This window comes from Phyllostomus discolor, chromosome 11 (genome assembly GCF_004126475.2).
Source record: "Phyllostomus discolor isolate MPI-MPIP mPhyDis1 chromosome 11, mPhyDis1.pri.v3, whole genome shotgun sequence".
Taxonomy (NCBI): domain Eukaryota; kingdom Metazoa; phylum Chordata; class Mammalia; order Chiroptera; family Phyllostomidae; genus Phyllostomus; species Phyllostomus discolor.
The window spans coordinates 27,896,615-27,968,703 of NC_040913.2; the positions used below are offsets into that span (position 1 = coordinate 27,896,615).

At 35.0% G+C, this 72,089-nt stretch overlaps 1 pseudogene; it reads right to left on the bottom strand.

Moving 5' to 3' along the window:
• Positions 1-20,630: 20,630 nt before the first annotated feature.
• Positions 20,631-36,020, bottom strand: LOC114508431 (annotated as a pseudogene).
• Positions 36,021-72,089: the final 36,069 nt, after the last annotated feature.

Consider the following 72,089-nt stretch of genomic DNA (forward strand, 5'->3'; position numbering starts at 1 on the left):
CTTGTCCTACTTTGGGCACATCATGTGAAAGCAGGGTTCTTTGGGGGAAAAAAAAGAATAATTCTGGAAAAACAGAAGGCAGCAGCAAATGAGCGATACCAAATATGAGCTGGATTGACTCCATAAAAGAAGCTATAGATAGGCATGAGTCTACAGGAGCTCAGCAGAGCTGTTGGGGACAGGATAGATTCTGTAGACATCTCTCATTTATAGGCTCACCAGGAGTTGGAGCTGACTCAACATCATGTAACACACACAGTGTGAAGCTGTTTCCAGGTAAAATTAGCACTTGAATCACTGAACCCAGTAAAGTAGATTGTTCTCTCCAATGTGGGCGGGCATCATCCAACCCTCTGAGAGTCTGAATAGAATAAGAAAGGAAGGGAAAGGGTGGAAAAGGAAGAATTTGCCCCTTTTGCTTCCTGCCTGCCTGTGTGACTGGGACATCCATCTTCTCCTGTTCTTGGATGTGGATTTACAGCATACGCTTCCCTGGTTCTCAAGCCCTTGGACTGGGACTGGAATTACAGCCCTGGCTTTCTTGGAGCTCCCTTTGCACAATGTGGCTCTTCTCATCCTTCTAATCACATGAGCCAATACTCGTAGTAAATCTCTTTGTCTTTCTGTCTGTCTATCTATCTATCATCTATCTATCTATCATTTATCTAACCTATCATGTACAGTAGTTTCCCTAACCTGAAGTTTTAGTTAACCATGACCAATCATGGCCAAAAATTATTAAATGGAAAATTCAAGATATAAACAATTCTTAAGTTTTAAATTGCACATGTTCTGAGTAGCATGATGAAACCTCATCCATGAGGTTTCATGCTGCTCCATCCTGCCTGAGCGTGCATCATTCTTTTGTTCAACATATCACACTATATATACTACCCACCCATTACCCACTCATTGCTATTTTGGTCATCAGATCAACTGTCACAATACTGCAGTGTTTGTGTGTATTAAATATATTTGCCTTAAAATAACAAGTATTAATAGTTCTTTTACTTGGCTCCAAAGTACAAGTGTAGTGATGTTGGCAAGTCAGATATGCCAAAGGGAAGTTGTAAGGTACTTCCTTTAAGTAAAAAGGTATGATGCATTAAAAAAAAAGTGTGTATGGGGATTGGTACTATCCACAGTTTCAAGCATCTACTGGTAATATTGATACATATCCCCCCCCATGGATATCTAGCTATCTATCATATTGGTTTTGTTTCTCTGTAAAACCTTTAATGCTCCAGTCTTAAAGTTTTGGAATCTTAGCAGAATGGTTGTTTGTAATAACATGGAAAATAGAAATTTTCTTTAAGAAACTGGAATCTCTAAAAAGATGTCAAAACAGTAACTACCACCTCGTATGCTTTTTTGAAATGCAGCTTTGCTAGGCCCCTATCAAGATATGAATTTTGTTTCTCAAGGCTTTTGAATCTGAACAGGGTTGTAATGGCTGTGAACAATCAAAATTGGTAGCAGCAATGTAGAGTAGCTCTAGAAGGAGCCTCTGATTTGCCCAGTAGCTTTAAACTGTGACTTTTGAAACTCTTGTTCTTAGAATATTCCCTCTCAGAACACAGGTGCTATGTTTTGTGAGCCCAGAGCCATGGCGAGGCCATGCCATTAGTTCCAGCAAACAGCCCCACCCAGTAGTAAATCATTGCCAATCTTTTCAGCAAACCATTTGGATAGTTCACACCAACAAAGTGGTAGAGGGACATAAAGCCTAGGTACAAACTGTTTGCAAGAATATGAGACCCAAAGCAAGTATTGTGCCACCAGCTATGCCAAGTCAACCCCTGAATCTTTAGTGAAAATAATTGTGATTTAAGACATTAAGTTTTGATGTAGGTGTTCTCTTTTCTGTTTTTTCTTCCTGTAGAGAGTGGGGTTATCACGTTGCCAAGTGCCCAGAGGACAGAACATAAAGCCACAGAAAACTACTGCAAGGACTAAAATCTAATGGAGCTTGCCTGGCTTGGTTGTAAACTGGCTTTACAATAGTGATCTTTTCATTCCACCTATTTTCTTTGTTTTTGGACAAGAATGCCTACCCTATGCTTGTACTATCATTATATTCTAAATACAAATAATCTGCTTTCTAGTTTTATGGGCCCGCAAATAGAGTAAAGTTTTGATCCATGATTATATCCAGAGTCTCACCCATATGTGAATTAGATATTGATATTTAGAATACTTAGAGTTGATGATACTTAGAGAAGATTTTGAATTTAAAGTTAATACTGTAATGCAGGGGTGTCAAACTCATTTTCACCAGGGGCCACATCAGCCTTGCAGTTCCCTTCAAAGGACTGAAATAATTTTAGGACTGTGTAAATGTAACTACTCTTTAACTGTTAAGGAGCTGAAATTACATTCAGTCCTTTGAAAGCAACCATGAGGCTGATGTGGCCCCTGGTGAAAATGAGTTTGGCACCCCTGCTGTAATGGACTAAGACACTGGGAGATGTTGAGATGAAGTGAATGCATTTTGGTGAGTATGGACTCACCAAAATGAGTATGGACTTTAGGGAATAAGAGGACAGACTGTAGTGAATTGAATAGTCTTCTCCAAAAATGCATGGGTATCTATAACCTCAGAACTTGACCTTATTTGGAACTAAGACCTTTTCAGACATAATAGGTTAAGATGAGACCATACTAGATTAGAGCAGGGCTCAAATATAATGACTGATGTCCTTATGAGAAGAGGAGAGAGGGAGGGCAGCCACAATCTAAAGAATGCCAAAGGCCGCTGGGAGCCGCCAGAAGCTAGGAGAAGAAAATAAATTGTTCTTCCCTAAAGCCTTCAGGGAGGGCATGGCCCTGTCGACACCTCGATTTCAGATCTTTAGTCTCCAGAGTTTTGCAAGAATAAATTTCTATTATGTTAAGCTCCCTAGTTTGTAGTCATTTGTTACAACAGCCCTAAGAAAGTAATGCAGAACCTTATAAGATTTGAGAAAAGTTACTTATCATACTATTTCCACCAATTTATAGACCAAAAAATTAAGGTGACTTAAAAAGTAAAAAAGAGTAGACTCCTCTCAAGGTAGAAGGTGCCTGCTGATGGTGGGGAAAGGTGGCAGGGATGTGTTGTCAGGTACGGGAGGTGTGTCCACTCTCACGCAGTCAGGACAGAGGAACACAGACACCAGAGGCTTTTGGCAGGTGAGCTGCACCTTTGCCGTCAGCCGTGTGCACGTTCTGTTCTTCCCTGCTGTCCTGGAGAGATGGCTGTTTGATTCTTTATGCTTGTGGAGTTCACTGGTAGTCATCTTAAGTTTGAATTTCGGGAATGATTCAGTGAGAAAGCCATCAATTTTATAAATAACTCATAGCTAAAAGCCAATGTCACCCTTAACTTTTTTAAATGGAATTTATCTGGATGCAAACTGACTCAATCAGGTTAATCAAATATGTGTATAAGCTATGCATTTTTCAATTAATTTAAGAAATATTTCCTGTTCCAAAAAATAAAGTCTCCTTGCAAAATAGTTGTGTTAGTTACCTATTGCCACAATGATGCTCATCAACAAACCACTTTACAATTCACCGGTATCCAACAGTAAGCCTTAAGAATTACTTTCTTTTAGTTTTTTTATTTCCATAGCTCTTCAGGCCAACTAGTATGGTTTTTCTTCAAGGTACAAATCTACACCTTAGCTGAAATTTTCATGAACTCAGCTGGCCTCGAATCTAAGCTTCAGGGATAGTGGTTGTCTGGAGTATTTCTTCCTACTTGCATTGCAGTAGCAGAGGAGCAAAAGAAGCACAAAAGTAGCAAATCAAAACATCCAGACTTATTTTTTACATATGCTTTATAACTTGGTTTGTAATTTGGCTAAAGCAAGCTACTTGGCCTAGTGGAAATTATGTCGTAGGAGAACGGAAGTATACTTCACTCACAGTGAAACTGTTGCAAGTGTGTGGCTTATTGTACTGCCAACTGGGAGCTAAGAAATGGGAATAAAACCCACTCCACCACAATGTTACTTGTAAGTGGAATCCAAGCCACCAAGAGGGTTTATTCTGAGACCCCTGGTTAGAAATCTACATGCTAAACATTTTTCATGTATTATCAGTGCGATGTGGTCAGCATTGTAGATTATTAGCATATTGTGCAAAATTGTACAGAGAGGCGATCTATTTCTGAGGCAAAATGGAAAAGAGCTATAGCTATCCCAGACAAGTCAAAATATATTGTGCCTGGCTATGTAGTGGCTGTGTCAATTTAGCTAGGTTAGAACTATATATTCCAGAATTTCTTTCCCTAAATACTTCTCAAATAGTGTTTAAAATATGGAAATATTGAGTAATATATGAAGGAAGAAGTAAAACAGTAGCTATTTTTATGCTCTGAAGGTCAGGGAAAAGTATTCATTTTGTCAGATCACATGTTGTGGCCTGCTTATCTCTTTGACAACGTCATGACCCTAATGGCAGCTCTAGCTCCTATGGGTTTTCTCCTTCACCTTTTCTGAGTCCCAGGCTAGGTAGCAATGCTGCTCTGTGGTGCATTGCAGGGTGCAACACAGGTCAGTTGCATCACTGAGGTTCAAGGTAGAGGTAGATCAGTGTTGTATCGATAAATGTTTAGAAGTTGACTTTCTAGAAAGTAAAGTCTATAATTAGAAGAATTTGCCAGTTTCTACACTAAATAATTCTTTACTATAGCCTATTTCAACCTCCCTAAGAATTTACCTTCAAATTCTTAAGATGTTATATTCTTAAAAATGTTACATTTAACATTTGGCACTCCTGAGTTAATACCAGACAGCTCCATAACTCTATCAGACAGATACAACTTTCATGTTTTCAGTGAGGTCTCTTTTTGTCTTTGAAGTTTCCATGCCGTTGTGGGTTCCCATTTTTCCTGTAGGTTCCAGAGTCGCATGCTCTCTGCCATTTCTCATCATGACCACTAGGTTAGTTTAGCTGGTGGTGACCAACTCCAGCATGGTACACAGAGCCACCCACCCTCTGGAGACTTTGCCACCAGCTCCTACGATTGAATAAGGTTTAATACCTATAACCGATTCCTTATTTCTATATAACTGGCTCATCATCTTGATTCTAACTATTATTATATGTCCATAATAATATATATTATGAATTATTTGACAGTGAATAATCTTGCTTAACACCTATGAATTGACATTTGGTGCTCTTTACCTCCCCACTCTCTTCCTCTCTTCCTCACCGCATATTGACCATATATATTGCTAGACAAAAGAATTCTAGATCTTTTCCCACTCTATACATCCAGCACCTACATTTTGTTATTGTTTTTATGATCATATTTTTCTGATTTCTCACTGATGACCCAATATTTCTGGGTACTTCAGTTTGATACAAGGATCATCTATGTCCACCTCCATTTTTTTCTATTATACATACCATCAAGCTATACAATGTTGTTAGCAAAATTCTAGTTTAGATTTCATCAAAGCAAAATACTTACATGTGTGGAAGGTGGAAAAGGAGAACTTGTTATTCTTCTCCTGCCTGAAGGGTAGGTGTGTGGACTGATGACATCCCCAAGGTTTGTAGCTATTCACAGGAAAGCTCTTACAAATCAGCAGGTCTGATGCTTCATGCAGAAGGCAGTTAGATCACTGATGGCAATGTATTGTGCTTCTGTTATTTCCTGATTTTTCAAACTCAAGATTCCTCAAACTAGAAGGCTGTGCTCTTTAACATGTTTGTCTGATGATAAATTGGAAATTCTTTATCTAGGTACAAATATAAACCTTAAAAGCAGAGATGAGAGGACCCTGGCTTGTCTTGATCAGAGACTGCCCAGAGGGTCAGGAATTCTTGGCTCTTTTGATAAAATAAACAAGGAGGAGAAGACTCCTCTTTTATTTTTGACAACACCAAATGTTTGTTAATAGCTTTTTTGATTATTTCTCAACAGTCTCCTGATGTTGCTTTCAAAATATAATCCACCTATACTTTTTATGTTTCAAGCTAAGATTTAGATCAAAAACCTCTTTTCCCTGGGGAAACAGTTAATTTTCATTACTTCATTATGGCAATCTGGGTGGGAGGTACAGTGACAGTTTACTTGTAAATTTCTCTTTGATTCTTCCTGAGCTTCTGTGTTTAAAGTGAGCTGGCATTTTTCTCTCCTATTACTCCTCCTCTATTGTCTACAAAAAGAGCTATATTTACATTAATATTTCTTTGTTTATTAGTGCTACTCAGTATGGGATTAATAATATTGCATATTTTTAAATATAATTTTTTAGTTTATTTTGAGAGAGAATGGAAGGGACAGAGAAAGAGAGGGAGAGAAACATTAATGTATGGTTGCCTCTTGAGCACCCCCTACTGGGGACCTGGCCTGCAACACAGGCATGTGTCCTGACTGGGAATTGAACTGGAAAACCTTGGTTTGCAGACTGGTACTCATGGAGCCACAGCAGCCAGGGCATAATATTATATATTTTGATCCTCAACTTCTTTTACATAAAATTCACAGAAGGAAATAAAGAATGGTTCCTTTGTGAATTATTAAAGTTACTGATAGAGGCTTCAAGCATCTCTTAAGATTTCAATCCATTTTTATGGTCTCATAATTCTCCATTGTTTAGTGAATAGAAATTATTATTAGATATGATTGAATAGAATAAGCTGCATTTCTTCTTTTTAAGGACATAATGAATATTATTTTAATTTTACTGTTTAAACATTTTGATGTTTCGTATAATCATTTCTGTGGGTATTTTGATGAATTTTACAACAAATTTACTTCTTAATTAATCAAGACTACTTCATGTTTGACTTTGTATTCTCAAGGATTAGGCAGTTTCCATAAGTTTAGCAAACAACTACATTTATAAATACTTCATTTAGGACTTTATGGCATACTAACAGATCTGTATCATCATGATTGATCAAAGGTTTGATCATAAATATTTCTATTCTTTCAATCAGGCCATCGTGGCACCTCTGCCTGCAAACTAACATAAAGATTGGAATGCTAGCCATTGTTAAAGATCTGTCAGTGCCGTTCCATTTAGCACAATGTCTCAGAACTCCAGAGCACTTAATATTTCAAGTTCACAGTTAATATGTAGTTTTCAGTAGTGCGTCTGTGGACAGAGAGAGGAGACTGAGCATGAGAGAGAGGGTGCGACATCAAATCAACTGGTTTGAATGAATTAAAAAGTTAAAATAATTTGATAGCTGAACAGAAATCTAGGGTTTGAAATGTTTTAATATAAAATCCTGTTTATACTTAAATAACAGCATTGCTGATGACAATGCAATACAATTATTTCAAGGTTGACTTTGATTTTCTTTGAGCTAACTTGACATTTAATGGTGCTCATAGAGTATAACCGATTAAACCAAATTAATTATTTTTATCATAGATTAATTGCTCTAATGTGATTCCAATTAGAGCATATATATAATCATTGTTCAACTCTTTGTACTGAAAAAAATGCTTCTATCTTTTATTTTCTTCTTTATTCAGTCTAAGATTGGCTTTTTAATTTCATTATAAGTGTTATTTTGTTTTTGAACTTAATTTATTATGTTAATATATTGCTTATAATTTTTATACATTTTAAAGTACTTCTAGTAGAGTTAGATTCCAGTCATATAGTCAAAATAATGGTCAGTATCTAAATATATTTACCTGATTCCTATGATTTATCCAGCCAGGGTACTCGCAGTATAATTTATTATATACATTCACTGTGGATTGTGGAAGAATATTTGCAGAAATAAATGAAGTTGCAATATGTTCCCCTTTTGTCTTCATTGCTTTTATATTATTATTTGTTTTTCTCTTTTATTGAGCTAAATGTTTTAATTACTTGCAAAAATAAATAATCATACAATACTATTACTTCTTTCCATATTTTTCTGGATTTATGTAATTTCAGTATATTTAGTTTCTCAGGGAAGGTACTTTTTCTCTTACAATAGAACACCTATTAGATTATAATCATGTCTATTTGAGGTAGATCTTGACATGGCCATTCACCCTTGTGTTATTTCAGGGTAAGATGACTGCTATTCTCTACTGGTTTCTAGCCCAAAAGGCACCTGACATAACTCCAGGTGGTGTAGGATGTTGCTGCCAGGTTCTTCTTGCAAAAGACATCAGTCTAAATATATTTTTATACTCCTTTTTTATTTTTGTCCAAATTACAGGTTAAACAATATATTGATTATAAAATGACCCCTTTTCCTTTAAAAATTTTAGTGACATTAGCTCACTATTAGTAAGTCTTTTAAAAAAATGTTCTTAACAAACTTTTTGCTAATTTCAAGGTTAACTTATAATCATTTCATAATAAAGCATTATAAAATTGCTCTGCACCTTTATTTATAGAATTTTTGTAATAAATGTGTGTTATACACACACACACACACACACACACACATATATATATATATATATATATATATATATATATATATATTTGGACTACCATATTAGGTATATATGCACCTAATATAGTATATTTTATTAGGTATAGATCTAGTATATATATGTGTGCATGTGTTTATTTATCAACAAAGTTATATCTTAATATTTTTATATATAAAATAATTTTATTTTTATTGAATTTATTGAGGTGACACTACTTAATAAAATTATACAGAATTCAGGTGTACAATTCTATAATACATCATCTGTATATTGTGTATTCACCACCCCATCAAGTATCCTGCTATACCAGAAAAATAATTTTAAAATCCTACTTCATGGTTATTATTTTTGCATTCACATCACTTTCTAAATTCTCAGAAGGTATGTTACACAAAACTGTGACTACAATACTATTACACAGTGCTATATATATTCTACATTTAAGTATTAGGTTTAATGATTAAACACCCATAAATAAATAAATAATAGCAGATCAAAGTATCAGATTTTTTTATTTGGGAATTTACTTATTTCAGTGAGCAGAACATGTTTCAGATAAACTCCATATGACGGTATTACTCTTGAGTAATTACTCATAGTATTCAGTATACTTCTGTATTACTTTTCAGTAAGTACATTATTCAGTATACTTTAGTATACACTTCAATATTACTCATAGTATATATGTATTATACATATATTATATATATCATACATATACATGTCATATTGTGAGTAATATATATTTATATATGCATATGTAAATATATATCACAATGTGTATATATATACACACTCACTAGAAGTTTGTGTTACAAGGATATATAAGACAGCATTGGGTCTTCACATAATTTCCATTTTAGGATAGTAGATGAAAACTTTACACAATTGCAACACGATTTGTTCTGTGTGTTATATAAGTACTATACACATAATATAATGCAGGGGAGGAAAAGAGGAAGGTTAGTACAAATTACATGAAGGATTTGGGTGAAATTTAGAAGATGAGAATTTTTTATAGGACAGGACAGAAGTAGGGACGAGATAATTAGAATGAAGAAACAATAAGAAGGATAAAGGCACAGAAGAAGAAATATGTAAGAAATATAGTCACAAATTTTGGCAGGAATATATGTTTATGGAAGGGTAGTAGTGAGAGGAAAGGAAAAATAGACTTGGAAGGAAAATAGTAAAAGTCCTTAAACACTTGATCAAGGTAATAAAGATAAGGTTTGGAAAAAGCATGCTGCTGTGTTGATTATGGGGTTCTACAAGGTTAAATTACTGATGCCAAATAGGTATTAGCATGGCTTTGCAAATGCCTCATGATGAAGGTGTGGGTTGGGGTCAAGAATAAAAATAAACAGCAATAGCCTCTATATTCAGAGGTGCATATTCTTTGAGGGATCCTAATAAACACGGTAAGGGCTTTGCACAAGTTTATCATTCATAATTATTATTAAACATTATTGTTACACCCATTGTATCACATGAGCAAATGTAGTGTCAGAAAGTTTTAATAGTGTAGCTGTTTTTATTTCCTTTATTAGATACCAGAACCAAGAGTCAAATTGTTTCATGAACTTGTAAGTCTCAGTGATGTCTATAAAATTATCCCCTGTCTGAACATGTGAACATTTAAGGCCTGTAGGTACAATCCAAGGTATTCAAAACTACTTATCAATTAGTTTTTATAAAATAAATGTTAATTTCATGTAATCCTCAGTCCATTCATTTATTGTGTATTTTAAAGAGACTTACAAACACAAACATATTATACATGCACCATCATAGAATATAATTTTTCTAAAAACTTATTTATCCACATACATTTAAACAGTTTATGTTAAAATTAGCTTTTTTTTCCAGAATCCAGACATCTAGTTAAAATTAGTACATGAGAGGACTTATTTTTATTTATTTTGTTGTGTACCCTTTGAATAGCTGCTGCAAATATGTCCCAGGTTGGGGGTAAGAGCTCTACATAATTTATAGACTGAAGCTTGAGGAAGTGTTGCAGTGTAAATCTTGTTCAGAAAACTAATGAGATATTGACCTCCTTGTTACACAGTGCCTGTGTTTGGTACCCTGCACTGGCAATAATGCATACCGATTGGGGGTTTTTATCCTTGCCAAGGTGGGAACAGGCAGATCCTCACATAAAGAAAACTCTGTGCTTAGTGCCTATATCAACCAAACATTTACATGACAAAGGAAACTATTGCTGCATAATAAATAGAAAAGAGATTACATTTAAATAAACACAATTGTTTATAATAAATTGTTAAAGCATTCAGTTTCTTGAAAATGTCAGCTAACCCTAACAAATTACTAAAATGTAAAAAGTCATTTTAAGTAATTTAATAATTTGTAAGCTGCTGTTAACCCATTTTATAGCTTTTCATTTTGTGGTAAAGAGTAAATTCCATCTTGTGGAAAATTATTCATATGTATATACATTGTAGCATAATTAAAGCCATTTTTTATATGAGGGATTTTGTAATACCGGAATGTTTTATGGTTCACATATTTGTAGCAACTTTAAAGAGAACAATTTACTCAAGTGTGAAATACTTTGTGCTCTAACCATGATATTTTCATTGATTTCTTTTTTTTAAAGTAGGTATTTTTAGAACTAAGGACTTCTCATAAGTTGCTATTCATATTATTTTCACCCTAATCAAGGCCTTACTTAAATTTAAAATTTTTATTTTATTGCAATATTAATGTACATATTTCTTGCAATGACATAAATGATATAGGACTATAAGAAGCTGATATACATTGTTGTTATTTTTCACCTAATATTATTACTACCCAGCCAAACAATGATTCTAAAACACTGACATCTAAACTCAAATTGTACTATTTTTGTGAAATTTTACTGTTCTTACCTAAGTTATCTATGAAGCACTCAGCTTTGTAAGTCCGGCTGGTGCAGAAGCCTTTTTCTGAAAACTCACCTGACTGTGTGGGAGTTCGTAAGAAAGGGGAGCAACAAGGAAACCAACTGCAGTGGATTTTGTGAGGAGGGTTCACTTTGTTCCATTTGTTTCAAGTAAAAAAGAAACAGTTTTAACAATAAGGAAATAAAATCGCATGAGAAAACAGTTAACTTATCTGAGAGAAGATTAACATACTTTATGTGTATTAATATGCAAGTGAAGTGTTAATGAAGCTCATCTATTCATTAAAGGAGGACCTGGAGGGTCTCCACTTAGATGCACTTTGTTAGCAGTTGCTGGAGATGGATGAACAAAATAGTGATACTGTGTTGTCTCAAACATTTTGTAATTAGATCTACATTTCGTATTCAGACAAGTTTGTATTTGGAGTTTTTAGCCTACTATAAGGATATGACTCATGGAGAGCAGGACCAATAAAGTGCCATTGGTCCCATCAAGACAGGATAAAATATATAAAACAAAATGATACCACTCATGTCAACCAAGAAAGCTGCCATTCAGATGTGACACTGGTTTAAGAAGGGAACTACCCAAGTCATGCCTGGCAGGGTGGAATGTTCAAGACATCCGCACACACGACCTGAACAGGCACATCTGTGGAGGTGAAGCACCCCAGGATAAGCCCGCCTGGAACCAAGGGTCCTAAGACACTTATCAAGCGGCTGAGAGGGGTGGAGTGCATGACCCTCAAGGCCATAGTTGAGGTGGACTTCAGAACCACGGCTGAGACATCAAATCTCCACACACCAAGGTGCTGCTCCACACTGTGCTGATCTCCTGACGACCGTGCTGCCCTGCCCTGCTGAACTGAGAACTCATTTGCTCTGCTGCCAACCTGGCTCCAGAGATTCTGCCCTGTCAGGCATGGATGGCTTCCCTGCCTACCGTGCTGTCTCTTGGATCCTCAGACTAAGACTCTGGGACTCAAGTCCGTTATCTCCCATTTCTCCTGTGTGGTATTATTACTGATTGTATCTGAGTGATTATTATTATTATTATTATTATTATTAGGCTAGTATGGATTTGGAGTGAATCTGCATTTATAAAAACTGAATGAAACTGCATTGATAAAAGCCAAGTGAATAGCATAGTTGGCCTGTGTTTGCTCCCCATTATTTCTCAGTACTGGTGCCACCGGTAGGACTGGTAGGTGTACAGCCAGCTTGGCACTCTGTGTTGTTAAGGCCCGGATCAGATGACCCCAGTGGGAATAGAAGGCTGGTTTATAGGAAAGACTATACTGCAAAACATATACCTACAATATGGCTAAAGAGACAATTTCTGTTAAAAAATATACTTGTCAGTCACTGAAAATGCATGAAAGCAATAAAAATGTAGGGCAGTGTGGAATTGCTTCCTAATATTTTTTGCATAAATAATTGTACTGAATGTAAATTGAAGAGACTATAGATTATATAGCAATTATACAATAACAGTAGTTAAAGACAAATTATAATGGTTTGCATTGTGTCCTTGAGTCAGGCAATACGGTAAATAAAACACGTGCTATAGAGCATTTCTTTGCTGTAACAAATGTATGTAGTCTTTGGCCTTTCCTCTCTAATAGCTTATGTTTTTATACACTTCATTATAGAGTCATCTTAACACAGCTGAAGAGCTGAAGATGAGAAGCCAAATGCTTACGATCAAGGCTGTCCTCTCGTCCAAGGATATAAAAAAGCAGACTAGAGAAACTACTTAACTCCCTCCCACCCCTGTTTTAGGACAATGTTGAAAAAGGAAGTAAAAAAGAGGGGAACATTAGAAAACAGAGCATCTTTTCTTTCCCCTCTGTCTAGAAACGTTGGCCCCTCAGGGACACTCACTATTTGCCACTGCTCAAATATCACCTCAGTGATCTCCCTAAAGTTCATTCTAAACTAGCTGTTCCCATTATTCCCTCCTGCTTATTTTTTCTTGAACAAGATGGCCGTCATTATTCCCTCAGCTTGACCAAGCAGTAGATGGGCTTCTTCCTCGCCCGAGGTCCCTGGCCTTACTTTTCTTAGGGTTATTTTCTTTAGAAGAGTTATCATTGTGAATTCTCTATCTGTCCATTCGAGACACACAGAAGTCTTTTTTAAAAAACCTCATGCCAGTTACAAACCTAAGGGTGACTTTCTCACAGTCTTGGAAGACATTTCTTTGAAATATATTCATCAAGAAAGATAGCATCCCCATCTCCCACTCTTTACAGGGAGGTTAGCAGCTTACCTTCCACAGCAGAAATTCACAGAGAAAATTACAGAGAAAAAAAAATACCTGTGAACTGAGGAAATAACATACTCCACACACCCCCTGGATCAGTTGCCTTTCAAACCTCCTGCAGTATTTTTTCACTAGTTCATCTAAACCCCTAAAAATTCTGCTTTTTCTTTCAGTAGAGTTGAGTTGAGATTATCTGTGGTTTATCTCCCTTATATTAACATTCTTTTTTTTTTTTTTAAGAATTCATTCATTTATTTTTAGATAGGGAAGGGAGGGAGGGGTAGAGAGAGAGAGAGAGAGAGAGAAACATCAATGTGCGGTTGCTGGGGGTTATGGACTGCAACCCAGGAATGTAACCTGGCTGGGAATCGAACCTGGGACACTTTGGTTCCCAGCCTGAGCTCAATCCACTGAGCTACGCCAGCCAGGGCTTTATATTAACATTCTTGAAAAAAGTTTTCTTTGTCCAGTGCATTTTTTTATACTGATACTGTTTATAGTGCTAACCTTGTATAATGTATTTACTTGTTTATTCTCTGAACCTCCCAATAAATGTAGTCATTGTAAGTGAGGCACAATTTTACTTCTAACCCATCCTACTTTTTTAGCTGGGGCTCTTTGATAACAATACAGACTAACAGGAGAAACAAACAGATTTTGTATACATGCAGTACACATCGTGTGGGAGAAACCTCAACGAAAAGTAGCTCAAAGTGGTGGCTTGGAACTCTGGCCCAGAAAACACCTTCAATAAATAAAATACATTTGCAGAGTAATAATAGAACAGGAGAAAACAGGGTTAGGCTTCCAGACAAGGCAAACAGTGGGCAGAGAAATTTAACAAGTGAAACTAATGCAGTAAGGCTTTCTTGCAGATTCCTCATGGCCATCTCTGGGGTGATAGGAGTCTGCCTCCAGTAGTAATATTTCTGGCCGCTAGGCATAGAGCAGAAGACAGATAGAGATTTCCCTGCATGAGCATTTTTAAAGTTGCTTTCAGTTCAAAATCATTTCTATGTCAAAGACACATATTTAGAGGCTATAAATTCTGGCTTCCTTCAACATCATGATGGTGGAAATTTATTTTTGCTCACCATAACATCTTAACTTCTTAGAACCATGCCAGTACAAAGTAGATATTAAAAATACCTATTAAGTGAATAAATATTGCAATAATTTTAGCTAAATATTATATATTCTATTTCTTAGCCAATAACTAATGTATAATAAATACCTATTATTATTCCTTGTTAACAAATATTTATTAAAATTGTGATTAAAAGACAAAGGGAACTTGTGCAAAGGCATTTGGCTCTCGACAGTAAACTAAATATGGAGTAATAGAAACCTGTTTACTGTAGTCAAGCTGTAACTGAGCTAACTGGGGCTCAGCTGTGTGGTGCCTTGATGCATGACCCAACAAGCAGTGTTGAAAGAAATAAGTTCTAATTAACAGGCTTCCAACCTTGAGGGTTGGAGAGCACTCCCACTCAGAGCTCTCCTCTCTCATGAGATCCAGCACTTCCCTTGCTTCCCAAAAGGCTACAAGCTAAAACCATGCCCAGAAGTTCCTCATATCTTCATCTGTCCATTAGCCAGACACGCACACAGACCTCCATCCTCTCTGGAAGGTGCACCTGTGGGTTTCAGAGTCGCCAGCCCCTCTCGGCAGTTCTCTCCTTCAGGATCTGTAGAGCCATTTGAAAGAAATATGACATTTCATTATAATCCTCAAGTACTTTATGTAAATATTAACCTTTTTTCATCATCACCATCTCAAAACACAAATTTAAATTATAAAAAATATTTTTATATTGGATTGAGACTCAGGTAGCATATAAATATAATGGAAAAAATGCCTAATAGGAAGTGCAAAATCTTGAATTCAAGCAGATATATAAATCTGTAATATAACATTCATGCTATAATTATGAAATTTCTTGGAGAAAAAGGGGCTACATACAAAACCTGACAAGCTCAGGGGAGGCCTGCATGGTAGCCTTACAAACTCAGAGACCTAAAGTGACCACAAAGGATGGTCAGAAATTAAAATACATTAACTAAAAGGAGGTCATGGTGGGGAGTCATTGTTTTAGGCTGGGATCTTTCCTGATAAAAGTCAGTCTTTACCTTAATTGAGCCTGTCTATTGTCTTTTCACATCCATAATAACATACCTTTGGAATGTCAAGGTAACCTCCCTTTTCCCAAACTCCATAGCACAACCACCAATCAGTGCAAAGATCACAATTCCCTCATTGTTATTGTTATTGTGTTAATTATTGACAGTTAACTAACCTGTAGCCACCTATGTAAAAGAGATATGTGTCTACCATTTTACCTTTTTTTACCAATCCCAGGTTTCCCTGTTTGCTTTCTCTCTTCTCCCTAATCTGTCACCAGTAGGTTTCATGGAACCCACTCACCTCTTCTCTTTCAACTGTACTGTATAAAATAATGCAAAACTGCTATTTTCCAGAACATTTTCTCAGTCCATTGAGGTTTTGATTCCTGGCAATTGTCATCATTTTGGCTCAAATAAACTCAGAAAATTTTTGTACAGGTTTGAATGTTTCTTATGTTGATATTTTTTAGAAGATATTCAAAATAGAAAGTGACTACATCTTTAATATTTGCAATGAGCCAAATGTATTTGAAAGGGAATATTTAAATTTAGTTAAAATGAATAATTTTACCACTTGCTAGGAATAGTTTTTGTAACTAAAATATGCTGGATTAAGTAAATTCAATTCAAGAAAAATATGTAAAAGAAGAATGATCACAATGTCATGCTGACTTATTTTAAATAATTTGTTATTATTGGTTTCCTTACAGGAGTTTTGTGGTTAAGTTTTGCCATTGATTAGTTTTTTTAAAGATTTTTACCTCCCTCTGGTGTTTCTAAAATAAATAGCAATCTACAATATGCATTATACACCAGAATATCTGGCCAGCTGTTCTTTCTAACCTTATTTTTTGTGGATTTCATCTCTTTCTTACTCAACAACAGCTATACTGGCCTCTTGCTAATCCTTAAGTATACTAATCAGACTTCTGCCTTTTCAGTTCCTTAGTCTCTACCTTGAAAGCTAGTCATTCTATTCATTCCTCTTTACCTTATCTTATCTCAGATGTCGCCTCTTTTAAATGGCCTTCAGTGATTTTCTTTCTTTTTTTTTTTTAACCAGAAAGAGGACCCCTAGCTCTCTGGATCCCCAGAGATTCCTTTATTTATATTGATACCTTGTGCCATTAACTTCAGCATATATTTTTAATCATTTGCTTTCTCTCAATTAAATTAAAACTATAAGAGAGTTGAGGCCTTGTTTAATTTATTTCTCCATCTTTGGTATTGGGCTGGCCAAAAAGTCTGTTTAGTTTCTTTCTGTAAAATAAAAGACACATTTTTTTTAATTTTTACTAATAACTTCATTAATTTGGATATTTTGAGTATGTCAGCTGTCTCCTGCTATTGGCTTTTAGTGGGTAGGGGCCAGGGGTGCTGTTCAACATCTACCAATGCATAAGACAGCCCCACAGCAAAGAATTATTATCAAAAGAGTACCACAAAACTTCACAAACTACTTTTGACATGTTAAGTAGGTCACAGTGTAACAGGGAATATAGAGCCTCCAAATCCGCACTAACTTGGCTGGGGGAAGGGAAGAGGAGCAGAGCCCTGGAGAGTTACTTTGCATATCTAAAGAACTTGGCCAGTGTTTTAGTAATGCTAATAGCTGTTCCTTTTGTTTTGGAGCCAGGGAGATGGGACTGACTCTAACCCAAGGTGCAGCCAAGAGGCTTCTGGTCCCCCGGTTACTGTACCTGCAGGAGAGGCTTGGAGGCAGTTCTTACATCACAGGGCCACACCTGCCTAACTAACCACAGCAGCTCAGAAAGGCAGAGGAGACCACAGTACTGGCAGGTGTTATCCAGAGTGGGAGGAATTGGAAATGGGGTTATGGAGGAAGATCTGAGCTGGGATTGAAACCCAGGTGTGGGGCAGTCATTTGTCTCTTAACTATGTGGGGCCTCTTAGCCATGTGGCGTGGGAAGGAGGAGGTCTTGGCCATGTGGTTTGAAAGGATGCAGAGGGACTGCCACCAGACCACCACGAGGAGGGGCCCTGTGGTTCTGGATCAAGAGCAGGAGCCTAGCTGAGCACTGACAACTGGGAGAAGCCAGAACATTAAAATAGGAATCTGCCCAGCTAAACTTCTGTTTCTTTTCCTGGGAGATAATACCTCTGACTAGTCTGGTTTGCCAAGGGGAGGGACAGGACTGTGTGTGTTTGTGGGTATTAGTTTTATTTCTAAGGGAGTGAGATTTAATGGAAAAATTCCGCCATTATTTTAATCCTGTGTAATCTATGATTAGATGGTTCCTTTCTTTTTCATGAGATTCTGGCATTGGGAGTCACAGTTTTTTTTTGGCGACAGGTAATAGAACCCAGAGTGGTTCTGTTTCAACAACACCTTCTCTATACACTGTACAAATCATTTTTAGTATGTTACAGTTGTATTTTTACCTTTCTTGAAATAATAAAGCACTATACATTGAAAATGTTGTATATTGTCTTCCATCTTTAATATTAAAATGGCTGCACAAAAATTCATTAATTTTAATAATTTATTTAAAATGCATGCTGATATGACAGCTATCACAATATAATCTAACAAAACTGTTTCAAATGAAGTTAAAACAACTAAGCACTATTAGAGCCATTTTACAGAAAACAAAACAAAACAAAACAAACTTTTTGGCCAACCCATACCTTTAATAATGTTTGCAAACAATAATGATTCAAAATATATTTATTTAAGAATTAATGAAAAAATGTATGAACAAACCATAAAGTTTAAATTGTTTACCATTTACTAGTATAAGAGCATAATGCTAATACCTTTGTCTTATTTAATCTTCATAGAAATAATCGAGTGTAGGTACTATTTATGATAGATAATTTAGGTACTATATTATAGTATAGGTACTATATATAGATATTATAGTGTAGGTACTTTTGTTACAGAACAAACAAGGGGGGCCTGGGATGATATACTATTATAAAAAAAAAAGCCCCCAGGTCCGTCGTGTCCGCTGCCAGAGGAGAGATGCCTCTCAATGCCAGAGATTCGTGAAAAGGAAAGGAAATGTTTATTTAATGCTATACAGACTTAAAGTAGTGACCTAATGTCTTCACCAAAAATCCTAAAGTCCCTTAAAACACCCACAAACAGACATAGTCCTTCTCTCTTCCTCCTTTGCCCAGTCCAGAGTACTGTATCCCAGGAAAGGAAATAGAAATCCATGGCTCAGGCAGCCGCTGGTTCTTCCCAGTTAGTACTCTGTCTTGACTGGGAGACCTCCCTGGGTTCCTGGCACCCTCAGCTGTGTTGCTGGGATCTCTACTAAAACCAGGTGGTGGTTCCCCCTTCTAAAACTGTGGGGGTCCCCACTCTGGAAAAGGGATATGGTCCTCTCTCCCAGGGCCACGGGAGTCCCCACTCAGCCAAAACCGTGTGCTTCTCCCCCTGCACAATGGCTGAAAGGGCAGGGGGGTCGCCACTCTGCCAAAGCCGAGTGGCAGTTCTCTGCTAAAGCTGCATGGTGATTCTCTCTTGCAGGGCTGCAGGAGTCTTCACTCTGCTAAAGCTGCATGGTTATCTCTCTCAGGGCTTCGGGAGTCTCCACTCTGTCAAGGCCGCGTGGTTCTCCCCTCAATGGCTGCCATGTCTGGGTTTAAATCCCTGTGCCAATCTTCCTCTGCAGCCCCATTTCTGACTCCTCCTACACTTGGGCACACTTGCCCTCAATCTGCTGTCTTCTCCAGCTTTTCTGGTCGCCATTGTGGGTCTGGGCAGGTGTCACCCCATGTCCTGGAGCCAATCTTCTCCCAGCTCCCACGCAGGTGCTGTAACTTGGGGGACCTGGCCCCCAGTCCCATCTTGGGCGGGGAGGTCCCTTTCCATCCCCCTGGCCTTGAACATGGCCATAGCTAATTAGCATATCTAAGTGACCAGCCAAAGGCTATAGGTATGCTAAATGACCACGCCATGGATTAGCTGCAAAGCTGCCCTGTATGTTCTTGCTCTGTGTGCCCCTTCCCCCAACTCACACCTGTGGGGGAAGGGGTGGAGACATCTTAAAATCTCCTGGACACCTTGAGTTCTGGACCCCATTTCAAATGCCTATTTGGGGTCCCCCCTCTTGGCTGCACCCTGTAACACTTTTGTAGATAAGAAAATTGATTTAGGGAACTAAAGGGATCTAACCCAGGTTATGCAGTTTTTATGTGCTATGGAGCAGGGAGAACACGTTAGTACATAAAGACTAGGAGTAGAGATTAACACACACTGAATCATCAGTGGGAAATGTAGGCGTCTAGTAGGGAAGGTCTCTAGAAGTGTGGGGTGGGCAAAAGTAAGTTTACAATAGTAATACAAATTAATAATATAATAATTAATAAATAAATAATGATAAACTCTGTTTTGCATACTCACACTGGCATACCCACTTTTGCCCACCTGTATACATAATATACCACATCTTAGAGCCACAGTGAGTAATAAGTACTAGTTTAAACAACGGAAGTTAATCAAATTTTCTAGGAATTGGAGTCTGAGAATAAAAGATGTGTCAGCAAGAAAATAACAATCTTTATATGTATTAATAGATATATATAGATTCAATTTTTTAGGATTACAATTGTATCATATATAATGGTATAATTTTTATATCTTTTGGTCAAATAAATTTTTACATAAACTAAAAAAAAATCAGTTCCTTATTCACACTAGCCATACTGAAGTATTCTACTTAGTAGCCAGAGAATATTTGTATCATTGAATACCCACAAATCAGAATACAACAGCAGTTTAAATGGCCTCACATTTATTAATGAACCAACCTACTACTGCAGGAAAAAAAATCAAGAGAAAAATAATTTCTCCAATAATTTCCCAATTAACACAGAAAACTGTCCAGACAGCAGTGGTCTCTTCAGCAATTTCAGGAGGCAGACAACACGAGTAGAGCATAAGTATGTGAGCCCGTCTGGTATGCCCTTCCTTATACAACCAGTTTGGTTCTTCTCCAATGTCTCCTCTTGGAATTGTACCTTATTTTACTTCCAGTTTCCATTGGAATCCCATTGGGGAATGAGCTAATTCTGCTTTTGTTACTTGGCCAGCAACCTCTTGATCCTGGAAGTCTTGTGGGAAGACGTGGAGAAGAAGAATGAACCTCACAGACCACAACAGCGGAGAGAGCTGATTCAACTTTTAAACTGAGTAAATTACATTTTCCATTCTTCCTTAAAGAGGTATTATAGTGTGCAACTCAGAAACATGGAAGTTATACCAGATTGTTCTGGTTTCATTCACACCTAGTCAGGCATTAAATACTTCTGGTTTAATTCTCTAAATGTTTTCCTACTCCACCCTTTCTATCCACTTCCTTCTATTTCAGCTGGATCTTTACCATTCTTATTTTGTTTTGTGCAACAGCCTTCTAACTCTTCTATGAATCAGTGTCTAGTCTTGCTCCTTTAGATTGTTTTACATGAAACAGTATAAACTTTTCTACACTGATAGTATAAATAAGCCTGGATTAGCTTTCTAAGTTACAGTACACTCCTGGTACAAATTGTTCTGCAGTTCCCCCTCAGGCAGCACTGGAATGAGCAATTCAGCATCCACCACCAACCTATAGCATTCTCAGCTCTGCAGTTGGGTTTCAAGAGCAGTATTCAGTCTTTACAAAGGAAAACCATTGGGGGCAGAATGAATTTGGTACAACCAATGTGTATCCACACATTTGAGAATGAGGAGTTTAACAAAATGAATTTGTAGAAATGCTCATCCTGTGAATGGACAGTGCCGTACCCTTGCTGGGGCTTGGGTCTAGGATTTGGAGAACAGTACGATAGTAAGGTTGGTCTAGCATCTAGCCCTTTCAAGAGATCCATGGTGAAATGATCTTTCAGGCTGGCCAGGGGGACAAAGAGCTTATATCTACAAAATAAAAATCCTGCATTTAGAACGGTTGAAGGGGGACTATTATATTCATGGCTCTATCCCCAGTGCTCTGACACTCAGTAGGTAGGTGCTCAACAAATGTTGCATTGGAAGGAATTGGTTTGCATCTTTCCACAGTCCAGGACTGAAAAGTAACTTGCAATGTCTAAACTTCATTTGTTTTATCTGTACAGTGAGCAAGCAATGAGATCATGCATGTGAATCTGTCAGTTAAATTCTAAAGCTAATAAAAAATGAGAGGAATGAAAGATAAAATTATTCTACGTAGTTCATTTAAAAATATTTCTGGATATGCATATTAATTTTCACTATTAAAGAGCAATGTCAATTTCTCAGTAACTTTTTTTATTCAAAAAATAGATCATCAAAGTTATAAGAACATATATTATCTGTGCATTTCAACAAAGCTCTTTTAGTTTGGAGGAGAAAAATGCAGGCCATGAACATTTTTATTTTTCCTCAGTTATCTCCTCTTCCAAAAAGACTCCTCTCTGCAGATTGCAAGCCACTTCCAAGATTTTGGCTTTGCATGCAGAGCATTTTATGTTCCGACCACGGCCTCTCTTTACATCTTCACCCTGTTTTCAAACTGCACCTTAGACCAGCAGACAGGGTAGCCCATATCTGTCTGTGCTGCTCCATCCTTACTTTTTGAAACTGTAACGTTCTTTCTCACCTGTGAGCTTCTGAGAGCACTATCATTTTATAAACCCCTTTCTGCTCTCCTGGGACCCACATCTCCATAATATTTCAAATGGAGAGAGACTGCCTTATAATCATCACATACTGCTTTTCACGAGCTATATGTACTGTACAATATTTGGGAAGAAAATGTAAATGTGAGAATAGCCATTGCGAACACCTAAAATAATTTCACATATGGCAACATGTCACGATTTTACAACTAATGTTAACTAGCTGCGTAGATTTTTTAAAAATGTCAGTTATCTCACTGTGTCTTTGTTCCTTAGAAAAATATGTTGGTTTAAATACAATCAAAGACAAGTCAATGTCCTTTTTTTTGATGTCAGTATCTCTCAAATGTTTGCTAAGATGTTATAAGAATTTACATTTAAAGAATGGTCATATGTTTGAGATAGTTGTGTCAAAAATAAACATTTTTTATAAACTGCAGATAATTCAATATAAATGTACACTGGGGACACTAACAGTGGTCTCCAACCTTTTTGGCGCCAATGACTGGTTTCATGGAAGACAATTTTTCCAGGGACCAGGATGGTGGGGGAACGAGCGCTGGTGGGGGGACTGATACTTTTAGGATGATTCGAGTGCATTACATTCAAGCCCACTGTCTGCTGAACTGCCTGGCTCCTAACAGGCCTGGTCCAGTACCAGTCCGTGGCCTGGAGAATGACACCTGCCCTAACAAACATTAAACAGTATTTCCCAAACTCTTGAACATAGAATCATGTATGTAGAAATAATACCTCTCAAAAGCAGTAATGTAGACATATTGATTTATCTTTATGGGAAAAGGAGCAAAATAATTCTGGCTTGAAAGGTTTCTCTCCAAATAATCCCATATTTAAATATGTGTCAATGCCTAAAATTCTAATTTGTGTGTCTTTGTATTAAGATTTTGTTCTCTGTTAAAATATCACTAAGAGAGCAGTTCCAGTTCATACCTTACTTGTTAAGTATACTCGGTGTTAAAACTGTCTTTGAAAGTTAATGTTGAAAATTATTTAGATAGGTCACAGAATCCTTAGCCATTTGAGAAGATGCTGCTCCTCTAACAACAACAAAAATCTGACAATGAAAAAAAAGGGACGGACATCATTACTTCAACATTTTTCTAAGGGTCAAAATGTTACAACAGAGGAAAATTGCAACTAGCTAGTCTTGGCATCAAACCTTCCTTAAAAATTGCTATCTGTAATCTGCCTCAAGAATGAAGTCATTTGGAGTTAACCATTATCCAAAATCTATTTACAAGTTAAGAGCTCTCTCAGCCTCCAGCTATGGAATCATGACAGTATAATAGATGGTGTGCTCTGCCTTTGGAAAAATGAAGGTTACTTACCTAGAAGCCTGTTTTGCTGCCTATGTATCATTATCTATCAGCCATTAGAAAGCCACTCATTGCCCCAAAGCAGTTAACTTGCTGATTGGTTTCTGATTATTATATTTCCTTGGGCAACTGATTGATTTTTATCATTTATTCCCTCTCTGTTGCCTGCAAAAGGATTTGTGTACCACAGATTATTTTCTCAGTACTGTCTGCCAGCAGGGGGAGTTTTGTAGTTTCTTTCAAATATTGACACTGGACAACTCCTTCGCCAGGAGGCTTAAACTGTGTTCCAAAGGTAATGACAATGATGGCTCATATGTACTGAGAATCGCTGAGTATCCTTATGAAAGTCCTCACATGTAGCAAAAAGGCAGCTTCACACCATCGCAGCAATGCTCTGGCAGGCTTGGCATGATCATTGTGCTCTTGATGATGAATATAAAATGCCTTAAATTAAAAATTTGAGACACAAGTACCATTTTTTAAATGACTAAGCCTATTTAAGAAAAATGTTTTTTTTTTTTTAATTAAAGTCAATGCCCTTTGGTCAAAGGGATTAATAAGTGGGACTACTAAATAATTTTTTTTCTGATACATTAATGTATAAAAATAGAACGGGTAACAAGGGTTCAGAATTTGAAAGTCATTGAAAATTCTGCTCTGCCTACTATGCCTTAAATCTACCCACAAAAAGTTTCTATGTTTGCCTGAGTGTTGCCACACAAATTTAAGATAGTATCATTTTTATACATCTGCTTTTAAAATGAATATACAAATGCAAAGGATAATAAAATGCACTGCCAGTTTCATGTGACTTAGCTGATGAGACAACTTTGTTAAATGACAAGAACTAAGAAAATAACTAAAATCCGGAGCGTTAGTCGTGGGATTGAAACAAGTAGCTTGGATCATCGATCAGGGGAGATAAAAATTGTGCACGGTGCCGAAGTGAGGAGCTGTGTAAAATGAAAGGGCCGTGAATGATCTGGGTTTTCTTGATGGCGGTGTGAAGGGATGTGTTAGTTAAAAAAAGAAGAACGTGAATGATAAGCTGAGAAGGAAAATAAACACACTTCTCTCACCTTGCAGCTTTGCAAAGAAACAGTGAAATTCCCACACACTCATGGAAATTCAACAATTATCATTCACTGACAAGACACCTTTGTCGTCAGTTTTCTAAATATACCAATAAAAAATCTGTCATGTTTTTTGTGCCCTATTGGCAATAAAGATGACATTTTTCTTTTCTCAAAGGTTACCTTGTTCTTCATATTTTTAGCTGTTAAAATGCAATGAATTTCTAGTCAAAAAGGGTAAGTTTAAAGGTTTATAGAAAACTAATTAAGACTTTTTATCCTTAACTATGTGATTTCTTGCCTAAGTAAAATAAGATTAGTGTATCCTATTTTAATAGCATAGACTAACTTTTTAAATCACAGATTTAATTAATGAAAATATTCAAAGCACCTATAATCTAATACAAGCAAAATTAGAATTAATGGAGCTAACTTTATTGCTGATTGGTTATCTTTCTAATTTTTTTATTTTGAAAAATCAAAAATTCATAAAAATATGTATAATCTATAATGTTACCCACTTAACATAGTGTAGCTATATAACAAAAACCATGTTAAAGTTAGCTATGGTTTACATTACTTAAGCATAATAATTCCTTAAGTAACTTAATTAATGATTTTCTGACTTATTAATGTAGTTTCCGGGAATATTACATTTAGTAGAGACAACATAATGAATTAAGTAGATGAGTTCTGTCCTTATGGGCCTTACATTCTAGAGAGAAAGACAGAAGGTAAAACACATACATAAACACACACAAACAAATCAGAAAATATAGTAAATGCCATGTAAGACAATTGTGAGGTGTTACTGGAACATATAACAAGAGACTGGATCTACCCTAGGATAAGATCTAAAACAAGTTTAGAATGGGTAATAGTTGTTTTCTCACTAGGCCTTAAAAAGACTTTTAAGCTTTAAAAATTATCCATGTGTAAAAAACATAGTTATTAAGTAGCTACTTTGTACTAGGCATTGTACTATGTGCTAGAAATACTCAGTGAGCTGGATGCACCAGCCCTTTCCTTTGCAGAGCCTACAGACCAGGGAAGAGGAGGAAGCAGCATACCATTGCCAACCAGGTAGTTTGTGCTTGGTTTAGAAACCATTCTTTCTGGCTGAAAAGCACATGTTTTATATCCTACATTTAATTTTCTTTTTATCATGTATAAGTGCAAGATGCTCTGATTTGAGGTCAATGTGTTGAAAACTTATTTAGGTTCTTCTATATTTATTTGTAAGTTTTGATTGTGCCCCTACTGATATGTGTTGTATAGAGAGAGATACATAGATATGTAGAAGGAGAGAGAAAGATGTTGGATAAGTCTATAATAGACTAATCATATGAATTTTTAACTACCATTAGATGATATTTCCAGATTCTCCACTATAAGGTTTTTGAGGCTAGATATTTTCTCTCATTTGTATTTATAGCATTAGAACCAAATAGAATTTTATTATATAATCTGTTTATAATAAATGTTGTTTGTATGTTTGAAGGATAAATGGGGAGGAAAGGAGGCAGGAAGAGAAGAAGAAAGAAACATGATATTTCATTACTTTATTCTCAATAGTATAATTTATTAAGTAAAGCCAAAATACCTTAATTTCTCTACTGAATTCTGTAATAGAAAACATTTAAAATTATAAACTTGCATTCAAATGTAATGGGAAAAATATGAACATACTTTTAAAAATTAATGATGATAAAGGTTTACTCCAAAATTGATTGTATGATGAGATAGTCATTTTTAGTTATAGAAACCACTTACCCATACAATAAATGACCTCAAGTTTCTAAATAATCACCTTACATTTCTTTTTTGTTTACTTCAACTATTTGAAGTTTTATTTTTAATGTTATATAGAATTTTCTAGATTATGGTCTACCTGCAACTACTTCTCTCATAATCAGGATTTTTTTATAGATTGCTATCATGATCATGCACCATAAGTCTGGGGATGCTGAAGATGGGGCCTTCTTGCGACTTGCACTTTAGTATTGAATGCCCAACAGATGATTCAGGGTTAAATTATCTGATAGACTGAACTGCCTCAACTTCCTTCTTTCATACAGATGATTGTTAACCCACGTTCAATAGAACTGCAGCTTAAACTACATTCTTCATATGCCATTGAAATCTGAAATCATATAGTGTTAATGAATTAGAAAATGTTTATGTTGATGGAAGACAAGCTGAAATGTTAAGCAGTTAACCAACATCAAAATAGACATTGATGCACTGTATTGGTGAAAGAGCTCTGTCTCTTAAGTTTAGAAAGTGGACACCAAGACTATATACTTTTATAATAAACAGAGGATATAAGATGGCAGAAGATTAAGTGGAAGCTACACTAACCTTTTCCCAGGACCAATCTGAAATTACAATTAAACTGTAGAGAAATCATCCAGAATAACTAACTGAACACCAGCTGGGGAGAAGCCTTACAACCACAGACAAACAGAAGAAACCACCTCAGCACAATGTGACCAGTAGGGAGTACAGAGGAGACAGGAGAGGGCTCCTCCTGGGCTCCCTGGGCTCCCACAGGGGGCAGCTGAAGTGCTAGAGGGATACTTTGGTGGCCAGGAGTTCCCCCTGAGAAGTGTGGGGTCTAATCCCGGAGCTGGGCTCCCCAGCCTACATCACTAGAGCCAGAAAAGAACCCAAATAATATCCAGTTGTGAAAAGCAGAAGGGATTCTGATGCCCAGAGAGAGTCAGCTGGAGATACAGAAAACCTTTTAAAGGGCCAAAGAATTAAACTCTGTTTGCAGCCACATAGTCTGGTACTAGCATAAAAACAGACACATATTAATGGGCCAGAATAGAGAGCCAAGAAATAAGCCCTCACCTTCACAGTTAACTAATATTTGACAGGAAACATGCACATACAATGGGCTGAAGACAGTTCATTCAATATATGGTGTTGGGAAAATTGGACAGATACATGCAGAAAAATGAAACTAGACCACCTTCTTATACCACACACAAAAATAAATTCAAAATGGATCAAAGACTTAAATGTTAGACCTGAAACCAGAAAAAATTATAGAAGAAACCATAGGCAGCAAAATCTTGGGTATTGCTTGTAGCAATCTTTTTTCAATCTCCCCAGGCAAGGGAAACAAAATAAAAAAAATAAACAAATTGAATTTTATCAAACTAAAAAAGTTTTGCACAGCAAAAGAAATCATCAAAAAATAAAAAAGACAACCACAGAATGAGAGAACATATTTGCTGATATATTTGATAAGGGATTAATATCCAAAATCTATAAAGTACTTACAAAGCTCAACACCTAAAAATCAAACAACCCAATTAAAAAATGGACAAAAGACCTGAATACACAGTTCTCCAAGGAGGACATACAGATGGCCAATAGACGTATGAAAAGATGTTCAACATCACTAATCATTAAAGCAACACAAATAAAAATGATGAAATACCATCTCAGAACTATCAGAATGCCTATCATCAATAAATCGAAAAAAAAAAAAAGAAAGAAAGAAATGAGTGCTGGCAAGGATATGGAGAAAAGGGAACATTTTTGCACTGTTGGTGGGAATGAGGACTAGTGCAGCCACTGTGGAAAGCATTATGAAATACTTCAAAAAATTAAAAGTGGATCAGCCTTTTGACCCAGCAATCCCATTTCTGGGACTATATTCAAAGGAACATGAAACACTAATTTGAAAGAATGTAACTGCTCCTATGTTCATTGCAGTATTATTTACATTTGCCAAGATATGGAAGCAGCACAAATGTCCATCATCCATTTAACACTGTTAAATGTTAAATGGATGTTAAATGGATGAAACAACTTTGGGACATTTAAACAATGGAATTCTACTCAATTGTAAAATAGAAAATTTTACTCTTTGCAACAGTATGGATGGATCTGGAGAACATTATGCTAAGTGAAATAAGCCAATCAGAGAAAGACAAATACCATATGATTTCATTCATATGTGGAATCTAATGAACAGACTGAACTAACTGGCAAAACAAAGACAGACTCACAGATGGAGGGTGGAATGACAGCTAGTGCAGGGCGGGGCAGCTTAGGGGTGGGTCAAAGGGCCCAAGGACATGCACAAGAGGGTGGTGATTGCTGTGGAGAAGGGGGTATAAGGGAACTAAATGATAATGAAAAAAATACAATAAAGATTATATATTTAAAAAAATAAATAATGAATTTCCTCATTATAGATATGTTACAAAATATTGATTTTCATACCAGTGATCATATACTATGTTAAAAATCAAGTTATTTATTTTCATTTTTCAAGATATATAAAAAAAGGATTTTTACTTATGATTGTGTCAAACTCACTTACTGGCAAATTTTTACCTTACAATTAAATAATAGATACTATTAAAACTGAAATAACATCAAGCAGTTTTCAATCTAAAACTATATTTACCTTTAATTGCTCTCTGGATTCTACTTTTTTCCATTCTAAATAATACATCTTTGTTCAGTATAGCTAATTAAAGAGTACTTAATTGCTACTGAACATTATTAATCTTCCATTCATTAGAAAACTTTGAGAAGATAGAAGCAAAATATGGACAAATAAATCCTGCAAAGCTGGCAGTCACCATGTACTTCTAGCAGCTGTGAAATAGCACACACTTAAGAACGGCATCTGGACTATAAAGTAACAGGTCACTGGAAGATGAGATAAGTTATCCTCTAAAATTACTGTGTTCTGTGGGGTTTCTTTGACTCATTTGTCACTGCCTGCTTGAAACTTCTGCATTTGCCCTGGACATTTATTATGCCTGGCATTAGAAATGATATGTATTAGTGTAAGAGTGTTACTCTTAACATTTTACTTCAATGGAGATTGTACTTCTCTTTTTTCACATTTCATCCAACCATTTATCCAGAATATGTTATTGAATATTGAATATGTGCCAAATAGTTGGAAGTGCCTGGAACATAGCAATAAACAAAATCAGCAGAAATCTGTGCCCTCGTAAGCTTAATTCTTATAGAGGGTACAGAGAAAGGACAATAAATATAACATGTAAGCAAAGCATATGGTATGTTAAAGAGTATTAATTGGTAAGTGTGAAGTGAAAGAGAAAAGGGGAATGGGCAATATTGACAATTGAATATTTTATATTTATTACTCAAATTAAAATTGAAAAGTGAGACAATGCTTAAGTACTGGAATGTGTTTTTTAAAAATTTTTTGTTTACTTAACAAATTAAAAATGTTTCACTGTGATGGGTAATTCATTCAAAATGAATTTTATTATAACAACAAAAAATGAGAGCACATAAAGACAAAAATGATTAATTAAAGCCCAATCATATTTTTCCCTCTCTGATTTGAATAGAAAGTAGTTGGGCATAGTGGGAAAGAGACCATTGTCAGGTAATGCGGATGCAATTTCTCATCTAAAATTGTGTTGCTATAAGGAAATCACAACCTCTTGGATTCTCCATTTCTTGATAAGATGAAGAAATAGACTGAATATTCTCTTAATATAATATTATAAGATTTTGTTGTGTGGATTTTCCTCCTACTCATAATTTTTCTTCTGGTCTCTAAATTTGGTCATATAACTTTTGTCTGGTTGCAACTTGAGGGACTTACCATTTTTTTCCCAGGTATGATTTGGTTAGAAAGGCAACCTCTTCCCTTTGTGTAGCATCTTTTAATTTCTTGATAGGAAAAAGTTCCATGAAATAAGATATCAGTTCTTTAAAGTGGTGTAAAGGGAAAGTCCTCCCTGAATCTCCGGATGAACTCTCAGTGAATATTTGTAAAAGACAGAAGAGTCATACTTCCAAGTATTAAGTGAAAACTAAAGTTAAAACCCCAAGAGATTTTTAAAGATGAAATTATATGCACAGAGAAAGGTAATGAAGGAGACATTTTATTTTAAGTAAAAATAATTTCCAGTGCTTTCAAATCATATGTCATATTCAGCTGCCTACCCTGACTCCTCATACGGCCTACTCATGAATAAGGCTTGACAATTGGATTTAGGAATGTCACATTTGATTGCAGTTTCTGTGACTACATAGAGAACAATGAATAATATATTGATTTACCCTATTTCAAGAATTCACAAGTAAATGGAGGCTTACTAAATTAATCTGTTAAAAAAGTTTGCATGGCAAATAATGCTATGGTTAAAATCAGTATATCAAAGTATCAAAATTCCTTTTTTGGTTCTCATTTCATATGCTTTTGTTAGCTATGCTTAACTAAATAATAACAAAACTACTTTATTTCATAAAATCCTGAACTTATGAGAATATGTGACTATTTGAGGATTTATTAAGGGGATTTTTCTTGAGTGGATATCATGAGTTCACATATTTCAGAGTACTTTGTTTTAAATATTTTTTACATATGAGAAATTAGAGGAAAGAAGGGTTATCTTTTTTTAAATTTTAGTATCGAACTAGTTTATATTATCTCAGAGAAACACATTGAACCATAAAACAGAAGTACAAATGAAGTTGTGTCATCAATATTTAGTACTCTCTTTTATTCCTCTGGCCTATGTAAATTTAGTAAGTAAGAATACAAAAATGATGATAGTGATGATATTTATTTACTCATTTACTTATTCATTTATAGACTCTATATTTATGAGCCCAACAGATATTCTTCTAGACCAGGATGCAGTGGTCAAAAACAGAAACAAGATCTTGCTGTGTGTTTACATTATAGTGGGGGAAATAAGATCATATAAATAATTTACATGTTTTTAAGCAAATGAAAAGTTTAATGTGATACACAGTGGTGGAGTAGAAAGGGGAGCGGTACAATGGGTGACTATGGAAGGTTTCATTAAAGAAGTAGTAGTAGAGCCAAAGTATGACGGACAGTCACTAGCCCAGAAATACCCACAGATGTTCAACTGTATCTGCGTGATCATGTAATCTCAAACTTGATTTTATTTTAAAAACATATTGAGTCATTTCCATGTTGTGCCCTGATGTTTAAAAAAAAGTGAAAACCTTTCAAACCATGTACAGAAAAAATATATATAACATAATATGTTATAATGCAATATAATACAGGTATTAAGCATAGAAATATTCTCAAATGAAACTAAGCTAACATAAATAGCAAAATAGCACATGAATGTGTTAAAACTCAAGACTATATTATAGAAGCTTTACATAAGTATGCATGCATCTTTCTAAAAATATCAACAGGAGCAACTGAAATTTTATTATGTTTCAGATACTAAATAGATTACTGATTTGTACCAAACCATAGATATATTTTATTCAGTGTAACAACAATGACCTGTGTTTTTAAATCTTACATTCAACAATTAGATGAAAGTTCAGTCTGGAGCTAAACCAAAACAAAAAATTATTTTATTTTAGTTTCTTGGCCATTTGATTATTATTTGAAAAATCATCAGTAACTAGTTATCTACTACTAATAATCAAAACATTTTTTCTGTAATGTAATTCCTGTATGAACATCATACAGTGGTGTTGCTCATTATCACTGGTTTTACTTTCACTTTTGTTCCTCTAAACTTCTTTGTAACACTGACAATAAAATCTCAGGCCTGATGTAATAACCACTTGGAATGAATTTCAACCTTTCTTGTACCAAATTATTCTCTCTGGTGAAGATACTTGAATTTTCTAGCCTTGTGGAGGAAAATAAAGCAAGCAAGTTCATTAGCTAAAGCCTTTTTAAAAAGTTTAATGTGGGCAATTTAAGATGACTGTTCTGGAGGAGAGCAAGCAGTTTAAAGATGGAATAAGCTAGACTGAAGAAAGCCAAAGAATGGACTGAATGACATTTTGTTTTTTTTTTATATTATTTTTTAAAATTTTCAAGTACAATTGCCATACAATATTATATTAGCTTTAAAGGTACAATATAGTGATTAGTCATTTACATAACTTACAAAGTGATCACCTCAGTAAGTCTAGACCCCATCTGACACCATACCTAGTTATCACAATGTTACTGACTATAGTCCAGATGCTGTACTTTACATTCCCATGACTGTTTTTATGACTGTAAATGATATCTGGGCAATTTGTACTTCTTCATCCATTCTTTTTTACCTTTTCTCCCATCTGGCAACAATTAAAATGTTCTCTGTATCAGTGAGCCTGATGCTGCTTTATTTGTTCATTTATTTTGATTTTTAGATTTAACATATAAGTAAAATCAATAATCTCTGTTTGTTTTTTTTTTCAGTAAGCATAACACTCTCTAGGTCCATCCATTTTATTTCAGATGGCAGGATTTTATTCTTTTTTTGTGGCTGAATAATATTCCATTGTGTATGTACCATCTGTTCTCCACCCATTTGTTTATCAGTGGACTTATATTGCTTCCATATACCAGCTATTGAAAATAAGGCTGCAATGAACATAGAAATGTGTACTTTTTAAAATTAATGTTTTGAATTTCTTTGGATAAACATGCAGAAGTGAAATTGCTGGGTCCTTCTTTGTCTTTTGTTATACTCTTTATTTTAAAGTCTGTTTTGTATGATATAGGTATTGATGACCCAGCTTTTTTTCATTTTCATAAAATATACCTTTCAATAATTTTTCCTTCAGTCTGCATGTCTTTAGATCAGAAATAGGTTTCTTGTAGGAAGCACATGTACCATTTGGCATTGAAGGGCATATAAAAAGAATTCCAGATCAGAAAAAGCTAAATGAGTTCATCATCACCAAAAATGCATTACAAGAAATGTTAAAGAGACTTCTTTAAGAAGGGAAAAAAGATAAAAAAAATTAATAATAAAATGACAGTAACTATATACCTATCAGCTATTACTTTAAATGTAAATCGTTAAGTGCTCCAATCAAAACACAGGGTGGCTGAATGGATTAAAAAAGACTGAATGTGATTCTAGCTTTAAACACTGGGGAAGATTTAGCCATATAAGTACATGTATGAGCACTGCTGTTGTTTTGGTTATAGCTGTAGTTATCTTTTGAAGGGTAAGCTTATAAACTTATTCATTTTTTAATCTCATAATTTTTTAAAGTATAGTTGGCATACGATATTTATTAGTTTAAAGTGTACAACATAGTGCTTGGACATTTGTATACCTTACTACATATTCACTGCATTGAGTTTAGTAACCATCTGTCACGGTGCAAAGTTATCCCACCATTACTGACTATATCCCCCTTCATCTTTCTCACCCATGCCTCTACCTACTTCTCTCCTGGCAACAACCAGTGTGGAATTTTTATTGTGTGAACTAGAAGAATGTGACTGTTTCCCCCCCACAGGACATATATAGGGTGATCGTGTTGAATTGCCTGCACTTATTTGGACTGCTATTTTGGTTCCCTTTCAGTTTCATTCTCTTAAGAATGTTATGGGAGAAAATGGGCCTCTTACTTTCTACCTTTAAACTAGAAAGCTAGCTTGTTAAAATGAAAGCCATCCTCCATCAGAGCTAAAGTAGACATATAAATCATAATTCATCTTGTTAGTATACTAGTGAATGTATACTATTTTTGCTAACCTTAACTTAAACTTGGTTGTGTCCTACAAAAGACAAACCTCTTATCCTTATTATAACACAGTAGCTTACAAATAGAAAGAGAACAGCCATGCTGCTTATTTAGTATTTCAATTCAACATGAAACTCCACGGTTTAAAATTCCACAGTAGTAGGAATAGACTTTTAACTTTCCTACTCAAAGAATCATTCCCATCACTTTATTCTGATGCATAAATAGTTATCAGTGAATTACACAGTTATTACATGAATGAAATCTATGATAAAACTGTGAGGGTAGTTAATACCTACCCTAGGAATCATTGAGAATGAAACCTTGAAGAATACGAAGGATGACAGTTAAACTAAGAACAGAAAGAGAAGATTTACCAAAAATTAATATTCATAAGATTCAAATTATACATATTCCTGAATTATGGACCACAATGTTAGAATATGACAATAGGATATTTGGTAGAAATGACTAAAAAGAGTATTGATAATAGTATGTATTTAGTGTCTACAGTATGCTAATATTTTAACATGCATAGTGTTATTTAATTCTCATAATTCTCTGGTATGAGGATTAAAAGGTTAGTATATGTATTTAACAGCTGTTAGTAACTAAGGCAAACACTGTGAATTGAAATCAGCTGATGGCTTGCTCCTCTAGTCTTGCCCCAAAAATGCATTATTGTTGGATAATTTATCATCGTAAGAAATTGCTTTTGAAAAAAGTTTATGATTTAGCAGAGAAAGCACAAGAACACTAAAACTTATGGATCTTGGTTTTAAACATATTGTACATGCTAGCTCCCACAATCCTGATGCATGATAAGATCAACAAAACATGAATTTATTTGAGAGAGATTAGCTTTTATATTCACAAGCTCACCTTCAGGCCCCTGGTAGGTCAAGAAAAATGATCTGGAGAGACAGTCTTCTGAATATGGAAACCAAAGGAACTGGTACTATTAGTTTGCTGCCCTGTCCAGATTCCATTGTATAACTATTGAGGAAGCTGGATCTGGGCAGCAGTATATTTCTCTACTCAGGGAAGAGATGAATTATACCAATTCAAAGTGGCACTTTATTGAAAGTTTGCTGCTAAGCAACACAGAGTATATATGGAAGAGTGTTGCTAAGCAGTGCACCTCATCTATTCCACTGCTGAGAGGAATTTTTTTTTGTTAGTGCAATGAAAAATAGCCCAACTTTCATTTCTCATAAAGCTTTATTTTTACATGTGTAACTAAGTTTACACAAAGAAGGATCATTTTAAGTATGCATTGGATTAGAAAATGGGAAAAGTTCTGCCACAATTTGGAGACTGGCAAAACTATGGCTGATTGATTCACCTTGATAAAATTCAGTTTTGACAGTCATGGAAAATCTACAATTGACAACAGACAACAGAAAATATGAGAAATAGAGTTGATATTTTTAATATACAAAGATCTGGTATATAAAGTAGAAGAATCTTTAACACTTTACCAGGGAGATAAAAATAGTATGATGAGACATAATAGGAAAAAATAAAAAGACAAGCAGAGGCTATTAAGGCTATTCAGAATATCTAGGTACATGTTGGTATTACTCAGTTCCTGTGGCAGTGCCTGTGCTTTGCTTGTTTACTCAGTCATCTCTTCTGAGATGTGGAGTCTGCACTAGTCACTCCAGGCTGCCATAACAAAACACCATGGATGGTGGCTTAAACATGCACAAAATATTTACTCACCGTTCTGAAGTCTGGAAGTCCAAGGTGCTGGTGTGATCTGGTGAGGGCTGTCTGGCTTGCAGACAGCAATCTTCTCACTGTGTGCTCTCATCTCTCAAGGCCTTTTATTAGTGCATGCACATGGAGAGTAAGAAAAGAGAGAGAGAGGGAGAGAGGAAGGGGGAAGAGAGAGAGAAGAGAGAGAGACACACACAGGGAGAAAGAGAGAAAGAATGAGAGATATCTCTTCCTCTTCTTATAAACCTAAAAATCCTATCAGATTAGGAACCTATCCACATGAATTTATTTGTTCTTAAGTACCTCCCAAGAAAAGCTTCTCTCTTTCCAAATTGTGGGTGAAAGCTTCAACATACAACTTTTGTGGGGACGCAAGTTGAGTCCATTAACAGAGTCAAGATGCTAGATGCTGATTTTGCATGCCCTCTTAGATATTTTACGAGAAATTCAGCAGTATTGTGCTGCAAACTGAATTGTTTATAATATTTGATTCCTTCTCCTTCTTTCCCATTCACTACCCAATACAAAAATCCACCATCTAGTTAAGTAATTTTCAAAATATTTACTATTTTTCCATTTCTCTGTTCCATATCTAGGTTTTTTAAATTATGTCTCATCAAGAGTATTGCCACAGCCTCCTCCCTTCATCTCCATAGAACTCTATGTGTAGGCATGTAATGAAAATGATCTTCCTAATACACAAATATTATAATGGCATTCCTTACTTTAAATAATTCAATGAAATTTTACTGTTGTCAGAATGATGTTTGAGTCCTTGATTTTAGATTATTATGTATATTTGTTAGCTTTATACTATTTAGTCCCTGCTTATTCCTTCAGGTTCATATTGGAACTACACTTCACATTCTACACTGTAAACCTTATAAATAACTTTAATTTCCTTATATCTTAATCTCATGTGCCAGACTTTGTAATTAGTAATTTATAAATTCAGTTTCTCCACTTGCTGTACTATGGTTTCCTATTCTGTCCTTTCTTTGGAAAGTCGCTCCACCCTCAGGCTGTATATTCTTCCTCCTGGAAGCAGAAGTGGCTCTCAGAGCTTTGGCTGTGCTGCTCACAGTACATTCTCCCCTAACAGCATCTAGATTCGAAGCTCTTAAACTAGCTTGTTATCACTTGTTGAGCGTTTCATCCTCTGTACTGTGTGTTCTGAGAAAGAAGGGATCAGTTTAGGCTCCTTTTTTTTTAAGATTTTATTTATTTATTTTTAGACAGGGAAGGGAGGGAGACAGAGACAGAGAGAAATCAATATGCGGTTGCTGGGGGTCATGGCCTGAAACCCAGGCATGTACCCTGACTGGGAATCGAACCTGCGACACTGGTTCCCAGCCCACGCTCAATCCACTGAGCTATGCCAGCCAGGGCTAGGCTCCTTTTATCAATGCATTTCCAATACTTATTACAGTCTCAACACATGAATACATATTCATAAAATAACCATGTTAACTTCATGAATGGTTAAACTAATACAAAATAAAATAGCACACTATGGAGGGGGAAAATGGAAACAGCTAAACTTGAAAGTCAATAAAAATAATAATTAAAAAATAGCAGTTTTTAATCTATAAGGGAATATGCACTACAATGTTATTATTAAATCAAAGTTTAAATATGACATCTTATACTACTAGTAATTAACTTTTCTAGGGAAAATTATATTAAAAGAAATTTAGAAGGTCTCTCCTTAAATTAATTTTCTTCTGGGATTGTCCTAAAGACATAGATATATGCATATAAAATTTTTGAGAAAAGTTTTCTACTTTGTCATCATCTATAACAAAAAAGAGAACTGCTTGTAGATTAAAATAATATGCAAGTAAATGGTGATACATTTATAGAAAGGGATATCATTTATAGGAAAAATATCAAGCTATGTTTTTAATAATATTTACTGCTCTTCATAAACTTTCGAGTTAAATAAATAGGATACTGAATTAAATCTATTCATATAGGATCTAACTTGTTAAAAATAAATGTAAGTTGTAGATATATACACACAGATATACATGCAATATATAAAATTAAAAGTGACCAGAAATAAATACAATATTATAGTTGTATTTAGATAGTAGTTTAATTATGAATTTATTATGTTCTTCCTTTGTAATTCTCTGCTTTTTAGTTCTCTATTCTATAATCAGCCAGTATTAATCCATAAAATACCAAAAAAATAAAATTAAATGAAGGAAGAGAAAAATGCTTGGACTTGTAGATACGTATCTTCATGAAACACCTCTGAGCATAAACTGGTATGTTAATTTAGGAGAATGCTCTTTGGTGTAGCCCCCACCCTGACCGCTCTAGGATATTAACAGGTCTGATATAATTTCTTTCCCCTTAAAGACAAAGGCTTAGATCTTGACCATGACCTAAACTTGACCAATTAAATATTTTGAATCTGTAGGGAAAGATGAAAATACATCATCTGCCAAATTACAATTAGCTGTGCCAAGGCTGCACGTGCAGGCACACAGTCGTGGTCTGCCTGAGACGGAGTGGCTACAGAGCACCTGGAAGCATCTTGCCCAAACGATCCTACTAGGACCTAGGCTAGGCTTTATACCCAGCTGTACTTCCTTTTCTAGTCCTTTGTCATTTATTTTTTATATTGCTTCCCCCTCTTCCCATCAATTCTGGTGCTACCTGGTCTTTGCAAATACATTCATCTGTGCTTCATAGTTTCAGAACTTTCACTTGCAACCTAATTGATAATCTGGTTATTTCAAACCAACATACACCAGAATAGGATAACATACAGGAAAATCCAATCGAATGCTTAACAGTGGTATATTATATGCAATATGAAATTCTCTGAAAGCATTTTCAACAATTTATTCAAGTCATATAAATACAATAGTAGTCAGAAACAATTTTTCAATAAAGAAATGTATTCAAGATGATCAATTGAACTGAAAAAAAAAAACCTTCACACAATATGTAACTTCTAGTAATTGTATACTGAAAAATGTATATGTACTTCAGACTTTCTGTAAGAGGACCTAAAATATTAGGTACTCCTAACCAACATAATTTTCTAGTCTATGTAGTAACATTTTTTGCTGAAAGCTTATTTTTGTTGTTTGTAAAGGCAACATAAAATACTCCATTATTTTGATATGTGCTGCTATTATTATTATACCATTATATATTTATAGATATTTGGCCTTATAACAATAAAGTAGATGCATTACAGATCTAAAAATGAAAAAAATAGAAATTAAGTCAAGATATATGTCAAGTCAAAGAAAAATCAAAAATTACCTTAAAGGAAGAAAAGGCTTTTTAGCAGATCATTTTATTCTAAGCAGATGTCTGTTTAAATATAGATTTTCCAATCCTCTTCTAAAGAGACATACTGCATGAATAATACAACTTAACTTCTAGAACCAGTGAATTTCTATCCAGTTACATTTTGTGAGGTTGTTACGATTTTACTCTTTCCTTTATCCAGCTAGCTTTATCACAGGGTATAGGCCACTGCCAAAGTGTATCAGTTATCAGACAGGTGAATGAAAATGAAAGGAGAGAAATTAGCTCACAAATGTTAAGTGAATCTGTAAAACTGTGTTAGAGAAACAAAATCACAAGTTGTATGATTGATTCACATATAATGTTATCATCTAATCCAATGAGCAATAACATAATAATATACAATTAAAATATTAATAACCCAGACCTAAGTGTTATAATATCCAAAGCCTTTCTTTAATTCAAAATAGCACGTTACACAATTTAAAAAGATTTCAAAATTAGTTATTTTCAGATGGAAATTTTATCAGTATATAGATGATCACTTTAGGCCAGTGTCTCTATCATTAAAATATCTTAAAATCAAAGTTTTTAAAAGCAGATAATAATTTTTAGTCGTGAATAAAATTATTAAAAACTTAGAAGTAATTTAAGAGGGAAAGATGTTTATGAATCATCTATTGAAGACCTGCTACATGATAATCATTGTACTAAGCACTTTAGAATTCTCTTTAGTTAACCTGAAATCTTGTGATGTAGTCATTATAACCAATAAAGATGGAGAAACTGACATTAAAAGTTAAGTGATTTTTTTTAAGTAAAGTAGAATTCAGCGAGTTTAAGCAATTTGAATTTAGGCTTGACTGAGTTTAAAAAGCTGTAATTTGTCCTTTCATTTCTGATTTTTTTTAATTTGGGTTCTCTCTTTTTTTCTTGATGAGTCTGGTTAAAGGCTTGTCAATTTTGTTTATCTTTTCAAAGAACCAGCTCCTGGATTTATTGATCCTTTGAATTGTTCTTTTAGTATCTATATCATTTAATTCTGCTCTAATCTTGATTATTTGCTTCCTTCTACTTGCTCTGGGTTTTGTTTGTTGTCATTCCTGCAGTTCTTATAGATGTAGGATTAGGTTGTTTATTTTGTATTATGCTATCTTTTTTTAGGTAGGCTTGTATCGCTATGAACTTTCCTCTCAGGACTGCCTTCACTGTGTCCCATAGGTTTTAGGCTGTTGTGCGTTCATTTCCATTTGTTTCCAGAAACTGCCTGATTTCTTCCCTGATCTCATTGTTAATCCATTCATTGTTTAATAACATATTTTTCAATCTCTGTGAATGTGACCAGTTTTGAGTTTTTTCCTAGAGGTTGGATTCTTGTTTTAGGCCCTTGTGGTCTGAGAAAATGCTTGACATGATTTCAATTTTCTTGAACTAGTTGAGCCTAGTTTTGTGTCCTGTCATGTTGTCTATCTATGAAAATATTCCATGTGCATTTGAAAATAATGTGTATTTTGCTTCTTTGGGATGAAAAGTTCTTTTATATATCAATTAAGCCCATTTGATCTAGTGTGTCATTCAGTGCCATAATATCTATCCATTGTTGACAGAGGGGTGTTAAAATCCCCTTTCTTGAAGTCCTCCAAGATTTTCCTTTATATATTCTGGTGCTCCTATGTTGGGTGCATATATGTTTACAATGTTTATGTCTTCTTGATGGATTCTTCCTTTGAATATTATGAAGTGTTCTTTTGGGTCTCTTTTCATCGCCTTTATTTTGAAGTCTGATTTGTCTGGTACAAGTATTGCTACCCTGGCTTAATTTTTCAGTCTATTTGCTTGGAATACTTTTTCCAACCCTTCACTCTCAGTCTATAATTCTTTTGTTCTGAGGTGGGTCTCTAATAGGCAGCATATGTTACCAGTCATGTTTTCTTATCCATTCAGCTACACTATCTTTTGGTTGGCACATTTAATCCATTTGCTTTTGAGATTATTATTGATAGGTACTTATTGATTGCCATTTTCCCCCCAGTAATTCCACTGCTGGGATTATACCCTAAGAATCCTGAAACACCAGTTCAAAAGAACCTATGTACCCAAATGTTCATAGCAGCACAATTTACAATAGCCAAGTGCTAGAAGCAACCTAATTGCCCAGAAGTAAGTGAATGGATCAAAAAACTATGGTACATTTACACAATGAATACTACACAACAGAAGCAAACAAAAGGAGCTCCTACCCTTTGCAACAGCATGGATGGAACTGGAGAGCATCATGCTAAGTAAAATAAACCGGACGGTGAAAGACAAATACCATATAATCTCACTTATAAGCAGAACCTAATCAACAAAACAAACAAATTAGCAAAATAGAGCAAGAAACATGGGAATAAAGAACAAACTGACAGTGACCAGAGGGAAGATGGGTGGGGATAATGCAGGAATGAAGGGGGAAGTACATCAAGGAACATGATAAAAAAACCCATGGACAAGATCAAAGGGGGGATGATTGAAAGTGGGAGTTGTAGCCAGGGCATGGAAGAGTAATGGAGGAAAAAGAGAGGTGGCTGTAATTGAACAACAATAAAAAAATAAAATAAATAAATAAATAAAAATCTGCATTTTATCCACTGTATAAAAATGTGTCACAATATAACTCTTAATAAAAATGTAAATGAATTATAATTGAAATAAAAAGAATAAATTAAAATGCAATTTAATATGCTCTTTATATTCATCCTGCAACATGATTTTAGTAGCATGTTTCATTTTAAAGCAACTTTGTTGTATAAAAGACAAAAGTTTGCCATATACATATATAATGCTCCAGTTTACCAGTGAATTGAATGTTTTTCAGATTTCAGGGTCAAGTTAGCAAAGTTTTACAAGTGAAAGAACTGAGAAATTACATTTCTATTTTATGTGTTTTTGATTGAATATCCAAAAATCTCAAAAGCAATTGTGAAGGGCTGCCATTCCACACTGTGTTTTCTCATGACTCTATCGTGATTCATGCAAATATAATGAAAAATCTACTCTGAATTTAAATACAAAGAATGTCACAAAAAACTACAAATTATTAACATCAAAACACATTAGGTTAAAGTTGAGTTATTCATCTAAATTATATATGAGATAATTTTAGAAGTACTATATATACAGATATATTTAAATAATATAAAGATATATTTAATGTTTACATAGTAATATGATATAAAATATTTACTTGTGCACAAGGATACTTTTAATAATGCCGTGTCTCTCAAAGGTTTAATAGAGTTGAGGCTTGAATGGCATTTTAGCTATTAGCATCATCGCCTCCCCAAATTGAGAATCTCTGCTAACATCCCAGGTAGATTCTTCTTGAATATATATATTCACCTAACGGAAAATGGTCACACACAAAATTCCCAATACCATTGTTCCATAAGGCTGAGTTTTAGCAAATCCTATTATGAATGAACAAAATCTTTCTCTAAGTTTTATTATTTAACCTCTGTTTTGCCCCTCTAGTATTCCCGGAGTATCATCCACTTCCACGTGACACATATTGCTTCAAATATTTTTTCTGTAGTATAAATTTTCCACTTCACTAATTCTCCATGTGATATGTTTTTAATTATCATATTGTTTTGTTCACCCTATTATAGATGCATCTTGAATATCAAAGATGCCATAATATGTCTAAACTAAATAGAGCATTTCAGAATTTATCTAAGGAATACAGCATAGCTGAACCACTGTCAAGTATGTTCTAGAAATACACTTGAAGATTATACTTTGTTCCACATTAATATCCTTTGTACTATTTTACTGGTTTACACAGAATATTTTTCATCAAATTCTCTATTTTATTAAATATGTGCTACTAAGAAAAGTCTTCCATATTATATTTCATACGCAGTTTACATATAGAAATCAAAACTAAAGTCTGCATTTCTTTTGAATTTCATTAGTCTTTATTCATCCTTAGATTGCAAGAGTCTTTAAGATAGTCTGATTTTCACATCTAATTGATTTTACAACTACAGGTTTGATAAGTATATCCTCCAGGTCTCATACAAGAAGCTGTTTAATAAGACAGTGATATAAACAGATACTTGAAGAGCCTATGCTTTAAGCCTACATCTATTTAAAAAAATAGAGTTAGGTTTTAATTATCATTAGGAATAAAATGTAATGTCATCCAAAATAAATTTCTTTATATACAGCAAAAATTATTTATTGTGTACTTTCTCTATATCAGGTACTGTGGCCTTCCTGCTACTCACTAAACTATCCAAGTTCCAAATCATTAACATTTTACATTCTCTGTGTTTAATCAATTTATTGAGAAATTATGCTAATAGTCAATAGTCAATGGCCTATGGTTAAGGGATGGATTATGACCCATTGATCCATATCTCTGAGATTCAACATTTTTGTTTCCTTCACTATTTTCTGTCTTTTATCATTTCTCTATCTTCTATAATTTTTAAGAATCTTCAAAATATATTTCAACAATATCTAAACATTCTCCCAGTAACTTAAAATTTAAAAATTGATGTAGAGCATCTTAAAAAATTTAAAAAACAACAACTACATTATCTTACTAAGAAAGGATTTCCCCCTTATTAATGAAATAGATTTACCAGTATAAGATCAATCAGTTCAGTTGTTTAGATTGACTGTAGACAGTCTCTTCCATTATGGAAAAAAATCTATATATTTGCCTTTTCTGTTCTATTGACCATCTACCTTTTTGTCATTTCATTGTCCATTAATTTTTCAATTAGAAGTTCAAGTAATGCAAAACAAAACAAAGGACAGGAAATTCCAAAGCTCTTAGTATCTTAGAAAACTAATATAAAAAATTGATTAAGACCAGTGAATTTTATCAACAGGAATAACTAACTTAGAAGTATAGCTTGGGGATATATTTTTTGTCAAGATTAGAGGAAATTTAGTTTAAAATTATATAATTATATCAACATGTATATTTTCTTTTTAATTGGGTAACAAATAATACACCACATAACAGGGCTACTGTTTACCTTCCATTTTACTTTGACCTTAATAGATCTTTTGCTATTAATAGAAAAATTAACATTAACCTTAATAAGGAGTGTTTATTGGCTTTTAATAGCCAATTTTTACCTGATTTGTACCAATAATTATTTAAATTCTTGCTTTTTAAAAGTGTTTTTTTTTTAAAGATTTTATTTACTTATTTTTAGAGAGGGAAGGGGGAGAGAGAGAGAGAGAGAGAGAGAGAGAGAGAGAGAGAGAGAGAGAGAGAAACATCAATGTGCGGTTGCTGGGGGTTATGGCCTGCAACCCAGGCATGTACCCTGGCTGGGAATCGAACCTGGGACACTTTGGTTCCCAGCCCATGCTCAATCCACTGAGCTACGCCAGCCAGGGCTTAAATTCTTGCTTTTTGCCAGTACATGTATTTTGTTTAACAAAAAGTGATAGGAAAAATGTTATTTTTGTTTGAAAAATTCCAATGATAGAGCTTAAATGAATGGATAATATAATATATTTTAAACATTGATTTTGTTTATTTGTGTCATTATTCTTATTTATATTGAGATGATGATTATATTTGCATTGCTGTCATTTATATTATACGAAAAGCTAAGAATGCAGGTAGAGAGTTCTCAATTGCTTTGAAATTCTGACATGGAGAAACTTTGCAAAAATCCTTTTTAATTATAAAATTTACCCAATAAAAATAAGTATGGTAGAACTATAACTTTTTATTTTTGTTTTAAAATCATTGTGGTGTAACAATTATTATTGTGTATTTGTGTAGTAGAAAAACATAATATATTCAAGGACACACTTGCTTCTCTAAGGTTTTGCCACAAGTTACACAGATAATAAAATGTGTATAAAAATATACCAGATGAGAAGGCAATTAAATTTCTGAGGCATGAGATAGCTTAAATCTCTTTGTAGACATAGAGCCTTGTTGCAATTTCCAAATATATTTTTTTCCATCAAACAGTATTTTGTGTTTTCTTTTCCTACTTTCTAAAAAGACATGAAGTTTAGCAGCATAGAAAAAGAATACAGGGCTGAATAAAAGTAGTTTATTATTTTTTAAGTATTTTAATTTTTTTATTTTTTATTTTATTTTTTAAAATATTTTATTTATTTATTTTTAGAGAGGGAATGAAGGGAGAAAGAGAGAGAGAGAAAAACATCAATGTGCAGTTGCGGGGGCCATGGCCTGCAACCCAAGCATGTGCCCTGACTGGGAATAGAACTTGCGATGCTTTGGTTCGCAGCCCACGCTCAATCCATTGAGCTATGCCAGCCAGGAAAGTAGGTTATTATCACTAATAGTATAATAATTAGTAAATAGTAATACAAGAATAAACTTTATTTTAGCATAATCACAACTTTAAACTTACTTTTGCATAATAAGGGGGAAAGCCTCCAATGAATATCCTGAAAGCCAAAAGAGAATAGAAAGAACTTATAAATGTACTCTTAGCAGCATTTTTTAAAAATTTATTTTTAGAGCAAGTGAAGAAAGTGAAAAAGAGCATGGGAGAAATATTGATATGGGAGAGAAACATCAATTGGTTGCCTCTTGTAGGCCCCCAACCCAGGCATGTGCCCAGACTGGGGATCAAATCGTTGACACTTCACTTTGCAGAATGATGCCCAACACATTGAGCTACATTGGTCAGGACTAGCAGCAATTTTTTTAAGTTGTATAAGTTTTATATGTATTGAGGACTTTGCTTTTAGTAGCCTAATGTTGAAAATGAACCATATGTATCATTTCAGGCTTAAGTTCTTTTATATACAATGTCTGTCTAGAGAAAAAAAAAACCCAGCCATTTTGAATATAACAGGAATGGTTTGTGCAACATCAGTGTAACCTGGCAGTCAAGGAAAGTGACTGAAATGCACATGCATGGACAATGATGACTTCACTATGCTAGTCAGTGAGGATGATAGACACAGCTGAGTGATATGTGTACTGTGTAGCCATGACATTCAAAATGACTGAGCAAGTAGAACAATGACTCTCCATCAAATTTTTCATTAAGCTTGAACATTCCTCAATAGAAACTATTCGGGTGATTCAGAAGGCTGCAACTATGGCCAACTGGTGATGGGCAGCTTCATCACAGTAATACAGCCACTCATGCCCCTACTTATACAGAGTTTTTTGGCAAAACATCAAATCACCCAGGTAACTCAGCCCGCCTACAGTCCAGATTAGGTGCCCTCCAACTTCCGTTTTTTTTTCCAAAACTAAAATCACCTTTGAAAGAAGAGATTTCAGATCACCTATGAGATTCAGGGAAATACTGTGGTGCAGATAACAGCAGTTGGGAGAACTGTGTGAGGTCCCAAGGTGCCTAATTTGAAGGGGACTGAAGTGTCAGTGTCCTCTGTACAATGTTGCTTGTATCTTCTTCAATAAATGTCTATTTTTCATATTACATGGCTGTATACCTTCTGGAGAGACCTCATATACATGTTTCTGTTAAGGAAATATCAAAAGTGAATAATTACGGTTGAATTTATTCATCCAAACTGTTTTTGTCAGCTCTTTGTTAGCTACTTATGTGGGCACTGAAGATAGTTATCACCCTATGATTATGGCTATCAAACAACAAATGACCAGATCTGCCAGAGAAGTAATTACTGGTTCTGGTGAGACAAATGACAATATCTTTGTATTCATATATACAGCTAACTCGTAAGGGAGTCTGGCAAATCATTTCACATGTATGACATATATGCATAAAAACTCACAGATGGAAATGAGTTTGGTATAATTGGAGGATGTTGGGAATACAAACCATACCTATTTAGCCTGTCTTTTAAATTCTAATAAGTATATTTACTAGAGAATCTGATTCCTTGTCTAGCTCCCAATATTATGTTTGTAGGCATATCCTTTAATTAAGATGCATAATCCAAACTATTTTTGTGCTTATCATTTGTATGGCAGGATTTCAGATGACACTTTTTATGAAACACTTTTAGACTTGATTCTATAAACAAATCATCCCATCAAAGTCATATCTGAATAACTATAAAAACAGCGGCTACTTAATATTTTAAACATGTAGACTCTGCTCTTTACAAGGGTTACTATTATAAGATTGTGCTTTTTAGAGGTACATGGAAGAAGTTTAAATAAAATATAATTAATGTATTTTGAAATGCCATTATATTATAGAAAATTATTCTATCAAAATATAGTCTAAATTATATATAATTATACTCCACATATATGTACATATATTCTTTTTTAATGACTTACTAAAAGACAAGTGACAGTCCAGTGGAAAATCTGGACAAAGACAAGAAGTGCACAGAAAAGGAAATACAAAATGAAAAAAAACTCATTAAAAACTTCAAAATTGAATTTAAAAAATAAACATGTTATAACAACAATATTATATTTTTCATTGATAATGTTAATAAAATGTAGAGGATCTTGTATTGGTAAGAATATAAGAAACAACATTTTTATAAAAGAGTTAGTGGATATGTAAGTTGGCATGCTGGTGGTATTTTGAGAATTTTTTTTTAAATAAATATTTTCACATACTTTGATGCTATATTTTACTTTTATTATTTCTTCTTCCAATAACATCACTCAACTTCAATGTAGATAATAGTGAAAAGCTGGAAAATCAGTAATGTAAATTCCATCAAAAAAGATTTATGCTACTTTCACACTATAACTTACAGCTGTTAAAGATAAATTAGATGTAGATATGCACAAGACTTAAGAAAAACAAAGTGTTTGTAGTATATATTTTAAAATATAAAGCTATATATTAAACATAAATATGTTGAAAAATATATGCTTATTTACTAATTCAAACTGATAAATTCCTCTCCTTGTAATATAAGATCCAGGAGAGTAAACATTTTAACTTTTATACTAGAATACCGCTGGCACCTAGAACATTTCTCAGAATGCAAGAGGAGCTCAGTAAATAGTTATTTAATAAAGGAATCAGAACTGCTCTATATGATACCTCAGTCCATGACACAAGTTTATCACCTAGCATGCACCTTGAATTCCCACTAGCTAGTGAAAAGTCCCTTCCCTCCATCAATTCAAAGTTCTTTCTTCTGTAATCTACATTGTAGAATGACACTCCTTTAGTGCTAAGGGCTGCCCTAGAAATATCAAAAATTTCAAAAATAGCTTCCTTTGTTAATTTATGGTCTTCAGCATCAACTTTTCTCTGAAAGTACTCAGTCATCCTATTGCATATGTTTAGGCAGCCCTTCTCTACTATTTTTTTCAGACAGTTTACATTCAATGTTACTGTGTATTAATTTTAGGTGTACAGCATAGTCGTTAGACAGTCACATACTTTACAAAGTGTTCTTCCTGAATAGCAACCCTTCAAATTTTATCCATACCCTCACATCTTCAACTGCTCCACCTGCTTTCCCTCTCTGCTGATAAACTCTGTTTCTTTACAGCACTGAGAAAAGAGAAGCCAACAGATTGTCTTTCTTTCTCATCGTATTACCCACCTCTTTCCACTTCCTTGGTGACAATAGCAAAGATTATCTAAAAGCTAATACCATGTTCTACCCTTTTTCAGAAGCACTTCTCAATAAATTTTGCCATCTTTTCCCACCTAAACACAAATATGCTAAAATATTTTCATTAAGAAAAATAGACCCCTTTCTTCCCATATTCCTCTCCATCATCACATCACTGCCCTTTCCTTCTTAACATCTGTTTTTTACTTCCTTCTGGTTAATTCATTGCATGACACATATTTTGGATTTTTACTTCTTTCAAGTCTATAGAAATTATTTATGTTAAAGTTATCAACGACCATATTGTTTTCGATTACAATACTCATTTCATGTTTTGGCACGGTGTCACAGTATAGAGCACTTTCTTTTTAAACCGTGCCACTCCCTGCCCTCTCGTAACTTCAGATTGTCCTGATTTTCTGTTTCTTTCTATGCCATCTCTTAAATGCATATACTTTAGGTCTGCATTTTGTTTTATAAATTATTTTTTTTAACCAGACTGGGTATTTACTCTGGAGTTTTACATATTCTTTTATATGTATATTATATTTTAATCTAAAAATTCCTAATATTTTATATATTTATGTCACTAGATCTATAGATAGTACTTGTTTCTGGACTTCTCTTCATGTGGTTGCTTTAGACATTTCAAATTCAACGTTTCTAAAAGAGACCTTGTCTTCTTCTCACTTAAACTCATACTTCACCTTATATCTGCTATCCCAGTGAACTTGATAACACAAATCAGAAATCATTGACTTCTTCTATACCTTTTTTAAAAATGTATTTTATTTATTTTTAGAGAGAGGGGCAGGGAGGGAGAAAGAGGGGGAGTGAAACATCAATGTGTGGCTGCCTCTTGAGCACTCCCTACTGGGGACCTGGCCTGTAACACAGGCATGTGCTCTGATTGGGAGTTGAACAGGCGATGCTTTGTTTCACAGGCCTGTGCTCAGTCCACTGAGCTATACCAGCCAGAGCCATATTTTCTTATTCAACTCTGTCAGGAACTCTATGTGTATTGGATTTTACCTTATTTCCAACCTCACAAACTAGTCTGTTACTGCTTCATAGATATTGGCAGAAGATATGTGATTCCTGGGTCAGAGACAAATGACTTAATGAGTCAGGACAAAAGAAGTAGCCAGAACTTCTGGTCCATACAAGTTTTCCATGGCCTTCCAGTTTCCATGGGGAGATGTACACCACTCCAGATGGACACCTGTGCATTCAGTGTGTTGTATGAGAATCAAGGAAAACTGAGTTTAAGGGTGAATAGTAAGCAAACCTACCCTATCTAGGGGGTGAGGCATGGGAAGGGATTGTGATGTTGTTTCATCCCTATAGGTTGTTTTCCGCACACACAAACCTTTGGGCCCAGAGTGGAATGTCTTTCACAACAGTCACTACCCACATCCAATTAATCACCAAGTACAGTTGGCTGCAACCTCTAAATATCTTTTGAATTAATCCATTGGTCTTAATCTTCACTGTCACTACCCTGCTTTAGGACACACCACATCGTCTCTCACTAGGAGTACTGAAAAGCCTCATAGATCTCCTTCCTTACTAGGGTCCTCCCTCACTCTGCTCTTGCTCTTCTGACAACTTCAAGGAATCTTCAATCTGGAGCCAAACTGTCATTGTAAAAATTAGTTCATATTATGGTGTTTTTATGACTATTCTCATTGTCTTAAGAAAGTATTGACAGACATTTAAATTGACTAATATTTAACACCTTTCATCTGCCCTCCGCTTACATTTCTAGATACATTTATTTCACTATTTCTCCTTTACCATTTTCTTTTCCCTTAACGATAATCCCCACACATTAACTTCTGTCACTTCCCACTACCAACTGCTGTGCTAAGCTACTTTCTATATCTGTTTCTTAACTCCAAGACATTGCGTATGTATTTTCATTTACTTTATTGTTGTCACTCAATCTACTTAGATAATTCTTATTCACTTTTCTTCAAGTTTCACCTTTACAGTCTTCTTTACCAAGACATTATTATTAACCTGTAGGCAATGAACACATGGTGTGCTTTCCATACATCCCTACTGCACTGAGTTTTCCAGTTCAGAGCCTTATGCTGAGTCTTTTCACTGGCCCCTATTCCTCACTGGGATCTCTATAGGGACTAGGAACCACATCTAATTCTTTGATCCCTGCTATATCCCCAACAAATAAAATGAGTAACATGCTCCTTTATTAGTAAATAATTATGTAAAGAGTGAAGGAAATAAGTTATAAAACCTTTGTGGCAATCGAAGTTTCCCGTATACTTGTAAAAGCTGTGTGAAGAAATGGACCAGGTCTTATTTGACTTCATTTCAGCAGCAATAAGTGTAGTGCCTAACATAAGCAGTCACTCCTCTGTTTGTATATTTTGTATTTGAGAATTCACCTACTTGCTAACAGTTATTTTAACTCCAAAATCAATACTGTGTTTTCTGGTCATTCATGGACATGTGCATGCACAGAGCAGAAAACAATTGTCATCCAATACTTGCATTCTTGTAGGAGGTCAAAATGGTCATGCTTGTCTTCCTGATCAAGTTCTCACACAGTAAACTAGTGTCCTTTTCGCAGTCTATAGTGCCATATTTTTGCACTTTTGTGGTTTTTTCTGTTTAAAATAGTCCCCAGGTGAGCACTGTCAAGGTTTCCTAAGTGGAAGCAGCCTGCTGAAAAAATACCTATTAGATAATATTTCTTCTGGCGTGTGTTGGAGTGCTGTTGTCAGTGACTTTAATGGTACTGAATCAACAACCTATATGAAAAAAGGTGTCCTCAAACAGAAACATTTATTAGAAAAGGTTATGTATTGATTGGTCAATTTCCATTGAAATTGTAAACTTCTATATTGGACCAGAAATTCACAATACAGAACTTTACAACTAATAGTTGAACAAAAGGAACTAAGGAATGTAAAAAGGATATACTGAAGTTGTGTTTCTGATATCGTGTTATGAGCTGTATAATTTGTTCTGTACTTTCTTCAATGATTTGACTGAAGATAAAAACACACATTTGTGTAATTGGTAGATGATGCATACCTGTGAGGCATAAACATGAAAAATTAAAAGTAATATTAAGCTGAGGAAATTTCTTGAAATTCAAATGAGATAGAAGTTAACAGGGATGACAGGGATTACCATGTAAAATCTACATATCAGTTATCTAAGAAGATAAAGATCTTAACAGTTTTTATATAAACTGACTCAGAGGTTTAATTTTATTTAATCATAGAAAGATACAAGGAAAATGTGTGGAAATCACATAATTCCCAAAGTTAAAATCAAGATATCAAATTAAAAGATGTAAATAGTAATTGTGGCTTAGCTTCATTATAATTACAGATTGAAAATCCAGATAAATTGTGTTCTAAGTCTTTAATTGTTTTTAAATTTTATTTTGAGGGTACACTTATTGAATCAGGAGGTGATAGTAAAACAAAAGAAGGGCTTAGAATGGAAGCAACGAGAGAGCCTAGGCGGTGCTCTGCTTCGGCTCCTAGAAATGTGATAGGAAAGGAGTGAGCCGAGGAGGGGCTGCTGTTAGGTCACTAGGAAGTCAGAGAAAAGGGGGCCTTGGAGACAGGTTCAGGGGGTAGGCCCAGCCCAAGGTGTGCTGTTCCCCTCTTTGCCAGGCTTGTGAGGACCCTTAGAATTTAGGAGAACATTTGTGCCTCAGAAAGAAAGGGTGGGGGCGTGCTCCCAAGAAAGACTGCCTCTAGGGCTAGGTACCAAATGAATAGATTCAATTAAGTAACTATCTTGCTTTTCTAAATGGATGCAATTTTTCATGTTATTAGCTTAAAATCCTGCTATCCATTACTAAATTCTCATCTCTATTTTCACAGTGTTAAATTCTGCAAGAAATACTTCAACTGAATACAAATGGCAACTAAATCAAGAATGTTGTTAATGACACTTCACAGACACCCCCAAACCATACCTAATTGTGCTAAGTAAAATTCTGGTTCTCTTTGAATTAATATTACCTTATTCGGATGTATTTTAAGCTAAAAGTTGATTATAAAATCATCACGCCTTAACAATATTCTAAACGATAGCTATATCCCAATATCAGACTAGAGGAAGATATTAGCTGTAACTAAAGTAAATATGATCTCTCTTTGTAAAAATGACACTGCATTTATTCAGATAACAGTGGTAAAATTATTGTGGTGGATTATTTGGTTTGGTGGTAACAAAAAGATTGTAATGGAATTCACTACTTGCCTTTACAATCAAAATCTTTTGTTTATCTAAATTTTTACTGATCTGTAGACAGATCCTTCAATTTCACATTTTATTACACTATGAATGCCATTCATGTTTTACTTTAAAGTTAGTCCAACCCTGAAAGTATTCCACATGCCCTCCCAGTTCCAGGCCTTCTGTGGGACTGTTTTAAACTTCTAAGCTTCTTTAACAAAGTTAAAACTGTAAAGCAGTTTAACTGTCTCTGAGGTCATGCTCAGAGTAGGGAAGGAATACATCACTTACTTAAAAGTCACCCTCTTGAGGAGTATGCTTCACACTTTTTAAAAGAAACTCGAGCTTCTCTATTCTTAGACTAACACCATATTTTATCCTAGAGAAGTCCAGCTATCTCATAAAAGGTAGACTTCTCTTGGTGCACATGGGGCATATTCTTTAAACAGCCAGCTCATTTATGTTTTTGAAATATATATTATTTCTACCTCCAGAGAGACTAAGTAACTCTTAAAGCAATATTGTTCTTCTTCAGAGGGTGCACATTCTTTAGGGAATCATGGTCAGCATCAAAATATAAATAATATTCATAACAGGATGATAAATATTAATTTTCAAATACTTGTAAAATTAGCATGTTGTGATTATGATGAATACATGTCTCATCAAATAACTGGTATATGTAATAGCATTCTGTAGAGTATAAGCTACCAGAAATATCTTAAAATCAGTGCATAATTTGAAAATCCTCAACAAGGGCTAAATTCCTAGTTAAATTATAGAAGATGATTACACTAAATATTCTGAAAAGTTATTTGGTATATTTTTAATGTTATATTTAATGATTTATCTCCTTAAAGGATTAGGATTATTTATCTCTAATAAAATATCTCTATAGCTATATTGGTGATTTGAGAATTTTAAAAGGTAGAATATGTTGTTCAGTATAAAAAGAGTTTTACATTTACAAGTCATGGCATTTCAGCATTAATTTCTAGCAGAACTTTTAGAACTTGTGAAAGTGAATAACTGCATGTGAGATGTGGCTAGAATTTTTCAGAAAGAAAACTGGTGTAGATTCCTGAAGTAAATATTATCAAGAAAGTAACATAGCATTTTTATCAGTTAAAAACATTGTAAAATTCCATCGACAATATTTATTTATTTGTACACATTTTTGATAACATTGAAAAATCATTAGCATCACCAAATATAGTTGGTAGACTCTAAAATTACTATAATACATACTCTTACATTTATATCTGATAGTAACATATTCCCATTCTCTGTTTTTTTAATCAAAAATGACTAAAATATGACTGTGATTATAAAAGTCATATGTACTCATATACATATTTTCATTTTGGCTTAAGTTTTCAAGACTAAACTATTGAAAATAAGAACAATCTAAAGATTTTAAAGTCGTTAAAATATATAGAAAGATATTTAGCAAAGTAGAATTTCAAAGATAACCTTTAATCAGTAAGTGTAATGAAGGTTTGGTCAGGTTTGCTTTAAAATACCACAAAATGCCAGGGAGCTTCAACAATTAAAGCAGGGTAGTAAAGAGTACCATGTTAAAGATCAAGTCCCTGTGTTGCAGATATTGGAGTCCAGACGGGTTCCCTCTGGATCTGGACAGAAGGAAAAACATTCACAGAGCCATTGGGATGTCTGCCACGCCTTTATGCAAGGGCAGGAGAGCCACGCACACTGCAAGCTCCATGTCCCCCGTATGTCCCTGCATGTCACCTGTCCTCCTCTGTGGCCCCCCAGCAGGGAGCACCTACCCCCTTAAATACTAGATACAAACAGAGCCAGCGGGATGACAACAGACATTAAGCAACAGAGCTTCCTACTACGTATGCGAGCTCACTCAAAGCTATAGTTTATCAGACCCAGTCTCAAGGCTATGAGAACACTACTTATCAGGCCCATTCTCAAGGTTATGGGAAACTGCTACCCTTCGTTGTCTAGACTGGGCAAGAAAGCCAGACTGCTTCCCTTTACCCTACAGTCATGCATCTCAAATCTTTTAAATATAAAAGGTCCAGCAGAAATAGCTCCTCATTTAGTGTGGTTGGTAGGGTAATAATATAATTCATAGTTTTAATTTGAACATTTCACCTAAAGTTTCATATGGTGTGCTTGAGTGTGATATTGTTGTTAGAGAATTGCATGCTTAGGATTTTGTAATAAAAGATTATGTAATAAAAAAGGAGGTGTTATTTGTGCCAGACCCTGTATTCAGGAATTCATCATATGGTAAAAACTAATTACTAAAGGCAATAGGAAAAGTATGAGTCAGGTAGCAAGTGATATGGAAGAAATTGTCTATTTGGAGAAAAATCTCCTTAAATTTAAAAAATTAAATGTATTGGGGCAACATTGGTTATGGAATTGTATAGGTCTCAAGTGTACACTTCTATATACATGATCCTCATATTGCATTAATGCTCACCACTTAAAGTCAAATCATTTCCTGTCACCACATATTTGACACACCTTATCCTTTAATAACCTTCCCCCATCCCTCTTCCCTTTGGTAACCACAACACTATTGTCTGTGTCTACGAATTTTTGTTTGTTTTTATTGTTGTTCATGTGTTGTTTTCAGGTTTATATCCCAAATATGAGTGAAATCATATGGTTCTTAATTTTTTCTTCACAAAAGAAAGCAAAACAAAATGACTGGCAAAGAATGGATGTTAAATAATATATGTTTTTAAATTGTCAAACTAGGAAAAGTTTAAACAAGTATGAAATAGGGCTTCAAAAGAACAAAGAAAAAAGACAATGAGATCAATGGAATATACAATTATTGTTTGTTGAATAAATATGTGATAGAAAAATGCAGGAAAAAATACCCAAATATTATCAATGGTTATTTTGGGTCATTGGATTAAAAGTGATCTTAACTCTTTTGGATGCTGTTCAACATTTTTAAACCATTAAAGTTATAATGTATTGCCTTTTATAATCATAGAGGACTAATATTTTAAAGACTGTGATGAGATTAATAATTTCATTTCTTTAAATCATCCCTTTTTCAAACCAAAATTCATAGGTTTCATAAAAAATGGTGTGCAAATAGTTGTTATTAAAATCTGACACAGCAAATAAGTTATGCAGTTATTAATGGCTAAATGAAGTTCAATTTTTGGTTGCATATTTGAGAACTTGTCATAGATAATTTCATACTTAAATGAAGAAATGAAAAACATATTAGAGATCATTTAATAAAATTCCACCTATTCATTAAAAAATGAGAGCCAGTTAAGGGTGAAACAATGTAACTAATATGAAACAACTAACAAGTGGTAGTAATGAGAGTGGAACCTAGGTCTCTCAACCCCCAGCTCAATACTCCCATCTGTCACTATAAAAACACTGACATAGTTTCAGCTATTTTTATGACAATGTTTGTTTTCTATCTAACTATGATAGCATAAACACATTATTTTCAGCATTAAATCTTTCAAAAAACATAAATTGGGAAAAATTAAGCATAGATAACTGAGATCTGCAATAAAAAAAATTCTCACTTCAGTATAGTGTTGCTATTTTAAAAACAGAATTTGTACAGAACAATACAGTTGCCCACCCCCCACCCCCCTTATCCATGTTTTTTCTCTGAGTTATTTCAGGAACCCATGGCTAATTACTGTTCAAAAATATTAAATGGAAAACCAGAAATAAACAAGTCATAAGCTTTTGCTTGCCATTCTAAGTAGTGTGATGAAATCTCAGGTCATCCAGCTCTGACCAGTCCAGACACGAGCCACCTCTTTGTACAGCGTATCCACACTGTATATACCACCTGACCACTTAGTCCCTAGTGTCCGTCTCAGTTATTAGATCAACTGTCATAGTGTCACAGTATTTATGTTCCATAATTTTTATTTTACTCAGTAATGGTGCCCTAAATGTGATTCAGACATGTGAAGAGAAGCCGTAAAATGCACCTTTTAAGTGAAAAGGTACATATGTATGGGGAAAAAAATAGTACCCATGTGGTTGGGCCCTATCTGTGGTTTCAGGCATCCTTTCAGGGTCTCGGAACATATGCCTGGTGGATGAGGGCCCTCTGGTGATGGAGCACAATCACACATGATTTCATTAAAGGAAGAGACTGAAAGCAACGTAAGCATGGAAGGTCCTGCAACCATGCAATTTTTGTTTCACTACATTTTTAATTAAGTAAAAATTAAACAACAAAGATGATTGATCTTATCGCAATTGCCAGATGCAAATGCCAGAAAAACAAAGGTCGCTCAGTTTCAACTATTATCCCAGATAAACCACGTGAGAGTTGTCATTTTCTTTGCAGTCTGGGAATATTTTTGTCTAGTCTTTGTGGTATTATTCAAATCTTAGATTTTAATGTTATTATGCAGATTATTATTTAAGGTATTGCAATAAAGTAAAATTCTTGTATTGATTACTTTTTATATATGTACTGTTTTGAGATTCTGATGTAGAATATGCTAATAAAATATAAACTAGCATTATTTTTTTTAACATTTTTATTGTTGTTCCAGTTTTCTGCCTTTTCCCCCATCCCAGCCCACCCCCCTAGCCCTCCCCACCTCCCTCCTATTCCCACCCTCCCCTGTTATTGTCTATGTGCCCTTCATAATTGTTCCTGCAAACCCTCCACCCTTTTCCCCAATAATCCCCTTCCATCTTCCCTCTAGTCATTATCACCCTGTTCTCAATTGCAGCGTTTTTGGTTATATATAAACTATCATTCAAATGGGTCTAATCTAAGAACCAGTATAGAATAGGCATTACAAATTGCATTTTAAAAATATACAGTTTTGAAAAAAATGATCATAATTTATTAAAGTGTTCAATCAGAAATATACTGAATAAAAAGGTATTATAGTTTTCCAATTATGATTTAAAGCTAATGATTTATGAGAGGCATAAAACAGATATCATTTGTGATTGGTAAACACAGATTTATAAAAAGAAGTCCCATTGTTTTAACTTTCCCTCTCACCTGTTTAACTAGACAAAATAAGATAACTCTGTAAGAAATGTAATTAACCTGCTATAATAATGTAGAAGTAGGCATGAAGAAGAAAAAAATAACAACCTACAAAAAAGAATTGAATTTGTTCTGTCAATTTTCTACCATGAGGTATAATAATTAATTTTGACAAGTAAAAATAATAAACATAAACTCTAAAGATCATAGTGTTATTCATAAAATGGTATGAATGGAACTTGCACAGAAATCTGAAAGTGACCTTGGAGCAACTGAAACTCCTTTTTAAATGTGTCTAGACGGAGAAAAGGAGCACTTAACTGCCGAGATGGTTGCAATGGAGACAGCAGTGGAATCTGAGCTCTAATCACTACCGACCACCACCATGCTAGTCTCCCCTAGCAGAACCATGCATTTACAAACCACTGCTCCATCTACCTTCAAATGATTTTATGCTTGGTTGTGGCTATTATAGCTAGATATTCACACTACCAGTCGAATAAATGTAATAAAGTGCCAACCTAATATACCACATCCTTTAAATATAACTTAAAGTCTTAACATTAAAAATGTATTACTTATACATGGTTTCATTTTCCTAAATGTTTTTCAGAACTCACTGTAACAACTTAAAGTCACTAAGGGTTCTTGCTGTAATATGCCCCTAAGAAAATATTTCAGCCCTGACTTCCCTCAGGAATAAAACTTTACCTTTGAGGATAAAGCTGGAAGTGGGTAGAAGTTGGAAAGTGTTTGTTTTTTAGAAAGAGAACAAAAAGGCACATGCCTAAAGTATCAGGCTATAATACCTGGTTCTTGTTCACCTCTTTTAAAAGCACAGATGTCATTTCTTTGAGCTTATTTTACTCATAAATAAAATGAAGAAGTGGGACAGAGGATCTCTAATGGCCTTCCAAGAAATAAATGCAGTGAAACTCACAGTCTTTTTACATGTCTGTGTAGTATAATGCTTTTTATTCACTCTCACAATTGAAGGGGAAAATATGTCTGAATAGACACTAACCAGAAGCTACAGAACTGCTAATGTGTTATCATGCTCGTTATCTAAGCATTAAAGTAAAAAAATCACAAAAATGAAGATTTCAGACATTCCTGTTTTTTATATGAAAGGAATGGTTATATTTGTTTGTTTTTAAGAGAAAACCATAGTCAGCATTCAATTATAATAAATGTATTTGTAATCTGAGAAATATTTTTGTAATTATTGTTTAGGTTTAATAGAGGGATTCCTATTTTAAATTCAGTTCAAAAAATAATTCTTCAGTTTCTGTGGTTAATTGTAGTGAAGGAATTCAAATAACTTACTTTAACTGATTAAACAAGTGACAGATTTAATCTGACTTCATCATCGCAGCAGAGAATAAAGACTGTGTTTTAATTGATGGGAAATTAGTGTGCCACCTCATTCTATGCTGTCTCTGGAGCAGCCCAATTCTGTACAAGTTCTGACAGCCTGTGGATCCAACAAGTAATTTGTACAAGACACCAGGAGGGTGAGTGTCCAATTCTTCCCATTCCATGTTTCCCCCACACAGCAGTGTTGACTAATTAGGAGCACAACTATGCCATATGGACATGGACGGATGCGCTCTTTTTATCATACTGACTGATGTAAAGTGGAGAAGAAGGTCTGTGCGTCCCAAACGTCTCAAAAATTTTTGCCCAAATTTACAAATGTGTATAAAATATTCCTCTTCTACTCCTTCTGCATATTGACTCATTTTGTCTCTGGCATGACATTGAAGGTTTAAATTCTATCACCAGACCCCTACCTGCTACAAAATTCTGTGAATGGTTTACACCTGAACATTCTCATATCACATTCTCATACGATCAGGCTGTTATTTCATGAAGAGTAGGTTAGTGTCTTAAGTGGTCCTGATTCTTACCTGTGTGTGTGTTTCTTCTTCAGAAATAACCTTAATGTTTATTGACTTTTCTCCCATGTATAAATATAAAAAATTAAGCTTTGGTGTTTAATTTTGTATAGAAACCAGTGCCTTCCTTTCTTTTTGTCTAATTGTTTATAATTCAGTATGAAACACTTACTTTTTATATAAGTTGCCTTTTCCCAAAAATTTTTAATATTTAATTACTAGATATTATTTTGTTCTTCAGCACACTAATATATTTTGGTCACTTTTATAGCTTTTAATTAGATTCCAAAAGTACAGTTAGAAGTGAGCCTTACAGAACAAGTGTATGTATTTTTAAAAACACAAGAAGAATAATACAGGGAGTGGAGAAGGCATGTTCAAAAGCAAAGAGGCTTGAGGAAACTTCAAATATTAGAAACATTAAAGTATCATTCCAGATAAGCCCAACCTCTTCAAATGGCCAATATTAGTATATGATCCAAGGTACAAAAGTGAATCAAGTTTAAAGACATACAATGGCATGTCTTTAAAAAGTATCTCAATTAGTAAAAAAATTATGGAACCATCTAATAAATCCCTACTTAACACTGAATTCTTTCTTCTTGCCTAAGATATAAAAACCATGAACCCATCATTTCAATTCTGCAAAAAAACCCACATCTTTATATTTATTAGTCTATAGAACATTTACCCGTCTTCACAGTAGAATCGTTGCTTCAGATACTGAAATGCATACCCTTCTACAAGCCACAGGACAATCAATAGAAAACTCCACTGAGTGTCTCACTGGATGTTTGCCAATCTCTTAGAGGTAAAAAAAATGTTACTGATGTGCAGTGTGATATCAGTTTCCTCTCTTAAGGAATTTGAGAAGCTCTCCTCCAACCAACATTGATAAAAGACTCAGACATCTCACAATCTAACCTTATAATACACTCTCTCCTGGGGCATTAGAAGACTTTATCAAACATTTGAGAGCAGAGAATTAAATCAATGGTAAATAAAAAAGTCAAATTAGAAATATACTAAATACTGAAAAGAACAATAACATTTAAAAGTGAAATAGATGAAGACTATTTAATATAAAATAGCTCTAGGATAAAGACACTGGGTAATACAGGTTAGAAAATTTAAAGATTAAGCAGTATTCATATATATATTTCAGTGTGTTTGAAGTGCCAAGCTATGTACAAAGAGAGTAATTTAATTGTTTTCCAAAACTTCTGTAATAACATGCATAGATAAGTGGGCCAAATTGAGCAAGAATATTCTGTGCATTCTGCCTGAAGTGTTATTCGCCTTCTTCGGTTTGGGGAATGTGATGGATGGATACATACCAGCAGTCAAAAAGACTTGATGTCATCTTGTCACTTACCCTTGAGTTTCTAAAAACCTTAAGCCTATAAAGTGAAAATTCATATCCCATTTTCTTTGATAAAATCTACATTTGATCTATCCCATCTTTACTATCTCATGATCATTTGAGAAATTATGTTCATTTAGTTTAATTTTTTAAAAAATGAAAATTTTATTCAAGCTTATTAAAGTATAGGGTCTGATATAATCTCTATTCTAAAGTCAAACATAGTATGTTGTTAAAAATTATATCCTACAAATATCGGTGCTTTGTCCTTAACATATACTGTATTACAAAGGCTTGTAGATTTTTTTTTTTTTTTGAAAAATAAATAAATGCAAGAAGGAAGGACAGGGAATAGAAGGGAAGGGAAGGAAGGGGAAGGAAAGGAAGGAAGGAAGGACCTTTGAGGTATTTGGGAAGTAGGATTTAACCACAAGTTTCCCAGATTGCTAAGAACAAACAACCTTTAAGTTTGTTATTGCAACTCAGTTTTTTTATGATGTACCACAAAATGCTAAAACACAGTATGATCCATTTTGACATGTATAATTTACAAGTATGCTATCTAGAGTCTTCTAGAAAAGTACACTTTAAATTTGACTGGCTGCCACCTCATTCACACACTGTGGTGGTTCGAAGACTCCCCAGCATTTGTCAAACTTCCTAAGAGACTTAATTCTTCTCATCCATCTTTGCCTCAGACTTACTTGCATTGAAATCTTTCAGCTTTCAGTGATCTTCCATTCTATGTGCATTGCCAATTATAAACCACATAGATGTAGTCATACAACTACATTCCTTCAAAAACTGGCAGACACATGAAAATAATCTGGATACATTAGGTTGAGAATAATTAATATCATGATAAAACAAGAATTATTGCCCTGGCCCAGTGACTCAATTGGAGAGTCCTCCAAACACCAAAAGGTGGCAGGTTCAGTCCTCAGCAGGGATATAATAGGGAGGCAATGGATCGATGCTTCTCTCTTACACTGATGTTTCCTTCTCTCTCCCTCTTCCTTCTTCTCACTCTAAAGTCAACGAGGCTATCCTCAGGTAGGATAAAAAAAGCATTATTAAAATTCTCCATTGTTTAAATATCCTTTGAATATGGTGTAACCAGGGAATTTTCACTGGCGGCTTTTTTCTGTGTTTTGCCCCGGCCTAATTTCTTTCAGGCTCCTCAGTCCACGTCCTTCCATTCACATTTCCCCCAAGAGATAATTTTTCCTCTCTCTTAATGTATTAGTTCAGACTTAAGGTCCTTGAGATGTTAGGTCTATTTCCTTTTTAATATACAGAGTTATCGAGTCACTTACATGACAGCATGTAACCAAGCCATGTACCAAGTTTGACCCTTCTGAGCAGGTAGTTCTAGTTACAAGTCCAGGTACATTCACCATGTAAACGTAACTCTTAGTAAGAGAAATGGAAAGAAGAGATGAAATAAGTTACACAAATATATTTAATAAACTTTCCAAGGATGAAATTGATTTATATATTCTAGCTTCCTAAGTTTCCTTTCTAGCACAGTGACTCTCTACTGGGGACAATCTTATCTCCCACAGAACATTTGAAAATGTCTGGAGTCATTTTTGGTTGTCAGAACTAAGAAGGAAGGATGCTACTGACACTTCTGGGCTGAGTCCAGAGATGCTGTTAAACATCTGAAAATATGCAGGACAGCCCCCATAATGAAGAATTATTTGGTTCACAATGGTGTAAATGCTCACATAGAAAAACCCTGTGTACTGAACTAGTGAGCATCACAATTAAAAGTTTACTTATATTTTTATAAATAATATGACACTATAAAATTGAATTAAAACCATAATAAAATTTCCTTATGTTAATGATAAATCTCTCTCTTGATAACACTCCATGGCATAGAAATTAAGGTCTACACCTGCCAGCCCTCCAACAACATATGAGCTACTGGAATTTTAATCTCATCTCCCACCATGTCATTCCCTACTCATACCTCATATTCAAGTCCCTCTGAAAAACATGAAAATCCTCAAACTCATGCACCACATTAACTGATGCCTTATCTCTTGCTGCTCCCGCTAAGAAGCTATTTCCTCGTTTGCTTCATAGCATTACAACACAAGTTTTTATTAAAACCTTAAATAAATTGATCTCCTCCAGGAAACTTCTTTAAACTCTTTCTTCTCAGGAAAGATACTTTTATTTTGTCTTCTATGTTTTTATCAGTATTTTTATAGTTTGATTACAGCATTTATTATACTATCTTTGGTAGCTCTTATATACCTGTCTCTTGGACTACAGTGCTTATTTATCTATTATATGTGTGTGTGTGTATGTGTATTATTTATTAAATTATTTTTTGACCACAGTCCATTGGATGACAGAGACTTGAAATCTTGATGATAACAGGACAGGACTGGTCAATATAATGACATAGTTGGCTTTTATACATATTCACAGTGTGCCTGGTGCTTTACAAGTATTCCTTTATTACTTTACATAACACTTGAGGAAATTGAGGTTTTGGGAAATTATAAATTTAGCAAAAGCAGGATTTTCAACCACATTATCTGAGTCTCCATTCCAGAATCTAAAATATTGGGTTGTAGTACTTGACTTATTTAATTCCCATGACAACTCTACAAGATACATACTACTATTCTTGATACACAGATGAATAAAATGAATGCTAGAAGTTAAATAATTTGAAAAAGGGCATATAGCTCATATTTTGTAGAAAAAATTTACTCCAGATTCTCATGTGTAACAATAGATTTAAGAGCAAAAAAATGGGAAGGATCCAAGATGCCTACAGAGTAGCTGGAAGCTCCATCCACTTGCTCCCAGACCCAGACTGGTCTTGCAGCTAAACCACAGAGCAATTAGCTCAATAATTCAGCTGAAAGTGAGTAAAAGAGTGTATGTGAGTGTGCATGTGGACGAGGGTGCATGGTGTGTGCATGAGTGGGCATTAGCCAGCCCACCCACAGAACATTTGGGAGTGGGCAACCTGGACTCTGTGAGCAGAGCAGTCGCTGCCACCGCTGCCAAGCCCAGCACTTCTGGCTGTGCAGATTTACAGTGGGAGCCGTTTTGAGGAATTAAACATATTCTCCCTGGGAAGAAGCCTATGGAATGCCCACACCTCGGTGCCTAGATATGTCTCTGTGCCCTCTGCCTTGGTAGGGCCGCACACCCCATTGCTGACAGGAGCCAGAATCTGGGGACTGCAATACTTATTGGAGAAGGGGCTGTAACTTCCCTGACCCCAGACACCACGGAAACTGTGAATAGGACAGAGTGCGACTGAGAGAGGTGCAGTTTGGCTCAGGAGCCATGAGCTCTGGGGGCAGAGAGAGAAAGACAGGGGAGTGCTGGCTGCAGATACAGCATGGTGGGGGCAGGCACGCCCAAGGCTGACAATAACTGGAGAGAGCAACGAGAACACCCCACAGCCATCCTGTGTTATATAGTATTGCTGTGGGATACTTCCCAGTGCCATCTGGAAGAGATCCAGAAAGAAACTTTATTGAAAACTGTCGGAGGCTCCGGCAGGGTGTGAATAGCCATGATCTAGAGAAACTTTGTGCTTTGGTGGGAGGGGGAGTGCATGGAGAACAGGCCCCCTCCAGGGCTTGGTGCTGCAGTGCAGGAGCCACATAGAAACTCTTTTAAAAGATGAGTTAAGGTGAGACGGGAACTCGGCAGGGACACTGTGCTCGCATACGCTTGCACATGTCCACAGCGGCTATTCTAATGAAGATCTCAAAGAGATACAGTCATGCTAAAGGGACTGTGCGGCCTGACCCAGCATGGCTGGTGAGCAGTGGGCTGTTGCAGAGTAGGCAGTGTGGGTCAGGGTCTCCAGCGAAACAGCAGGCTGGGGACTGGATGGTCAGGAGCCGATTGCCTCAGATTTGCTGCAGCCAGGAAATCTTCAGGGGGAAGCTAGAATCTCTGAAAGGGCCTTTCCTACCAGACACAATGAGCTCCACTGTTCCTTGGCCCTGATCCACTGAAACCAGCAGAGCAGAGAGATTAGAGACAGGTGCAACACGGGGTTTCCGGGCCTGGCCAAGCCTCTGTGCTTCAGTCAGGAAAGAGTTGCCCCTTTTACACAGATTGGCCCCTCACAGGAAATGGACAAGTAATTCACTAGAAACCGCGCATTACTGGAAAGAATCCAAGGCAGACCAAGTTGGGTGGTGAAGGTGTGGGGGAATACTCCCACCATCTTCTCTGAAAACTGAACAGCAACCCCCTCCCTGGGGTGATGTAGGGTTCCCACACTTCCAACAGCACCAGAAGCCTCCTCTGGAGGCAGGTGGAGAAAGTACTGGCAGTCCCCTCAGGTCACTAAATGAACCACTCCTAGGTTCTGGGCTGATGGAAAGCCAGCAGGGCAAAACAGTGGGGACCAGTGAAATCTGAGGGAGGCAGTCACAGGCTGTGGATCAATTACAGTCTCAAACAAGCGGCCTGGGGCCAGACTAAGACAAGATCTGACGCTATCAGATCCATAAAGAGAAGACAGTGGTAAACACTGGATTCTACTGAGATGAATTCCACTGTGGGGTCTTCTTCATTATTTGGGTTATTTTCTCTCCTGCATAGCTTTTTAATATTCACTTCTTTTTCCTTCAAGTTTGTGCCTATTGTTTCACTATTTTTTTTTTTATTTTAGTTTATTTCAAATGTCATATTTTGTACTTCCCTTCTCTTACCCCATTTCTACCTTTTTCTTCCTCCTCTTAGTTTTGATTTAAATTTTATTTTTTCTCTGGCTATGACTCATTTCTATTCTGCTCTCTTACTCCTTCCCCATATCCAGCCTCTCAAAACTATACTACTTGTCATTAGTCATCTTACATTCTTTCTCCTGTCCTTAAAATACCCTGAGTTTCTCTCCACCTTAATCAATCTTTGCTCATGGGTTGTGGATATGGTGTTTCTTTTTGCATTTCTTAAATTTTATTCCTAGACCTTCACTATTTTTGTATTTCAAATCTCAAATATCATTCCCCTCTCCTACTTCATTTTGCCTTCCTCTTGCCTTTTCTTTTCTTTTTTTTTTTTAATTTTACTTTTTCACTGTCTTAGCCAGGTTTTTATTCCTCACTCTTAGTATTTCTTCTCCCTCTATCCTCTTAAAATCACTTTTCTTTCTTCCAGAGTCTCATAAGCTTTTTCTTTTCTTTTTCTTTCTTATTCACATTCCACTGATATTAATCTTTGCTCATTTGTTGTTGACATTGCTCTGGTGGATCTTTTTCTCCTAACTGGTTGCTAATTTTTTCATAAGTGTTAAAACTTTTTTAAACCTCTTTTCTTTTCTTACTACATTTTGTCTTCCTCCCTCCTTTTTTTAAATGATGTTGTAAATTCTATTTTCTTTTATCTTCACCTTATTTTTGTTCCTTACACTTACTATTTCTCCTCCCTCTACCCTCTCAAAATCATTTTTATTTCAGTAAGTCATTTCATATTTGTTTTTCTTTTCTTATAATAGTCTTAATATCTTTATTCCTTTATTGATATTTGACCATTTGCTGTTGACAGTGTGGACGGAGGTGGGGGTTACTACTGCAAGTGTGGGTTTCATTTCCTAAGTTGTTTTGTTTTGTTCTGGCAGCACTTGTACAACAGTGTATGATATGCAGTGGGTGGTGTGACTCTCACACAGTCAGCCAGAGGGAATAACCCAACAAAAGATGACCTCAAAACAATCCCAAACCAATTACATCAAGAGAGCCCACATAAATCACATAAAGACATCCCAAGAGTATCAGGTTCAGGAGATCAAAGAGACTGCACCATTGAGTCCCACAGGTCTCATACCACAGAAGGTCACAACACAAAGACAAGGAGTCAAATCAGATCAATCTAATACACAGAAACAAAAAAGAAGAGCAGCCTAAAATAGGGAGACAAAGAAATAACCCCTAACTGAAAAGAAAGGAGGAATCCCAAGAAAGAGTGCTAGATTAAGTTGAGACAAACAATCTTTCGGACATTGAGCTCAAAATAATAGTTATGAGGATGCTCAAGGAGCTCAGTAAGAACTACAAGAAACTCTATGAAAACTAATGGAAACTACATCAACATAAAAAAGGACATAAAACCTATCAGTGAAAGCCAGGAGGAAATAAAAAATATACTAGAAAGAACTAAAAACAGGTTAGATGAAACAGAGGATTGAACAAGTAAGCTGGAGCACAAGGAAGGAAAAATCTCCCAGACAGAGTAACAAAACAAAAAAAATGACTCAAAAAGAATGAATAGTGTTTAAGGGAGCTATAGGACAACATGAACTGCAATAATATTCATATCTAGGGATACCAGAAGGAGAATAAGTGAGGCAAAGGATAGAAAATCTGTTTGAAAAAGTAATAACAGAAAATTTCCTTAACTTAATGAGGGAAAAAGTCACACAAGTCCAGAAAGCACAGAAGGTCCCAACCAAGATGAAACCAAGGAGGCCTACTCTAAGACATATCATATTAAAAGTGACAAGATTTAAAGATGAAGAAAATCTTAAAGACAGCAAGAGAGAAACACCTATTAAGATACCAAGGAGCCCCAATAAGGCTGTCAGCTGATTTTTCAACAGAAACACTACAAACCAGAAGGAAATGGCAAGAAGTATTCCAAATAATGAAAACAAAGGCCTACAACCAAGACTACTCTACCCAGCGAGGCTGTCTTTTGAAATAGAAGGTAAAATAAAGAGTTTCCTGGGGAAAGAAATGCTAAAGAATGCATCACCACCAAACCAGCATTTCAAGATATGCTAAATACACTGCTTTAAGAAGATGAAAGAGAGAGAGAGAGGTGGGGGGAGGGAACACAGGTACCAAAGAAAAAAAATGGCAATGGATAATAACCTTTCAATAATAACCTGAAATGTGAATGGATTAAATGCTCCAATCAAAATACATAGGATTGCTGGATGGATATGAAAACACAACCCGCATATAGTTGCCTACAGGAGACCCACCTCCAAACAAAAGACCTACACAGACTGAAAGTGATGAGATGTGAAAATAATATTCCAAACAAACAGACATAAAAAAGCCAGGGTAGCAACACTTATATCAGACAAATAGACTTCAAAACAAAGTCCATAAAAAGGGAAAAAGAAGGTCACTATATAATATTTAAGGGAACAGTCCCCTGAGAAGTAATCCTGGTAAACATACATCCATCCAATATAGGAGCACTCACTTATATAAGGAAAATCTTGGAGAACTTCAGGAATCATAGGGCATTTTAATGCCCCTTAGTCAATGATGGAAAGATCTTCCTACTAAAGAATCAATAGGAATATTTTAGCATTGAACAACACTCTAGATCAAACAGACTTAATTGATATATATCAATTAAGGTATATATCTTATATACATCTTCACAGAACCTTCCACCCCAAAGAAGCAATTTATATACATTCTTTTCAAATGCACATGGAACATTTTCAAAGATATACCACATGATAGGACACAAAACAATCCTCAACAAGTTCAAGAAAATTGAAATAACATCAAACATCTTCTCAGATTACAATGGCTTGAAACTAGAAACCAACCTGAAGAAAAAAACTCAAAAACATTAAAGTAAATGGAGACTGAATAAAATTCTATTATAATGAATGAGTTAATAATGAGATCAAAGAAGAATCTAAAAGTATCATTTGGAAATAAATGGAAATGAACATACAACACCCTAAAACCTATGAGACACAGCAAAGGCAGTCCTGAGAAGAAAGTACATAGCAATACAGCCCTACCTAAAGAAGTTAGAAAAATCTTAAACAACCTAACTGTATAAAGATAAACAAAATTGACAAGACATTATCCAGACTCATCAAGAAAAAAAAAGAAGAAGACCCAAAGGAATAAAATAAAAAATGAAAGAGAAGTTACAACCAATACCACAGAAATACAAAGGATTGTAAGCAATTACTATGAACAAATATATGCCAAGAAATTGGACAACCTGGCTGAAAGAGACACATTTCTAGAAACATACAATCTTCCAAAACTGAATCAAGAAAAAGCAGAAAGCCTGAATAGATTGAAAACAACTAGTGAAATTGAAGTAGTATCAGAAAACTCCAGGAACACAAAAATCCTGGACTGGATGGTTTCACCAGTGAAATTTACAAAATATTTAAAGAAGAACTAACTCCTATCCTTCTAAAAGTATTCTAAATAAATCAAGAAGAAGGAAGACTCCTAAACTCGTTTTATGAGGCCAGTATTATCCTAATTCCAAAACCAGGTAAAGACACAACAAAGAAAGAAATCTACAGGCCAACTTCTGATGAAGATAGATACTAAAATCCTCATCAAAATATTAGCAACTGAGATCCAGCAATACATTAAAATGATCATATACCACCATCAAGTGGGATTCATTCCAGGGATGTAAGGATGGTATAATATTCTCAAATCAATAAATGTAATAACCTACATAAATGAAATAAAAGACAAAAATCACATAATAATATCAATAGATATTAAAAAAGCATTTTATAAAGTCCAGCACTCATTTATGATAAAAATAGCCAGCAAAGTGGAATAGAGGGAGGATATTTCAACATAATAAAGGCTGTATAGCAGAAACCTACAGCCAACATTATACACAACATCAAAAACTAAAATCTCTCCCCTTAAGATCAGGAATAGGACAAGAGTGTCCGCTTTCACCACTTTTATTCATCATAATATTGGAAGTTTTACCAACAATGACCACAGAAGAAAAAGAAATAAAAGGCATGCAAACTGGAAAGGAGGAAGTAAAGCTGTCAGTGATTGCAGTTGACATGATGGTATACATAGACAACCCTACAGTACCCACTAAAAAATGATTTGACCTAATAAGTAAATATGGCAAAATAGTGGGATACAAAGACTATATTCAGAATTCAAAGGCACTTTTGTACACCAACAATGAAATATCAGAAACACAACCTAGGAAAAAATCCCATTTACTGTAGCAACAAGAAAAATAAGATGCCTAAAAATAAACTTAACTAAGGAGGTAAAAAACCTGTACTTCAGAAAGCTACAGAACACTGAAGAAAAAAGTTAAGGAAGCTACAAATAAAAGGAAGCATATGCCATGTTCATGGATTGGAAGAATTAACATCATTAAAATGTCCATACTAGCCAAAACAATCTACAGATTCAATGCAATCCCTATTAAAATATCAATGACATATTTCACAGATATAGAACAAATATTTCAAAAATTTATATGGAACCAAAATGACCCCAAATAGCCTCAGCAATCTTGAGAAAGAAGAACAAAGTTGGAGGGATAACAATACCTTATATAAATCTATACTACAAGGCCACTGTAATAGAAACAGTCTGGTACTGGCATAAGAACAGACACATAGATCAATGGAACAGAATAGAGAGCTCAGAAATAAACCCATGTAATATTTGACAAAGGGGACAAGAGCATAGAATGGAGTAAAAATAGCTCCTTCAATATTTAATGTTGGGAAAACTAGATTGGCACATGCAAAACAGTGAAACTAGACCTCCAACTTACATCGTACATCAGAATAAACTCAAAATGGATAAGAGACTTAAGTATAAGTCGTGACACTATAAAAGTCCCAGAGGGAAATATAGGCAGTAAAATTTCAGATATCCCACAAAGCATTATCTCCAATATGTTTCCTAGGGCAAAAGAATAAAGAAAAAAATAAACAAATGGGGCCACATCAAATTAAACAGCTTCTGCATGGCTACAGAAACCATCATCAAAAATGAAAAGGGCACTGATCATATGGGAAAACCTATTTGCCAATGATACATCAGACATAGGTTTGATCTCCAAAATTTATAAAGAACTCATATGATTCAACACCAGGAAGACAAACAATCCAATTAAAAAATGGGCAAAGGACCTGACTAGATACTTTTCCCAGAGGACATACAGATGGCCCATAGACATATGAAAGGATGTGCAACATCACTAGCTATCAGAGACATGCAAATTGAAACCACAATAAGGTACCACCTTATAGCAGTTAGAAAGGCCATCATTAACAAATCAACAGACAACAAGTATTGGCGAGGATATGGAGAAAAGGGAACTCTAGTGCACTGTTGATGGGAATGCATACTGGTACAGCCACTGTGGAAAACCGTATGAAGTTTTATCAAAAAAAAACCCCCTGAAAATAGAACTGCCTTTAACTAGCAATTCCAATGCTAGGATTATGCCCTAAGAATCTTGAAACACCAGTTCAAAAGAACCTATGCACCCGTATGTTCATAGCAGGATTGTTTACAATAGGCAATTGCTAGAAACAGCCTAAGTGCCCATCAGTAAATGAGTGGATCAAAAAATTGTGCTACATTTACACAGTGGAATATTATGTAGCAGAAAGAAAGAAGGAACTCCTACCCTTCACAACAGCAGGTATAGAACTGGAGAATATTATGCCAAGTGAAACAAGCCCTGCAGTGAAAGACAAATGCCATATAGTCTCACCTATAAGAGAAATCTAATGAACAAAATAAAGAAATGAGCAAAATAGAACCACCATCATGGAAACAAGGAACAGACTGGTAGAAACCAGAGGAGGAGGGAGTGAGATAATGGTGGAAAGAAGTGGAAGGACCGAGTCAAGAAACATGTATGAATGACCCACATGGTCATGGACAGCAGGGTGGCAATTGACTGTGGGACCTAGGGGGCTGTGGCTGGGTAGGGGAGAGCAGAGACAGAAAAACTGGGACACCTGTTATAGAACAACAAAATATTTAGGAAAAAAAAGAGGAAGATGTGCAGACTAACCTGCACCAGGAAGATGCGGTACTATGTAAATTGCAAATTAGAGAGTGTTAAAAAAGTCCAGTTGCACCTGAAACAGCAAAG